This window comes from Diadema setosum, chromosome 8 (genome assembly GCF_964275005.1).
Source record: "Diadema setosum chromosome 8, eeDiaSeto1, whole genome shotgun sequence".
NCBI lineage: Eukaryota > Metazoa > Echinodermata > Echinoidea > Diadematoida > Diadematidae > Diadema > Diadema setosum.
In genome coordinates, this window is record NC_092692.1 from 22128489 (window position 1) to 22179462 (window position 50974).

Consider the following 50974-nt stretch of genomic DNA (forward strand, 5'->3'; position numbering starts at 1 on the left):
CGCGGCCAAGCCGCGGCCGAGCCTGGCCTCTTCTTGGTGTAAACGCAAACTGGACCAAATGAGCAGCCAAATTTAGTCTGGCTTCCAGACCCTCTGCCCTTACTATTTCGCTATTCACGATATTAATCCCCTCAACGTAGAAAACTAGTATAGTTTAAGGTGGTTTTGTCCTGCAAAGGATTTTTCCTTCGGCAAAGACCTTTGCCCGAACAGCGACTTCGTCGCCACGGAATCCAGTTGGCAAAGGGTCTGAAAACCAGGCTATACCAAATTGTGTTTGCTTACAAGCAGAGAGCCACTATGACAAAATATTGAAAGGTTTGAATTAAAAGCGCGACCGAGCCCGGCAGTGTAAACGGACAAAATTGCGGGGCTCGGCCCAGCCCCGCACTGTAAACGGGGTCCTAAACGGGGTACCTAAACCAAAAATTAGCAGTTTTGGACATTTAATTACAGCCATATTTTTAAATTCATGCATAAATTAGCATGATTAATTTATTGAAAATAAATTTGAATATTTGTGAAATAATTACCAATTCAATTTTGTAGATTACCTTATGGGTGACGCACGTGCCAATTTTCCTTGCGATCACATGGTCAACGGCTAAGATCTTGGGCCCCCCCCCCCCAATCCTACGAGGCATCAAAATAGCCCAGTCTTTTTAGGGTTAATACAGAACTATGAATGATATCAATGAAATGAATACTGATTGTGGCATATCCTTTTCCTACCACACAATTCAAATGAAAACAAATGAAAACAAAGGGAAACTGACCAGAAATATATGTAAATTACTCATATAAATGAATATGAGCAAAGAAAATTGGATTCCATTGGGATGGAATATCATTTTCCTTGCACACTTTTCAATTTAAAGGAAGTCAGTAGATGTTTTCACACAAAAAAGGATCATCACAGTGATTTGTGAAGGTCAAGGCTTTTCACTTCCCGTGTGATCATGTTCGAGTCCACAGATATCAAAACCACATTGTCTCCGCGCACAAAGAGTTGGTTGACATGGCGACGCTTGAATTCCTCTGGTTGTATCAACCTCTTTCCACTCTCGGGATCAAGATGCACACCTTTCCGAGTGCCCTTCCCCTTTCGGGATCTCTTGCCTTTGGACTTGCACCTTTGCGCAGTGCAGTCCGAACTGTCTCGTGCACCCAGTGTTAAGGCTGAAGAGAACTGAGATGACAATGAACCTGAACTTTGTGGAGTATGCGTGCTGGAAGACATACTGGACACAACTGCTGAGGAAGTGCTCGAGGTACATGTTGACGAGGTGTGTGTGGTGGTAATTGCTGAAGGCAGTGTACCAGACCTTCTCAGCATCTTTATCCCATCTGCAATTGTACCAGGCACCTCGACTCCAGGGGCTGAATGAATTAAATCTGTTGTGGCACATACATCTTGTAGAGCAGAACCATCTGCAGTGTTACCTTCTTTTGGCTTGGCTGTACCTGAAGGCGTGAGGTTTGTTCCCGAGGAGTTAATGGAAGATATCTGTGATGACTTTGCCAAGATAGCTGAATTTGTTGCAGCTAATACATTTGTTGCAGTATCCAATTTGTTCTTCATTAAATCACTGTTAGTGTCGCATGTCTGCACCACACTGCTGTCACCCTTGATCTCAGAGTCTTGGCTGACAGCTCCAGCTAAAGATGAGTCTTCACTAGACATACCAGTTTGTACGCTGGCAGTTCTACCATCCTTACTATCAGCAGCTGTAGCTACTGGCTTCTTGGATCTTTCTGTGGTTTTGCTGACAACTGTTTGATGATGACCGGTCGGACCGGCTTCAGAAGGTGTGTCCCTCAAGAGTTGTTGCTGGTCCACTCTTGAAATCTGCACATCGTCACTGCTGTCATCATCCACACTGTCTGATGTAGAGTCCTCCTTGCTTTCATCCACAGAGTCTCTTCTCGCATCGCCTCCCGGGCTACTCTTGGCCTCCCGCAACCTCTCCTCCATGATGGTTTCCCGCATGATGCGACACAACTGACAGGGTTTCTTCTCTGCCTTCGGCTTGTCTTTTGTATACGTCTTCTTGCATGGACCAGCTTCCTTTTTGGGTGGATTCAGGTTGGCCATGATCTGCAGATTTTAGAACAATACTGCCTTGATAAGTGCAAATCATGATAAAGATTACTTTCCAGAGATAACAGGCAGTGAAATTCCTATTTTTCACAAAACTGACAATACATGTTTTTTACATGCATATGTATAAAGAGCAAATCATATACAGGTACTACTTGGTGTGTTAAAACAGTGAAACTGGATGAAAGAGACAATGTAATACTTGTGATGCTTTTTTTTTTTTATAGGTTAATATGTACATGTATGACTAACATATTATGTTATAAACTAGTTTCAGGAATTTGTATATTTCATGAAAAATCTTTTTTTTTTTTTTTTTTTGTAGCATTCCCTTCATGTTTTCTTTACCGTATATCATTTTCCATACGTGATGTGATAAACTTCAGTAGTCTTCTCATCTAGCAATGGTTGTACCAAAAATGTAAAAATTCATAACTTTTCAATGGAATGTCTGATTTTCCTTAAACTTCACTGATGTGTACCACTAACTTTGCTGCATTCACTCAATCCAAATGTATATATATGGGCTTCATGAATACGCATTCAGTCCTAATTCACTTAATTTGACTGTCATTGTTTCATTATTTGTTTTCCAGCTGGGGAGGGTCAGAAGAGAGTTTGTACATGGTTTACACTTAACTATGAACCACACGCAACTACAGTATATCAAGACAGACACAGACACAGACAACAGACACACACAAAAAAGTATTTTGAATGTGTTTTGGTCTTGCAAACTGCAACATCTATGGTACGTACAGTGCATTTCCATTTTCCATTTTCGACCTTCTCCCTTAGAGCGCATAGAGACACTACAACGGTAGCGATATGTGCTATATAAGCACAGTAGTATTATTAATACTATTTTCATTCATAACCAATCTAGTACTCATACCATGCTGTATGTCAGTTTCTCCTCATGATGATACCGCTTGCCAGTGGAGGGCCTCTTGTAGATTTCATCCACATCTTTCAGGGCCTGATAAAAAAGACAAATGTGACTGGTGATGACTCAAAGTATAACATCATTCTATTACTCTGATAGAATGGGAGACAGAAGTGTGCACTTCACATAATGATATGTGCATAAGGGAAAATCTGTTTAACTACATACAGTCGACCTTGCTTAAAGGTAGGGAATCCCATTTGCATGTCTTAAATGAAGAGTTGTATAAATACAGTGGTATGTTGAAGAGAGTATCATTTTTAGAAACTCCCATAAAGTATTGAAAGTGGAAGGTAACATTTAGTACATTTTTATTGACCGTTAGAGTTTTAATTGAATTTTTGGGGGGGCTCACCGTAAATTCAGTACATTACTAGGCTACCTTTGCAGACCCATGCACTGCATGTGTGTCCATCATGTATATTTTGTGAAGAAAGTTCATCAAAACTTACAAACATTTCTATATACATTCTTGCCACACACTCTATATGTTATTACATCAGCTCTTATACTTTTAGATTTGTGTTTATAGATAAAAAAATACAGAAGACTGCAACAAAAAGGCTTAAGTGTGGCTGACACACAGAACTACTGAGTAGTTGAGTTTTGTGCATTATTCAAATTGTAGATAACTGTTGACTTCCAAATTTCTCAGCAATGGCCTAAACAAGTCCCCTGAGGTTCATATTTAATGTTTTGCTGCATTTTGGGAGGTCTGTAAAAGGTATCCCCTACCTTTAAGTCCACCTTGCATAAGTTGAATAATCACCTATTAAAGTCTAAGGTTTTTTCAAGTCCTCTTCCTTTCATATTCTATTGATTTTAATCCCTCGTAAGTTGAATTTTCTCTAAGTCGAAGTTATTTCTTCAGTCCAAATAGAGTCGACTTAGGCAAAGATGACTGTACTTACTATGCAAGAACTCACCATGTTGAACATTTTGTCATAGGCTATGACATAGCCAATGCACACACTGCGAAGGCCTTTGAAGCTGCGCACACACACCCTGACCCTGCAGTGTTTCTCTACACATTGTTTCAGGAGATCAAGGGGACCCTGTTGAGGATCTGCAATGAAAATTTATATCAAGAAAATTATATCTGTTAGTTACACAATACATGTACCATACAAACAAAAATTCTAGGATGGCAGGTCAGAGACAATGCATTATTTCATACCTATCCACAGACATGACCAATAGGACAAAACACACACACACACACACACACACACACAAAAAAAAACACACCCCACCTTTCAAGAGGTGGTCTTTTTTTTTTTTTTGCTCAAGAGCACAAGAGCTGGACCCTGCCTACAACTGGTGCAAGGGACTTTGTGCTTTATACATACACTCGCACTCAATAAAGTGCACTTCCGTCATAACATACATGATTATATAACAACATTTTTGTTACAACAAAATCAAAATACAGGTCCAAAGATTATCATCTATTTATGTTTATACCCTGTACTGTTTGGTTCTAACGAAATTTTTATATAATGAAAGAACACCACCAGTTCTGGGGACTTCATTATAATGGGAGTACACAGTATAAATATGTTGGGTTTTTTTTTTTCTTTTCCACACAGCAAGGACCACTCTGTACATACATCAAATTTCAAACAGACTGATTTAGTGGACTAATACAGCATTTTCATTACGGCACATCTAACTGCATTTTCATTGATGAATTTGAACTGAAAACTTTACTGCTGAGGACAATGAAATTGAATTTCACATCTGACTTTCAGATGGTCACCCAACTTAAACAATAACAAAAGAACTTGAAAAGCAAATATTATAATGGACTCAAGAATGTCCAAAGATAAATAAAGTGTGTCATCCTATTTTGACTCAATTGGTCATGTATATTTATGATTGTACATTTTTTAGGTGTCCAACACAGGTACTTGTATGCTTGAAAAGGTAAAGCATCCCTACTATCAACACAAGTTAATCTATGGAACCACCTTCAGACATTTTAACAGGAATTGCATGCAATAACCATGTGGTCCAAATACATTTAAACCACATCAACCAGGGGAAACAAATCAAAGGAGTGACTGATATAGAATAGCTTTAAGTGAAATAATACACCCAATTCAATTGCTAAAAACATTATTCGACAAGCCGAGGTCAGGATGAAGATTTCAGCAAAGTATCGGTACTTACCTTCCATGCGGGATAAGACATTTTGCCGTGTCCTTTTCCTTCGATCACCTCTGGCTTTAAGCAACTCTTTTTCCTTCTCAAGAATGTATTTCTGATGCATCTATGATTTGGAAAGACCAGTGCAAAAATTTAAATCAAACAGATTTTGTTTGAACATACTCAACTGTTACTGTTAAATAAACAGCACATGTGGATTGAGTTAAAGTGCAGCAATGTTAGTAGAACATAGAAGTTTGAGGAAATTAAACAATCTGTTGAAAAGTTACAAATCTTAACGGTTTTGGTGCAGCCATCACTGGAAGGGTAGACTGCTACAAGACAGTTTGTGACCTTATGTATGTACAATATTGTGTACAACAATACCTTATGTATGTACAATATTGTGTACAACAATACACAAATAAACTGAGAATTCCACAAAATTTCCTGTTTTATGAAAAGCACACATTTCCTAGCTTACTGACATACATGTATCAACATATGGGTAGTATTAGGGTATTAATAGGGTAATATTATTTCCCCTGCATTCTGAAAAAGGCAAGTCAGGTGCTCATTCAATATGGTAGAAACATGAAAGTATTGAATTTTTGTACACACATGACATCACCAAGTGTTATTTATAGTCTTCTCATCACAACGATGACTGCACCAAAACTTTGAAATTTTATAACTTCTGAATGGATTGTTCAATTTTCAAAGCTGATGTTTCTTACTACCGGTATGCACATTTATATTTGCATTTCATTCTCCTTTAAGAATTGTTAAATGGTATGCTCATTGTACACTGTCATTCCTTTTATGGTCTTACAGTAAGATTAGACATATAGACTAGACTTGGAATTTGTCAACACTGACAAATTATGTGATCCGATCTGTTCGTAAATCAACGATTTGAGTCTCCTGATCCCAATAGGCATGACCATACCGGTTTCATCTGTGTTTAGTGGACATTGGCCGTGTGATGTTTGGATTCTCATTTAGAAAAGGTAGTCAGACCTGACATCTATGGTACACAATTCCGTATACACTAACGAAGATACAGAATGAAGTATATTTGACCTTTGACCCCAATTTGCACAGACAAGATGGCATCTGAGCAAAAAGTGGTTATTTTGTGAAATGATTCTTGTAACATGGTCTTTACGTGTGCAAAATATGGGAAAGATAGGACATGTATTCACCAAGATACAGGATGATACATTTATGACCTTTGACCCTAATTTACATACCCAAGATGACGTCTGATCAAGTAGTTGTTATTTTATGAAATAATGTACGTGACATGAACTAAACATGTGCAAAATATGGGGGTGATAAGGCCTGTTTTACTTGAGTTATTGTAAAGAAAGTTGCAGAAAGAAAGAAGTATCTCAATACATCGAAGATAAGCTTTAATTTCAACCACATTTTTTGACGTGGTCCCGGCATCGTATCAAAAAATGGAGGGCACACTTTCGATAGCCCAAAGTCTCAGCTACAACCTATTAAAATCTGGGAGAAATTCACCGAAGCATAAGTGAGCTAGTGCTCGATAAAGACAATCATGTCAATTTTCACATCTACAAAAATTCCCTCCCATAGAGATAACACGTCATAACGAAGATAAAGAAAGAAGTACATATGACCTTTGACCCCACTTTGCACAGCCAAGATGGCATCTGAGCAAAAAGTGGTTATTTTGTGAAATGATCCTTGTAACATGGTCTTTTTGTGTGCAAAATATGGAAAAGATAAGATATGTATTCACCAAGATACAAGATGATACATTTATGACCTTTGACCCTAATTTACATACCCAAGATGACGTCTGATCAAGTAGTTGTTATTTTATGAAATAATGTACGTGACATGAACTAAACATGCGCAAAATATGGGGATGATAGGGGGTGTTTTTCTTGAGTTATTGCGGAGAAAGTTGCAGAAAGAAAGAAATATCTCAATACATCGAAGATAAGTTTGATTTCAACCAAGTTTTTTGACGTGATCTCGGCGTCGTATGAAAAAATAGAAAGAACTTTGACGACAGCTCAAAGTCTCAGCTACAACATACTAAAATCTGGGAGAAATTCACCAAAGAGTAAGTGAGCTAGTGCTCGATAAAGACCGTCATGTCAATTTTCATTTCCAGAAAAATTCCCTCCCATAGAGATAACACGTAAACTGGTTAAATTTGACAAGGTTACATTATATCCATTTTCACGAGGTGAAGACATCATCCGATTAAAACTTTGATGAATAAAACTTAAAGAGTATTAAATTGGCTACAACATACTAAAATCTGGACGAAATTCACCGAAGGGTAAGTGAGCTAGTCGTCGATAAAGACAATCATGTCAATTTTCACATCTAGACAAATTCCCTCCCATAGAGATAACACGTCATAATGAAGATAAAGAAAGAAGTACATATGACCTTTGACCCTACTTTGCACAGACAAGATGGCGTCTGAGCAAAAAGTGGTTATTTTGTAAAATGATTCTTGTAACATGGTCTTTACGTATGCAAAATATGGGAAAGATAAGACATGTATTCACCAAGATACAGGATGAAACATTTTTGACCTTTGACCCTAATTTACATACCCAAGAAGGTGCCCGATCAAGTAGTTGTTATTTTATGAAATAATGTAGGTGACATAAACTAAACATGTGCAAAATATTGGGCTGATAGAGCTTGTTTTTCTTGAGTTATTGCAAAGAAAGTTGCAGAAAGAAAGAAATATCTCAATACATCGAAGATAAGCTTTAATTTCAACCAAATTTTTTGACGTGATGCCGACGTCGTATGAAAAAAAGAAGGACACACTCACGATAGCCCAAAGTCTGAGCTACAACATATTAAAATATGGGAGAAATTCACCGAAGCATAAGTGAGCTAGAGCTCGATAAAGATAGTCATGTCAGTTTTCATTTCCAGGAAAACTGCACTCCCATAGAGATAACACGTAAACTGGTCAAATTTGACAATGTTACTTTTAATCCCTTTTTACGAGGTGATGCCGTCATCCAATTAAAATGTTGTTATAATATGACTGAAAGACCATTTAATGAGCTACAACATATTGCAATTTGGATGAAAATCAACAAAAGAATAAGTGAGATATGCTTGAGTAAACTTAAAATTCGATGACGTCATTTTGAAAATTTACTTTTTTTACTTTATTAAGAAATTTGATATCTTTTCATCATTTTTCCAGCATCGCCAACAAATGAAATGACATGTCCAACTCATCAGCTTTCAGAATATGTAAAAAAAATGGGGGGTCACCGTCCATCCTGACGAGTAAAATTGGATTTAAAATTGGCGGTTTTTTGCATTGTTGCGCTGTATATCGCCATTGACGCGCGCGCGGAATTTCAACTTTGACGGGCCCGTGTGACGTCATATTGAGTTAGATTGACATGAAACTTGGTAGAAATATTCCTTGACATTTCAGGCATCCGATAAGTGTGAAAAAACGGGAAATTTCTATTGCATATGAGCTGTGCGGGCGTATGTGTGCGCGCGCGTACGCGTCCGTCCAATTTTTTCAATTTTTCAAAAAATGCTCCAATTGGTCTGAAACGTGTGCAAAAAAAATTTGAGCTCGATTTGAGAATACAAATATTTCAACGCGCGCGTACGCGCACGTTTTGAGAGAAAATATGAATTTTGAGAATATGAGTAGAATGCGCATAACTTGAAATATATGTGACATAAATTTCATTGAAAAATTCTATTCCATTAATGAGATATGATTGAGAATGTGTTTTCATATAATGACGTCATAGTGACGTCACGGTCGACTGATCACAATGATACATTAGATTTGTCGTCTTTGGGACATGATACATATATGGTATGAGTTTGAAATTGATACTCTGAGAACTTTTTGAGTAAGTAGATACACAACTTTTGTCCAGAAATAAGAACAACCCAACAAAGAATCCGTACAGATACAGAAGGTGATCCGAGAGGATACTCGGATCACCTAATGAGTGGGATCGAGCAACAATCATTGGAAGTTTTAAAAAGAAACTTTGTTGAAATTTGCCAGGGGGTTCGAGTAGGCCCTAAACAAAAGACAAAAATTCTTAGCCTATACGGCACTAAAACTTCAACTTAGTGTTAAGACTAAGAGACACTGATTGAGCATTTTCCCACTTTTTGAAGAGCACTCATATTTCAAACAAACCATTCTGCAGAGCTATTTTTCTTGTACAATGTATTTAGTATAGCACAGACATCAGCAAATAGCTCTACTTTCTTTACTTTATTCTATTCTGGAAAAAAAGAAGGCAAAGATTACCGGTAGACACTGTAATTTGAGAGAGATACAACATACAAGTAAGCTGGGGCATGGCCTAATTTTTACATGTAGAGTCTACGGTAATAGTTTAGTATCCACCACATCCCCTCCCACCCTCCCACCCTCTCCCCCCTCCCCCCCCCCCCCCATGCTTGCCTTACCATTCTACTCTTCACTGTTGATTTGAATAACAATTTTATATCAAAATATAAAATCTTATAATAATCAATAGCAATAACAAACAACATGACTATTTTAGATAATATGATACATGTTGGAAAAGCATTACATGCACTTAACATGTATTGGCAACAGAGGGGATAGGGGTGTCGGGTGTCAGTTTCAAAGTACAGCTCAACTGAGTGCAGGAAAAAATAACATCCCACAAATTTGAAGCAGCTACTAAGTACTTAACTATACACAGCCCAGTCGCTGTATAAATAGCGACAGGGCTGTACCGTCATGACCCACAACACAAAGAGAGCTCAGCGATCGCATTGCGATCGCTTTTGAGTTTTGATACTTAACATCATTTTTTGTCACCTCAAACTCATTGAATGTAAATCTTAATTAATGACACTACATATCTATGTTATCGATATTGACATACACATTTCACAACTTACCAAAAATGAAGATTTATACAGCATGTGCAAACGGTAAATCCGATAATCGGCAGTTCATGCAATCTGAATGCACTTTTAAAGGTCACGCTGTCGACCGTGCTGCTACCAAAGAGCGCAAGCATGCAATAGATCGCTGCACTTCCAGCCCACAGAACTCTACACACTGTGGTAGAGTTCGGTGTTCCAGCCACGCACACACACGCACGCACAATTTGCTGATTTTTTTGTTCAATGGACTTAAAGTGAGGGCTCTCTGTGGACTTATGTACCTTCTGTATTCCAAGCATGCACTTTCCGTGAGTAACGTACAAATGTGTATCTTATAAGTAATGTATAAATTAATACAAGTTTTGAAGTTGCGTTGTGATTCCCCACTTTGATGGCGAGGCTCCAACTGCCTGACTGGTCGGGCTACTCAGTAAAATTACTTAGATTTTCTAGAGCACGTACCTCAAAACTTGCATTTTCATACACTTGTGACTAATCTAAATTTATATAGGGTAACATCCCCAGTATTCGGTCACTTAAGCTTTTTTGCAATATTTTTCAAACTAAAATAATACATACATACATCATATCTACAGCAATGTATGTGAAATATATCAAATTTCTTTAATCTCAACTTTCATTTCGTTAAATATCTCACAGAATTGCACAAAATCACGAAATATTTCACCTTGAAAATTCCCCAGTATACGGTCATCGGCTCCAGTATTCGGTCACGCGATGTGCGCGTTCAAAGTCAATGCGTGTTCAAGGCAGCTGAAAAGCGCACGCGCGCTACCTTGTTGGCGCAAAATTGCATCGGGGAAGTTGCGGCGACCGTTGGAGACCGAATACTGGGGCCTCGGCACTTGCATTCAACCCTTGTACATTGGGACACTGTATCGGCACGTACGGACATTTTGTTTTTCTTTTGCGTTTTTGAGGATACCATTAATTACACTCCAAGCTTGCGATAAGCGAAAAATCCCGCGAGAGAACGGCGTATTTCTCGATTTTTAGCGCTTTTTCGGTGACCCATACTCTTAAAACTGGGCCTTATCCGCACGCGCTTTTGGAAAGTAGCGCCGATTCTGCACTTTTGACGGTAAAATTTGGGGTTTTGGATGGATTTTTGGAGGGGGCTAAGGGAGTTTCCTGTTGTGAATGAGTGTGCAAGTATGTGAATTAGTTAGCCCGACCAGACGCTGTTAATACGCTACGCGAATACAGCGTCTGACCAACGAGCGGGCACCTACAAAGTGGGGAACCACAACACAACTACAAAACTTATGAAAATTTATACGTTCTTTTTAAACAATGTACACGTTACCAAACGTTACTCACCTTAAGTGCATGCTTGTATTACAGAAGGTTCGTAAGTCCATTGAGAGCCCTCGTGATAAGTCCGTGGAACCAAAAAATGATACTTTCTGGCTGATTCCCTAACACCGTCAGGGTTCATCGTTGCAGAATTCAAAATGGCGCCTTGATCTCTGCGGAAATCTTTTGCGTGCGTGCGATGCGCTGCTTGAGTGTTGGTGTAGCAGCAAGGTCGACAGCGCGACCTTTTGAAAGGGCATTCAGATCATGTGACCTCCCGGATATTGAAAATGGTCTGGCGTGAAAGACGATGTACCGTTCGTGAACCGTTCACACATGCTGCATATAACCATCATTTTAGGTAAGTTATTAAATCTAAATTTCAATATTCATAGCATAGATATGAAGTCTCATTATCATTTTGTTCGTCAGATGAGTTTGAAGTGACAAAAAAATGATCTAAAGTATCAAAATTCAATCCGATCGCATGCGATCGTTGGACCCTCTTTGTGTTTGGAGCTTCGTTGGTACAGCCCTGTCGCGCTACGTATGTACAGCGGCGACTGGGCTGTGTATAGTTAGTGAATTAATGTGATTTGTGTGTGTTGTGACAGTTGAACTTACTGGCTGGTGACTAGTGATAAGTGACCGAATACCGGTGTCTGACCGAATACTGGTGCCCTTACCCTAGATAACTTAGATTCTAGAGACCCTATGTAAAGTTAATGTGAGTTGTTTACATGTGCAGGTGAGTAAAATTTCAGGCAAAGTGATCAATATATCTTAATTAAGTTTCTATTCATCATGTTCATAAAAAACAAACAAAAACAAAAACAAAACAAAACATTAGGCCCTTTTTAGGCCAGGGTGTCAATGAACTAACGTTTTTGCTTACTTTCTAAATAGGACATAACATCCAGCCATCATACACAGGCCGCACGCGCACAGTGCGCGTGTCGTGAAGCGACAGCCGCAGCTAGTGCCACTGCACTCGACGCCACGGCGCGCCGCGGCGCCTGGTCGGGTCGCGCGGCCGGGCTTACTTACACGTTCCAGTGCTCGTTTTGACGTTGTTGGAGGGGCCGGTTTTTCTCCTCCTGTGTTCATAAAACGTTCGTATTCTGATAAGTTATTGAAACATGAGGCATCTGTGATTGGAAGTCTGACTTGTGATGAATAAAGAGCCTTCAGAGGATTGAAGTTGGGGGAAAGAACATCGATTTCCTCATCGATTTCGTCGTCTTCTGGTCCATCATCCATTCCTTCCATGGAGGCCGCCATCTTTTGAATTAATGGTCTCGTTCTGTAAACTTTTTTTTTCCAAGGAAATAATATAAATCAAAATATGCTTATGGAAGATAAGAAATGTAATAATTTATAATTAATTTTATAAATATATATTACACGCATTTTTATCAATATTTAATTTGTGTATGTTGATTATTATAAAGTATTTATAAGCTTTTCACTTTCTTGACAACGAGAGACGCCAAGCTCCAAGTTCTCGATCTCGACGACATCCGCGATCCATCCCCCCTGGCCCTCGACCGGCCGAACGAATGCTATGAATACTCATGAACTCACGAACTTGCTTGGCTCAGTCTACCAGCTCGCCTGTTGTTGCCTGCCTAAACTGTTATAGACAGAAAGATCCATACCGTCTGTCCAGAGGAGTCTACTCTTATGTATAGGAAGGGACCCGTGAACTGAAGCCAGGGCAGTGGCAGACGCAGTCTCCACGGAACATTTCCCCGACGACCAGATACAGACCGATCTTTCGGCCTTGCAGTTGCCTCCAGCTCTATACTGAGTATTATACTGATCCTTTGGGGCAATTTTATTTAAGTAACTCTGCTAATCTTGTGGAAGAGCGAAGCCTTTGTCAGTTTTGACTGTTGAGTGCTGCTCCGGCGCTCCTATCCTAAGTAGCAGCAAGCGTAGGTCTATTAACAGTTAAAGATAATAAAAAGTTTTGGTACCGGTACCTCAAAAGCTTCCCTGAATTTCCTTGTCTTGGTTTGTGTTTCGGGTTAAAGTACGTTGTCTGTGAGAATTACTCGCCCCAAAGTGCTCTCATGACTTAGTAATCATGCAGTAATGGTTTCGTACCAGAGCCGACGCTGGACAGCGTCGATAAATATTGTACGAAACCACTGACTGCGACCAGCAGCGTGCAGCCCATTGTACGCATAGCTTACTGTGACCAGCAGCCCCATACGCAGAGCGTAATGGGGCTTCGCATTGTAGCATTCAGGATCATGACAGAATTAGTATCGCGGGTAAATGTCAACTTAAAATCCAAAAATTTCTTTGATTTGAATACTTACCAATTAAGTTGAAGTATTGAAAACAGGCTTCGAACAACGTTTGGTTCTGCCAATATTCCCTTTCTGTTCGAATTGATGACTGAATGTGACTCGGTCGAGAGGACCTTGGGAGAGCTACATACTAGTACACTGGATACCATGGCCAGCGCATGCGCACACAAACATCTTATCCGTTCATGGATTTGAAATTTGTGCGCATGTGATGTGTTCGCAGGCACTGGCTGTAGTATTCAGTGTACTGTATGCAGCTCTCCTAAGGTCCTGTTGACCGAGTCACATTCAGTCATCAATTCGAACAGAAAGGGACTATAGGCAGAACCAAACGTTGCCCGAAGCCTGTTTTCAATACTTCAACTTAATTGGTAAGTCTTCAAATTGAAGAATTTATGGGATTTTAAGTTGACATTTACCCTGCGATACTAAATCTGTCATGATCCTGAATGCTACAATGCGAAGCCCGATTACGCTATGCGTATGGGACTGCTGGTCGCTATGCGTATGGGGCTGCTGGTCGCAGTTAATTGCATGATTACTAAGACATGAGAGCACTTTGGGGCGAGGGAAAGTCTCACAGTGTTAGTTATATGAAAGGTACTTTAACCTTAAACACAAACTAAGACAAGGAAATTCAAGGACACTTTTGAGGTACCAAAACTTTTTATTATCTTTAATATTCCACGTACCGCACCTGTTCAAAAAGCAATTCTTCAACACCACATACAACATGCCTCCTAAAAAAGGAAAAGGCAAAAAGGGGAAAAAGAAGAAATCGGACGGAGAGGGTCCTGTTGAGCCACCAGAACCGACTGAAAAGGAACTCATCTTGAAAAAGGAGTAAGTGATCTTGCATGGTCTTCGTCTTTTTATAGCTTCTAGACTGACCATTTTAAACTGTAGATTCTACTGAAACATCCACAGAGCATGCTCGGGATTGGCGGTATCACTGCACTGGCCTAAGGTATTGCACTGGTAATCTGGTAGATCTACAGCACAGGCCAGTCATAACTCACACAATGGTTGATTAGATTTTATTTGTAAGTCACAAATCAAACTGAACTGTTTACTGGGTGACTGACAGCAGCAAACAAAATGAATGATAGAATCAACAGGGCTGCACACTAACTTTTTTTGTTGTTGTTTTGTTTTCTACTAAGTGTGCTCCCCCCTCCCCCCCCCCCCCTGGATCCGCCACTGTTTACAGGTCCATTCTTGAAAAGTTACTGGTCCTAGACTGTCGGACCAGTGCCAGTGTGCAGTGTTGGATACAAGTACATGCATGCACAGGTGTATCAAGTAAAGTAGACCTCCTACACTCAAGAAGACAGTCCAGTCCTGTGACGTAGCTTGCCGTGAATCATGATTTTGAAATATGAAATAAATATCACCAAATGATGCCACGTAGAACCCCTACCGTTAGAACTTTTCTCAATAGGGATTTATGCAGAGAAACAAAGTCAGTCTTTAATCTTTTTTTTTTATTTCTTATTTGAGCACTCAGAAGATGTAACATCCTGGTTTTGGGTTGTCTATGCACAATGCATAATTGAAGTGCGTAATGTTTGATGTTATGTCTGTAATGTCATATCAGGAGTTCAGCTGAAGCAAATAAATGTTTTTTCAAAGAGCCATAGTGTCAATGGTATGCTTTGTCTTGAGCAATTTCCCCTCTCTTTTGTTCTCTCCTTGCAGACTGGAAACTCTGACAGATGAGCTAGCAAATTTAAAGAAGAAAGTGGAAGAACTGTATCCTTTTATTTTGTCAGTGAATTGTATGAAAGAATGCATTCACTGATTTGATTAAAACTTGATATAAAGTGTCATTCCATAACATACTATGTTCAAGTTGACTTACCATGGTAAGTGATAAAAAGAGTTTCATAAAAATTAGACATAAAATATGAAAATCAGGCCAAAAATAAGGAAATTACTGTATCAAACTTTGAGGGTTGGCATGTTTCCATGGAGTACACTCAGCTCTCCTCTTTGTTTGCATATATATAAGAATATTTGTGTAATCCTGTTTTGGGTCATGATCCTTACCTTCTGCCAGTAAAGTGCTGCTTCAGCCCTGAAGAATGCACACTGTGTGGGCATGTGTAAGCACCATAATATGGTGCTTACACATGTGAGCACCACATGGAAAAGTGGAAAAGTTCCATATCTTTCATAATATGGAGATCACATATTATGTGTGTACTTGCCAGAAGAATTTTATTGAATTAATAAAACAAGTGCATATATGTACAAAATGCACTAGTTAAGCAAATCTCTGCAAGCTCTTTGCCTTTAAAAGTTCTTTTTGCAAGGTAATTACAAGACTACAAAAATTTAGTACAAAAGAAACATCTCATTGATTTCATTTTTAAGGCAATTTTATGAACAATTTGCAAAACTTCAAAGTGACGTTCCATATCTTTCTTATATCATGTCCAACTTTTATTGTACTGCTACCATTACATGTATGTCTGATTTTACTCCAGTCATTAAAGCCAACTTGGACATAATGTGGCATTGTAATTCAAGCATAAGGTTTTTGTTTTTGTTTTTGTTTTTTGTTATTGTTTTGTTTTTTGTTTTTGTTTTTAATAGTGCATACACTGTTACTTACTATCGGTTGCTTTGATGATGAAGCAAATGATACATGTATGTGAGATGTTATGACTTTCTGTGGTGTCCTAAGTTCAGTACCATATATACCAGAATTAACTGTCTGTGATAATTATTTTCTGTGTATCACACTGGACATGTGCAAGATAATTCTGCATAAGCTTTTCTTCATGCATTATTAGGCCTAGACAAAAAAAAAAAAAAAAAGTTCAGATAATAGTTATTAGGTGATGTCTTGAGGGGGTTATTGATGCAACATTCCACATGCATTATCATTTTCTTCCTTGACCCATTGACCATTTTAGTCGAAAAGAAAATGAGTGGTTACAGCAAGAAGCTCAGCAGACTAGGATAGAAAGTGTAAGTGTGATTAATGATTGTAGTAATATATAACATTCATTCTATGCACATCTTGATTTCAAATCTAGAAATAACTAGATTTAGAATCAGTGTATCCTGTTGCTATATATTGAATGCACAAATAGTCAATCTTTCAAGTGATTGCACTTTTAACTTCGATGTAATTTTGATATCACTGTAGCAACAAGATCATTTCATTGTCAACATCTACTCTGTGGACATGTTCAAGCCAGTTATTCTTTAGAAAGGCTTATTCTATAGGGAACAAATGGTTTCAAGTATCAGTATTATTGCAGAATTTACTTACAGAATATGTGAATTATTAAAAAAAAAAAAAAAAAAAAAAAACTCTGAGAGTGACCTGTTTCACTCCCCCTTCTTACCTCGTTTGCATTCTTACATTTTGTATGCACAACCTTTTGAATTATACATTCAATCTACTAAAAAAGAGAGAAAGATGTGTGCATTTTCATGGCACTCAAACCTTCAGCATGGACACAGAGCAACAGTCTGTGGCAAACATACAGTATAATGAGTACCATACCAATATAGACCAGCCACAATTTAATCTATATTTCATTTGCTGAATTCTACTTGATATTGCCTGCAGCATGAGTACATGTCCTACATGTCCAAGAAGGCTCACAAGCGTCAGTCCACCATTGTGACTCTTAGTGACCAAAACCAGCAGGAGATACGCAACATCCAGGAAGAGAAAGAAAAGATGCTGAAGGACTTTGATGAAAAAAAGCAGGGTATGTTCTTTGACAAATTAACGTGATACTTCAGTGTATGACTATGTTGTAAGTGCTGTAGGTCAAGAAATTTCCATCATAATTTGGCACTCAACATCAAAACAGCATGTATCACATAAAAGTATCTGACAATCAAAATGTATGCTGTGGATTTTTTTTTTTTTTTACTTTCTTTTGAGTACTTGTGTATAAATAATGTGAGATTACATCTACAGCTGTAACGTATTGCTCATTCTCATGATTGATAGCTAGGTGAAACTGAACTAAGTTTGTTACTGTTGAAGACATCATAGTCGTGACATTTAAAAGTAGGAAGCATCTTGGTGAATTACTGTATACATTGTCTTTGTATGATTGTTAATGTTTTTTCTTTTATTTCTCGGTCCATCTGCAAAGAAAACTTTTACTGCCAGTGCATTAAACGTACATTGAATTTCCTTGTCACTTAAAGTGAAGAGACGTTTAAATTGACATCTCATTTGATCTGAAATGTTATATATGAGTGTGACATGTGTAGTAACTTGTTCTAAAGCTCAAACTGTATGCATTTCTTTGCAGAGCTACAAGATATTCTGATGGCAAGAGAGGCAGAACTTGCTAAAACTCGGAAGGAGCTGGAGGAGCTAGATGATTTTAAGGTCAGAACACACATACACACGTCATCCCAATATACATTTGTCGTTACATGACCACTCCTGCAGCATTTCAGCTTCATCTTTTTGTTTCATAGATTATATCTAAATGGGCCCAGTTCTTCCTTTAGCATTGACTTCTTTATTTCCCCATTTTCAGTCTCAGCTGTGATTGCCTTCGCAAATATGAGCCCTGCATATACAGTGCACTCCCATTATAACAAACACAGTTATAATGGAATTCTTGTTACAGCAAAATCAAAATTCAGGTCCCAAAATTATCATTATGCACTATACAGTACTATACTGTTCAGTTATAACAAATTTGTATAACGAGGGGAGGCATGAGAAGATTCTGGCATACTGGTTAGGGAAAGTCAGATTCACTATTTGAATATGTTTTGTCAAGACAGATGAAATTTTGATCAGTAAGTATATTCATTTGACAATGGAGGTATGGCTGAAGATGATGCAAGAGAAACTGTTAATATCCAGCTTTCTTTTTTATTGAAAAACATTAGGATGCAGACACCACCAGAGTGATAATGTGTTAATGTAGATTGTTTCATGCTCTGATTGAAATGACACATTCAAACTTTTTTTTTTTGTTTTTTATATTTTAGAAACTGCAACAAGAGCAAGTGAACAAGATCCGCGAGCTGGAGAAGGAGGTGCTACGGATGAGGGGACAGCACACAGAGACCATTCAGAAGCTAAAGACCCAGTTCCTGACAGAGAAGCGCCACTTCCAGCAGGATTCCGAGGCCAGGATCCAGGAGGTTGCCCGCCAGGCTAACAAGGTAGGATCACACTCAGGCTAACCCATCCAGCAGGGACCAAAAAGAGTGATTTTGAGACTTGGGAGGTTTCCTGAACATCAATGAACATGCTTGTCATATGTATAATACAGTGCACTCCCGTTATAACGAAATGCTCGGAACCGGCAGTTTCCTTTTGTTATAACGAAATTTCGTTATAACCAAACAAATACAATATATATATATATATATATATATATATTAAACGAAAACAAGGAAACGACGCATATATCAAATTCTGTTTGTTGAATACTCATCATACACTGGAAAGCTATGTGAAATGAGACGGTACCTCTTTAATTTCGTTTTGAATACAGTGTATTAAATTTAAAAGAGAGCATAAAGTTGTTTGTATTGTCACGCATGTATAGAAAATGACGGTTTAGGATTCGGTTACAGTTCGCTATTCCAAAGGTTCGTCTCTTACTAAAGTTTGATACTCCGAAGGCTCCTTATTCCAAAGTTTCGCCATTCCTGGGACTCCGGAGGTTTGTTCATTTGCAGCTTCACTTTGCCAAAGATTTGTTATGAATTCCGAAAGTTCATTAGATACATGTGTAGATATATTATTTGTATTCCGAAGGTTCGTTAATCGGAAAATGAAATGAGGCTCATCATTCCGAAGATTTGTAAGTCAAGAAATGAAAAAGGATCATTATTCCCAAGGTTCGTTGTTCCGAAGGTTTTTTTTTTTTTAATCCGAAAATGAAATAAGGTTCGTTATTCCGAAGAAGGTTTGTTAATCAAAAAAAAAAAAATAGAAAGTTTAGTTATTTTGAAGGTTCACTTATCTTAAGATGATTATAAGGTTTTCAATTCCTAAGTTTTGTTAGTGGACTCACCTTTTTCACTTTTGGATTAAGGAAACATGTTTTTATGCCTCCGCCACAAAGTGTCACCGGAGGCATTATGTTTTCAGGTTTTCCGTCCTTCCGTCCGTAATGAATTTTGTGGACAGCGTAACTAAAAAACCGTTTAAGGTATCCTAATGAGACTTGGTATGTATATGCACAAGTGGACGAAGTTGTGCCTATCAACTTTTGGGGGCACATGCTCAAGGTCAACGGTCAAAAGGTCAAGGTTAAATGCTCAAAATTTCACTATTTCCCCCATATCTATGCAATGCCTGGAGATTTTTTCTTGAAACTTGGTGTATACTTGTAATACCAAATTAAGATTCTCCAGAGAGAGTTTTGAGTCATGAGGTCAAAGGTCAGAGGTCAAGTGAAAATGTTAAAATTTCACTTTTTTCTCCATATCTTGAAAATGGTTCAAGCTATCTTCATGGAACTTAGTACATATGCATGTACTGACTAGCGGTGATTATCTAGGGAATGTGGGGGTCATGGGTCAATGGTCATGGGTCAAGGTCAACTCTTCATAATTTCACTTTTTCCCTCATATTCAAATACAATACTTGCCCGATTTTTCTTGAAACTTGATATATACATGTATAACCCAATAGAGATTCTCTTGGAAGTTTCTTGCCCAAAGGTCAAAGGTCAAGTGAAAGTGCTAAATTTCATTTCCTGGTCCATATCTCGAAGGTGACTCGAGGTATCATCATGAAACATAGTACATATCTACAGTTCTGCATGCATGTTTTACCTGACAGTGATTCTCTTGGGAATTTTAGAGTCATAGGGTCAAAGGACCAGGGTCAAAGGTCAAGTTAAAATGGAAAAAAAAAATACAATTTGATAGTGAAATTACACTTTTTCTCCGTACCTTGAAACTTTAATCAATTTGTAGACTTATAAATAAAAGGGTCAAAAGTGAAGTAAAAATCCTCAAATCCCCTAATACCTGCACTCTTAGGCAGTATAACCATCCATCAAATTAAACCTAGTTCAAGGAAAGTGAACATTCAACACATTTGTGACAAACCTGTCATTTTGATATTTTTCCAATTATGTGAAACTCATCACACATTGTCAAGACATTGTACTATAGACCTATTAGGAGAACTATGCATTAAGGCAGAGGCATACCAGTCGCCATTTCTAGTTAATGTTCCAATTAATGAATGTTTGGAATTCCTATCATTTTCGGACTAACGAACCGTCGTAATAAGAACCATATTTCTTTGTCAGATTAACGGACCTTTGGAATAACGCCAAAATGTTCTTAATAACAAACCATATTTCATTTCAGAACTAACGGACATTTAGATGTATCAAAATCTGTATGTTTTGTAATAAAGAACCTTTGGAACACTAAGAAGAACCTTATTTAATTTCAGATTATTGTACAATATTACAATAATGCAAGCTCCCCTCGGAAACTGTGCATGACACACGGAGCCAACACAAGCGTTCGCCCATGCAGAGACGCTAAATGCTTGTTCCGCTACGTATTTTCGGAAGCGATCCACATTTCGTTATGATGTAGCCAATTTCTTTTGTTTTTCTTTGTCAGTGGCGCTCGGAAAATAATTCGTTATAACAAAAATTTAGCTATAACCGTGTTCGTTATAAGCGAATTTTGTACCATAGACTTTAATGGTGATAATTTTGGGACCAGAAGTTTTACTTCATTATAACGAAATTTCGTTATAACCGTGTTCGTTGTAACGGGAGTGCACTGTATAGATTTTTTTTTTCCTTCCAGTCAATTTACAAAAGTATACCTATCATGCTCTCCACTCAACCTCTGCCAAACATTACAACCTAGTGCTTTTCATCCACAGTAGGTCCATCACAAGCTGTTCCCTAATGACTGTACAAGGCATGTATGTTGGATATTGTTTAGGAAGGGGTGATTATTTCTGAACATGGTTAAGTCATGACAATACAGAGCACATTCTGATTCTGATTAAGAAAAAATACTGAACTAGATTTTGATTCATAGCTCATTTAGAGAAATCAGTCCCATAGGACCTGCATTCAAAAGTGGCTAAAATGTACACACATACGTGATCCAAGATGACCATTCTGTGTTAACTGAAATTCCTCCAAGAAGCACGACTGTAACTTCTGCCTTTGTAGAATTTTCGTTCTCAATCTCCTTTGTACTCTATAATCTTTCTTTTTCATATTACCTTCTCAATTGCTCCGAGGTTGTTTTCTTTTTATAACTTCTCTTTCCTGATTCTTTTATTTATTTATTTTTTTTAATATCACCGTCAATTGCAGGAGGCCATGCATTGTCTTACTGAGCACACCTCCCGCATCAAGGAAGAGAACCGCAAGCTGCGTCACGAGCTCCTGAACCTGATCCACCGCTCGAGGGCGCTGCATAGCCACAAGGAGGAGCTGGAGAAGCAGCGCAGTGACCTGATCCGCGAGCAGCAGTACGCTGCCGACCTTAAGCGCCTGAAGGGCACACGGCAGCACAAGGTGCTCAAGTCGTTTGGGATGCTGGGAGAAGAAGGGGCAGCAGAGGAGAAAAATGACAGCAAGCCTGGTTCAGGATAGCTCTGTGACTACTTGACAACATCAAGCTGCCATGTATTTCTTCCTCTTTTTATGCCCCCGCCCGAAAGGTGCCGGAGGCAGTATCTTGCTACATGTACTGTACACTCAGGAATGAGTGTGTGAGTTCTGTGTTCATGTGTAGACTGTGGCGCTGGGGGAGCAATAATGGATGAGCTATGATGTGGCCATTCCCAACCATCTTTATGCTGATGACAGAAAGTATGATTGTCAAAGTATGAGGTGATTGTCATGTCAGAGTCATGCTAGTGCTGCATTTGCATAACAACCAACACCTCAGGCATAGGGTAGTGTTTGATGTCAAGAGTAGGACTTTTGGCATTTGGATTCAGTGATGGTATGATCTTTTAGCCCAGTGCTTCCAATCTCAAACCACTGCAGGACACACTGTACCAGTTACCTCATTGTAAAGTCCTGTGATAGTTTTTTTCCCCCCATCGTCCCCTTTCTGTTTTGACAGAGCGGATTCATTGAAAAACGATAAAAGACAATCAGGGTTCTTTGTAACAAGCCTCCATTGTACTTTAGTACCACAAGCAGGATCTACCTTAGAAGCATGAAAAAAGGTAGGTCATTAATAAGACTTTACCTGACTTGAGGCAGGTCTTACTCACCAGTGTATGTACCAGTACATACATTTTTACGTACAACATTTGTATGTACCAGTACATACAAATTTTAAGACTGTTCAATGAATTGTGTTCTTGTCATACATGCAAGTGTCAGTCACATTCATCATATTCTCATGCTCATCACATACAGATCCCAATCAAACACCAATGTGTCAATTTTTCTCATTTGGCTGTACTTTAATAGAATGTCACATGGAAAAAAATAGGCAACATACCTTAAAAACTTTCAAACCATAAAAAATGTTTTTGACACGTATGGCACTGTGGTAGATACAAAAATATATTATTAACATATAAAACGACATATCATACAAAACTTACAAAAAGTACAAAATGCAGAAGTGTTATTATTTGTTAGATATAATGAGATGTCACATACTTTTATTGAAATTACTGTTGGAGGATATTCAAACAATTGGGTTATTCCCGATGTTTCAGGTAGCAGATAAAACCAGAATCATTCGTTAATTGAAGGCAGCAACCTTTTTCATGGCAAGGCATTTTCATCGCGAATCATGGGTCTTCGCGAAATTCTAAAAAGTTTCATGCATGCAAAAATTTCTGGTTTAAGAGTACAGTATGTAATTGCCAGTGGACAATAAATTCCTCTTCCAAAGTCTTGTTTTACTGTTCTTCCCATTGTTTCAAATTAATTTAGTCATTATCTATTAGATGACATTGGGAAAGATCAATAGAATATTAAAGTGTACATCAGTTTTCTCCATGTCCATGTGGACATTCTTGTATACTTTTGTACTGATATGAAATATTTGGGCCAAATTTTGATGACTACATTCATCTGAGTGGTATAAAGGAGAGGCATTCATGTACATCTCTACTCTAATCCTTGATCATGTACATCACATTTTCTGGGTCTTCAAAATGTATGAATTGTCATGACAATAATAAGCATTACAAGAATGTACCTATTTCCCACAACACTGTTTCCCAAAGATTCTATATATTTGATGACCATCCCATACAGCTATAAAATATCCAAGATCAAATTCAGATCTAACTTGCATATTACTCTCCCCATTATCTGATACTAATAAACTGTAGAATCAAAATATTGTGTATAAATCTATTGCTAAAGTATGGCATGATTCCGTCCAGAAAAGTGTACATACATGTCTGCATTTGTATACAATGAGTTGCATTTCTAAATGTAATCGCTACATGCTGTAGCATCAATTCCTGTTTAATAAAAGTGATATTTATGGAAAACTAACATGAATTTCAGTCATTAATGTGTAATTTTCCTTCTTTTTTCTCACTAAAAATGTCAAAAAAGCTTGAATTCTAGTGCCACATGATCTGTAAATGTTAACACAAGTTCAGTACAATGGTGTCATTTCCTCCCCAATATTCTAATACTGCAGTGATGCCAATGCGAAAAAACATGGCACTGTTTTACTGAATTCACATTACAGATACAGGTGACATGAGTGTGCATTCCTTGTATTCCTTTTTAACTGAATATACATGTAATTTCCATTTTGTTTTATTCTTAACTTTCAACCGAGTACATTCTGACACTGATGTTTACAAAATAACACTGATCGTTATACAAATGATTGACGATGATTCTGTGAAAAAAAGCCTAACAAAACACAGACATAACGGTTAATCTGTTTTTAACTACAATTGATTTGGCACATAAATTTGCATTACACATATAATAACCACAATGTAGGATGTACAAAACAAGTTTAAAGTCTGCAACACAAAGTTTCAGAACAATTCAAGTGCAATCAAAAGAACAAAACCAACAACACAAATCAAAATACAGGACAAATGGGATGTTTGACCTGGCTTCGCTACATCTTTTCCTAATCTTGCTTTCAATGTTGTTTCAGCATTTATATGATTCTTGCAATCATTTTGAGATGTGACAAAGTAATTAGCTCTGGCAATATGAATCTTTCATTCTTTTAACCCTTATGTTCAATATTCTTCAAAGTTTCATATACAGTGGACTCCCATTATAACGAAGTGCTCGGGACCGGCAGTTTTCTTTCGTTATATTGAAATTTTGTTATAAACGAACAAATAAACAATAAAGAACATAGAGCTGATAATGTTGGAGCCTAAATTTTTACTTCGTTGTAACTGGAATTTTGTTACAATTGTGTTCATTATAACAGGAGTGCACTGTAATGTCCACATGCATTTATAAACAATATTGTCAACAAAACATAACAAAGACCTTTGTAACTCTGATGTGAAGAGGCCTGGAAAAAAAAAAAAAAAAAAAACACTGCTACAGCACAACTGAAGCTTCTCAAGGTGAAAAGAGGAATACTGAAGGGCAAGGCTGCTGACTAGCAGTTCATTGGTGTTGCAAACCCACGAGGCCAAAATTGCTATTCCATCAGAGAGTTGAGCAGTTTGATCTCCTTTGCATAGCCCAGCCTGATGGGGATAGAACAAAATAATATGAACGAATGAATGAATGAATACATAAATAAACAAACAACAATAAATAAAATATGACTTTATATTTTTTTTTTTTAAACCATGTTTCCTTTTGCTTATGCAATGTATGAACACTTGAAATATGTCGCTAATGGAGCGGGTTTGTCAAAGCTGCAGCATGGGCCAGTTAGGACAGAACACACATTATTGGTATTTCAGACCATCAGGGTTCAGGAGAAAAAAAGTAACTTTAATTTATTAATCTTTATTTATGCTTGCTGGCTATGAAGCATCTTACTGTCTAGTAAAGTAAAAATAGCATATCGTCGCTGGGGCAACAAGACCTCGTATCTACAAAATGTCAAATGTTCAGGAGAGCCAAAAAACATGGCGGCCAAAGCACTGTGGTGAATGGGACAACCATTCCTTTGACATGCCGTGGTGGCTTCATTTTTGGAATATAAAGGCAGCTGGGATTGGGACAGGACATCACTTAACCCATTATTTGACCATTAATAGAAAAAAGTAATTTTCACCAAAATTGCAGATACAAGGTCTTGTCACCCCAGCGACAATATGACATTTGCCTTATGCACAAAATGACTTGAGTACAGAAATTTCCATTCCTACTTTCCCATGAAAATTGAATATAATGCAAAATATGGGGGTTCAACCTATAATCGGATCATTGTCAGCAATGACATTCTAGGAAATTCCTTCATTATGAGTTTTGCAATGTACAGCTGTGGACTCCTGTTATAACGAAGTCCTCGGGACAGGTAGTTTTCTTTCGTTATATCAAAACTCCGTTATAACCGAACAAATAAACAATAAAAACATAGAGCTGATAATTTTGCGACCTAAATTTTATTATTACCATGTTCGATATAACGGGAGTGCACAGTATCTTCTTTGTTCAAAGACAACTGATTTAACAGGTTAACAGTAAAGTGGACTGTAATAAAAGGTGCAATGATAGTTTTATGTATATCAAAAGAGCAGTAGGCTATAAATGCAAATGGACACTCACTCTGGTGGAGTCTCAAGGATGAGGGGAATGTTGTTGAAGCGTGGGTCGTTCATGATGCGCCTGAATCCAGCCAAGCCAATCTTCCCCTTGCCAATGTTCTCATGACGATCTAGGTGGCAACCAACCTCACCTTGACAGGGAGATACCAACATACACAAGATTTGCTGAATCCTGCTTACAGGATACTAGTACCAAGCAATGGATACTCCTACTTAGATGCTCTGGAAACTAGTCTAGCCCACCTATTCTTTAAGTCCTACATGTTATCCTTGCATACACAAGATTGGTTCCATTTGAATTCACATATGCTGTGGCAAGATATGATTGAATCAATCCTCAGCTTAACTTAAAGTAGAAATTCAAAGAGCACGAAACACAAATTTGATAAGAAAATATTGAATTTGAACATCTGTCCTACGTGTACACAAAATATCGAGAGAAAAGAACAATCCCAACTATTTTTTATTAATTATTGAAATCGGACGAAAAAGTGAACCCGAAATGCCCCGATGAACGGTCTGCCGATACCCCTTCCAGATGACGTCACGCACTGGATTGGTACTCTGAAAGTACACGTTCGCTCCATAGAATACTACCGTGAATTGTTTTCAGTGTTGTGTTTAGGAGCCTAGCAAGTCCAATTATTTAGTTTATTAGCCGTTTTCTTGCATGTCTCCTTGTAGTTCACAGTTTTTCCTTACATTTCATCCTCATAAAGTATGAAATTTGTGAATGCTAGCGGCGCATAAAAGAGATTTCTTTCAGACGTTTTTGTCCGCATTTCGGTTCCGTGCCTTCAAAAAGTAGATCCGGTCACAGCAAGCTGGATGGTACGTCTCGCTCTCAGCTGGTCTGCATCGGCTGTTCATGCACTGTGCTGGTGTGTGGTTCGCACTGCGCTGTGTGTGTTTGCGTGTGTGTGAATATATTAGTGTTCGTGCTCTGATTTCTTCCTCGGTCTAGTGAGAGCTGTGCGTAAACACGTGTGTGTATGGGAACATGTACTATTGTACATACAGTACTTCGAACATGTGCGCCAGCTCCATGCCCCCTCGACGTTCGACGCAAGACTCCCTGCAGCTGATCACTCGCTCTCTATGCATGTTTTTGTTTGTAATAATAATGGACGAACGTACATAAACTCAATACTGTACGAGTAATGTTCGCCACACGTAATCTGTGTATTTCGTATACTGTTCTACGAAGCGAATTGCTACTTACAGAGGTGGAAGAATGAGTCGTGAGGAAGTACTTCTTTTTCCACATTTTTTCTTTTTTTTTGTCTAAACCGCCGCCGTCATTCATCGTACATACTGATCGTCGAGACTCTAAATCGTACTGAGCCGTATGTTATACTGTTTTTCATTTTTTTTTTACGCCAAGGCAGACATCAGACTTTTTGCTTTACCATCAAACGCAGCTGAATGTTACTGGTTACTGTTATTCATTTCGAAATGTTATAGCAAATATCCGACATTATTCAGCATCATATGGAGCAGAATGTTGCTGCTATTCACTTCCAAACGTAAAAGCAATCATCTGACATTCATTTTGGCATCTTCCGGAGCCGAATGTTATTGCTATTTACTTTCGAAAGTAAAAACAAACATCCGACATTTATCTAATCATCGTACGGAGTTGAATATCATTGTTATTCATTTCCGAACGTTACAAGGGATCATTCGACATTTACTTTTAGCATCTTCCTGAGCCGAATGCTATCCTTATTCATTTCCGAACGCAAAATCAAATATCTGACATTAATTTTTTGCATCGTAAGGAGCTGATTCTTACCGATATTCACTCCAATTATTTTAGCATCTTACGGAGCCGATTGTTACCGCTGTTCATTTCCAACAGTAAAAGCAAACATCCAACTTTTTTGTTGGCCCGATCGGGCCACCAAAATCTTCATTTCTGAAATATTGTCGGCCCGACGTGCGTTTTTTGGTGGCCCCGGGCCACCGGGCCACAGTTAGTGTCGAGCCCTGTCTAATGAATGTAGATGATCGCAAGTGTAACAATGAAATATGATTCGTCCCCCCCCCCCCCCCCAAAAAAAAAAAAAAAAAAATGCAAGGATGTTTGTGATTCCATAGCTGCGTTTATCCGGACATGAATCTAAAAAAGGAGTTACAAAACCTCTTTATTATTATCATTATTATTATTAACGAACCACCAGAAAATCAAAGCTAATCTTACGTTCAGATTAACATTTTTTTTCTTTTTTCATTGTCGAATTAGCAAACCTTCAGAATATCGACTCTCGAGCTAGCTTGTTTCATTCGGATAATAGATAACAAACCATAATTAAATTTGTCGGATTAACAAACATCCGCGCATGCAATATGCGTGTTTCGAAATAACTACCATTGGGATAGTGAATCTTATTCTTTTTCAGAATAACGAGCACCACGCAAAGAGACGCGATGCTAAACTAAAATTCAAACCTATGTTTTCTCCTTTTTTTACCACCCGTCTATACACGTTTTCTGAACATTCCCTTATGCCCGACTAAAAAAAAATAATATTTGCACGTTACTGTGAAAGTTCGTTTATCCGAAATTATATAATATAAGAGGGTTTGATAATCCAAACATTTGTAGCATTATTCTGAAGTTTGGGTAATGTGAAAATCGGGAAAAGGCTTGTTAATCTGAACACGAATTGAATTTGTTCCCAGATTAAATTTCTTATTTCTTAAGTTTTAGATTAGCGAACCTTCGGAATAAACAACTTTTAGAGTAACAATCAGCAACATGTTTTCTCTTTTTTTCATAACTCAGAATAGAAATAATGTACAAAATTGAGAAGTATTTTAAAGCAGGAAAATAAGGCATTTCAAGTTTAACACTGTTTATTTATTTCATTTTTCTTTATCGGTAAGTACAAACAATTCTTACAAGAAATAGAAAAGGAAATAGAGAGAAAGAGAAAGAGAGAGAGAGAGAGAGATAGCTCTATTTTAGGGAAATTAAATGAGAGAAATAAAGAATCATTACGTTTGTAATCCTGGCTGGGTCTTCGACTTGTCAAACCGTTCCCTGTTCATTCCTCCAGGCCCCAGACTCTTCATGACCGCCAAGAATGTGCCAGTACGCGCGGTTTCTGTTTTTGTCAAATGGTCTCTCTCCTCTACCACCCCCCCCCCCCCCCCCCCCATCCCCAAGTCGGGCACCTTGCCGTCGTGGAATTTGTATTGTTTCTTGGTAAACTTGGTGTTCACTTTTGACCGCGCGTTATTGATTTGTGTTATTTTTATCTTGAATCGCGCACTGTGCTCGGTATCCACATGGAGCACGCACAACCAGTGACTACCCGACTCATGTAGGCAGCTAACGGCGAGCAGAAAATGGCAGTTTTTTTTTTCTGCTGTCGCTATTTTCTACTGCCAAAATAGGCTAATACATCGTATTGGAATAAAAACTTTGTTCGATATCGATGAGCGTTGATGTGGCATCGTAATGCAATACCCGGGCTTCTTCAAGTAAGTCAGTGTTCGACAGTTGTTGAAATCGTGACATCGCTAAACAGTAATTAGTTTTGGGCTTGCGTGTGCATGATTTCATGGGTTTGTTGAAGGGAAAATGTGGAGAAAGAAGGTGGCTTCAAAATTATTTGCCTGCCCGATTCGGGCAAGCATTTTTATCCTTGTTCAGAACACTTGTACGACTTTGATTTTCACTTGCCCGAGCAATCGGGAAGTGCTTATGTCCGCCCTGCTATTAGACCTTGCTCGCCTAGTATTGTACCTCCTTGGTCTGATCATGGACCTAGGTCCATGAGGTCAGCAACTATATAGTCAGGCGCAATGGCGTGATAGCTATCATAGCAGATGTCATTTACGGAAGTTTTACGAGCGTGTGCACACTGGTGAAGCAGTGATGTAATTACTCGCGAAAACACCGAACCTTGTCGATGTCGAAGATTCCACTCCTTCTCTTCCCACCTCCCTGGTCAGAATCTCGTATAGTCGTACAGTATTACAGTATCGGGCGCGAACGTAAACAAACACACGTGGTTACGCAAAGCATGGCAATTACGAGTAGTTCACGTCTATGTTCCTACGCCAATGAAAGTACTTCCATGACTTGGCTAATCACGTAACAGGCCAGGCACGCAGGCAGTGAGGATGGTGGTGCGGCGAGCGGCTACCAATGCGGATCGGAGCAGTAGAGCCACTTCACCGCGGATTAATACAAGCACATACTGCATGCGAGCAATCGCGAGCTACGAGACTGGGCTGCACAAGTTGGTATCTCGATCCTCGTTTTAAAATCTCTCCTATTTTGATATTTCGCCATTTTTCGTAAGTCTGCTTGTTATTGTCAACATCAACATGTCTTAGATTATCAATCCTGTCACGGACATCCTCATGATTTCCAATTAAACGCTTCATATGACCAGCGAAACTTGAACGTGCTAACATTACAAACGTAAGAAAAATAAGATTACCTAAGTAGCTTGAATTCCTGAATATTGATGAAAATATCTGTAAGAATTACAAAAAATCGAGAGAGAAATGTTTCTTCATTACTTTTAAACCATAAAAAGTTATATTTCGTTCAATTCGACTTTTACATAAGGAAATAAAATGCAAAAGAATCAGGTTGTACCTCCGTTAACATTGTACACACATTCACCGGGCAGAGTCCGCAAATCCAGTGCGTGACGTCAGGCGAAGCGGGCATCTTTCCTGACGAATTGGCCCTTATCAGGCTCCAGAAAACCGCAGTTTTTCGTGAGCGTTTACTTCTTTCTAGCAACGCGAAAGCGAGGTAACAAAATTCCATTGCCTTCTATGTCTTCTGAGCTTTCTACTGATGCCTAAATTGCAGAATTTAATGATCTCTTTGAATGTCTACTTTAAGACATGAGTCCCATGACACATCTTACAAGCATGAAGTGTATTACAAATATGAAAACTTGAAAACTACTTTGATTTGGAAAGAAGAACGCTCCTCTCATCATGTGTTGTGACTATCTCTGCTTGTACATGCACTGAAAGCAATCCATCACCTACATTTGGAATGCACTGCTTTACAAGAGGTTCATCATTCTGACACAACTCATGATACAAGAACAATTTCCTTATCTTGCCAAGAAATGGAATCACATGTGATGTTCCCTGAACATCAATCGATTGTTGCTAATTTAGGCTATTTCAATATAGGATATCAAGTGAGGCTGATTAGCTTTGGGAAATGTATCTTAAAGTACACATCCAGATGATTTTTACACTTGCATCTAAACACCTATAAATTTGTTACAGGCCTACTGGGTACAGAGTTTCAGAATTTATGGTGATTGGGATGAGGAATAAGAATGTTTTCAAAATTCATAAGAAATCACAGTGAACAAGGATGATGTCACAGTAGTTCCACATAAGAATGTACAATGTATGATTGGGAGCTCAATGAAGCAGAACAAAAGAAGAAAGCAATTATACACAGGTGGACTTGCTAAACAAGTGGTATTGTAATGAACTACCGTTGCTATCCACATAACTGGAATATGTGAGCCTCCTATGTCATCATATTCTGGGAATTATGTTTTGGGCTTTTTGGAGCATTGGTTTATCTGCTCAAGGACAACAATACATTCCACAACTCTGTACATGGCACTATCAACTTATGCACTATCAAATTATAAACTGTCTGAAATGTCCCTTTAATCCTGTGAAAGTTAGCAATATTTATATCAGTATACATAATAAGTGTATTTGCTGCCAGGAGCTTGAGATTTTTTTCTTACAGGCCTTCTTTTCAGTACTATACCTTTGGAATCATTCACGTGGAGTCCCTTGAGGTACTGGAACCCAACAACTCGATCAAAGTCAACCATCATCTTTTGAAAACCATCTTCCTGTGACAGGTCATACCCTTACACGAGAAACAGATAAAAAGAGAGTATTGCAGTTGTTACTAGTTGTGCATTGAAGGGAGTAGATTAAGGGAGTAGATTTAAAAAAAAAAAAAAAAAATCTACAACAGGGCCATTCAACATTGCTTCTACATGATGTATCCTGAAATGTGCAAATGAGGGATTACATTAAAAATAAGCAAATAAATGACACTGCTCCACTGTTCAATTCAGTAAATGCAATATTTGCTATGATGAATCTTGATTGTCTATTTATATGCAATGGCCATCTAGCAATACAGCATTTTCCATCTCAATTTGAGTTTTACTTAGCAAATGGGCAGATGTTCTGGAAACAAATTCATTAATATTTATTACCTTTTTTTTCAAAAAGAAGTATCTCTTTCTTGTATTTTAAGATTTTTCCAACACTACAATGTTTATTGCAGTTTTGCATTCATCAACCTCTTTGGCCTAGTAAACAAAATTATTCTTTAGTTTCGACTACACTTTTTAATTACTGTAAAAGTGGATATTTTCGCGCAACTAATTTTTTGATCTCGGCGGGGTAAGAAGAGTTTCGCGTGTTTTTAATTCCGTGGAATCAAGACATCAACTACTGGAACATACGGCAAGCAAAAATATTCGCGTGCTTTCATTTTCGCGCTAGTTTCGGGTTGCGCGAAATGCGCGAAAATTTCAACACTGCAAAAATTTCCACTTTTTCAGTATGACAAGCTTAAATTGTCAAGAATACTGATGTTTGGATATTGATTCCATAATGGAATCTCTCATTTCAATGCCTTGGAAAGTGAAATTATTGGAAAGAAAATAAATTAGGTCAAATGATCAGCCTCTGAGCACATTTGTCAATATAATTAATGTCATGTGGTATGATGCTGTTCATGCCAAGTGTTCTGATTGGCTGAAGATAGAGTTTAGTCCTGGATATGACTTACCAGCAGCAAAAGCATGACAGGTGTCCAGACAAACTCCGATCCTCTTCTTATCCTGAACTCTGTCGATGATTCCCCGCAGCTCCTCAAACTGACCCCCAACGGTGTTGCCCTGACAACTCATGTTCTCAATCACTGCAAACAACAAAACAAGGACAATCATGAAATAATGACTATTTCTGATCTCCACAAGGAAATTATCCAGCTCCTTTCAGGAAAGCACCAGATTGACTTGATGATAACTGGATCTAATTTTCTATTTTATTAAGTTTGATGAGAACTAGAAGATACCTCGCATGAGACTGAAGAAGGTCTTCCTCCATACATCAAGGATCTCACTCAGCATTGCATGCATACAGTACAGAGCCTAGTGAAAGTTCAATCACATCAAACAGCGTAATATGAAGTGTATTCAAATGCTAACAATAGACACTACAAGTGCTGACTGTTGTTTGTGTCGAGAATTATTTTTTGAGAAAGGTTCTGTTGTCAACATAAGTGTGCTTTTCATCATTATGTAAAAATTGACACAATTCTTTACACTGGTATTACCAAGGACTGTAATATCAGTGTAAAGAATTGTATGTATGGGTAGTACTTTTTACACCTACATGATGACAAGACATAATGCTGTTCTTATTCTTTAGAAAACATGACTGAAATACAATATTTTATTTTTGTGCTCCAAATGTAGCAGCTCAAACTAAACATCACTATACAGTGGACTACTGTTATGATGAAGTCATCAGAACCGGCAGTTTCTTTCTTTATATCGAAATTTCGTTATGGCCGCACAAATGAACAATAAAAATACAAAGAGCGGATAATGTTTAGGCCCAAATTTTTACTACGTTGTAACTTGAATTTCGTTATAACGGTGTTCGTTATAACGAGAGTGCACTGTAATGTGCTTCAAAGATGGAAAGTTCAGAAGTCAATTAGCAGGGCGGAGGTATGATTGAATTTGTCTGCACTTACCTGCGGTTACTCCTGATGATTTCTCCAGTGCCATGTTTATACTCTCACCAATTTTGTCGAGGCACTCTTCTACAGAATCAACACCGCATGTTGAACCTACAAAAGTGATGATATAAATAGGTGTTTGTCCTTTCTTAATAGTCAAACTGCTTTGAAGACATCTCTTGATGGATTGTATTTTATCTCTTCACCATTATTTGAATGTTGAATGACAAAATACGACTATGTCCAGAACGTATGAATTTGTTCTGAATAAAACACTTGAGGTCTCCCATAAGAGATGGAACAACAGAGGTTGTGAAAAAAATCATGAAAATAATAATTTCAAGTTCATAAGGACAATAAAAGACAAACAACAGAAAATCCTCAAACCTTTGGGTACTTCCATTTCTTTTCTTTCTTTTTTTATCAGCAACCCTGTTCCAAAGCAACCTGAAATACCATTTTCATTCCCTTGAAATGGATTTGAGTGTCTTTTATCCACACAAACAAAACAAGGGAAAGTTACAGACAGAAGTGGAAAGTCAATTCCAACAAGAAACCCAGGGGGTCTCATGCTCACCTGTGTAGCACAAGTTCACCTTCTACACATTCTTGCAGACTGTTATAACAATCTGAAGTACATAGCAAACTTGGGGAGCTTTTTGGGGGGCCTCCTGAGGGCATGGTGTCCATTTATTCTACCACACAACAATAATACTTGACAAATGCAGGCCAATTGACCATGAGTTTACCAAAAGAAGATCAAAATGTGAAAACTGGTCAAAAATGTCATTACGGTCCAAAGGGGTCACTTCTAGATCTGCCATAAACAAATGTGAATTACACTCACTGCTGTGCAATGTATTCACTCAAGAGTATTTCTGGTTAGTAAAGGGAGATATTTAACTATTCTTTACAGGGGGGGGGGGGGGGGTTCTTGGCCCATGGAGGTCCCCAAGTGGGGCATGGTGCCAAATTGTACCCAAGTGGTATCTACTTAATAAAAACGCTATCTTCTTTGTCTTGAAAAGGAAGGCACACTATACCTGGATGAAAGTTGTACAGGGTGAGTCCAAGCTTTTCACACCTAGCAAACTCGCCAGTGAGCAGCTCTCTACTCTTAGCCAGCGTGTCAGGATTGGGAGACCCACAGTTGAGCAGGTAGGAGCCATGAGGTAGGATGAGGTGTGATGGGAAGCCATGGTCTGCACACGCCTCCCGGAACTGGGCAGCTGCGTCAGCCTGCAACGGCTTGGTCTGCCATTGCCGCTGGGAACAGAGGAAGAGGGCAAAGGACTTTGCTCTGATGGACACTGCTTCTTGGACAGCTTTCCATATTCCACCTGTGAGACAGAACATATTTTTGCTTTGGTCCTATAGTTGTTTTTTAAGTGTTTGTCCATATCTGCATTTTTGAGAACACAAGATTTTTCTAGCTATCAAACATAATTAACTCCACAAGTCACTTTGGAGCTACAATTCTCTTCAGTGTGTATAGCAATTTAGAGCTATCGATCCCGAGTAGCGGAAAACAGATTTTTACCATTCATTGCTTCATTAACCTACGTTGCATTGAGTTAAACATATCATTCAGTATTTCTGTCATGTTGCAACCCTGTACCAAGATTAATGAACATCCATGTATACTGACATTATTTCGGAGAGAAATTTCAAAATTTACCCTCACCTTGGGCCCTACTTTGTCATACTTTTGTCCAAGATTCTCAGACAATTGATTTGCAAACTGCATTTCAGCTCAAACTTTTTGAATTAACTTTATGTCTGCATTAATTTGTTAAAGTTAAGAAAACAGAAATATTCAAACAAAAATTTGTTCCCAAACTTGCTATGTTATTCTACTTACATGAATTAATTTTGATGAGAAATGTAACACACTTCTGAAGTTATTTACAAATGAGTAAAATCTACAAAACTGCCTGATTTTGTAGCATGGATAAGAAAAATTGCTTAACAGCATGAACAAACTGTACAAGCAAAGCATAAAAGCCTCTGATGCATATCTTTGATGCAAATTATATTTACTATGTTATAATGTGCATACCCCTTCAGATTTTGAACAATAATAAGGAAACTTTGACTTACTGTAGATCTACAAATTCATTCATAAAAACTAGAGCAGTAATGTACAATAAATTTGTATGGGGTAATTTGACACTTTTGAGAAATTTATCAGACAAATTTGCTCACAGCCAATCAGATACAAGGAATTCAGTAGCTTATATCAATTTTTTAGAAAATATATCTGACGGAACGCTTCATGAAATGCTCCCCAGGTTTGCATTTCTTTGTAACACATAAGAAAATGTCTCTTATCACAATTTTTTTTTTCACACTATTTAGTTCTTTATGTGAAGACAATTTATATTTGTTTTGATACAAAAACAGTCAAACATCTCACTTAAGTGGTAATACCTGCAATACTACAGTGGGCCCCAACAAACTTTCCCCCATTGCATCCAGTGTTGACTGATTGAGCTCTGACTTCATTTACTTCTGGCTCTGTTTTCACTGCGACTTCCCTCGGGGGGATATCAGTCTCCTTTACTTTCTTTGCACCTTTTCTCTTTCCCCTTCCCGTCCGACCCTGTGTCGGTTTGGAGCTATCCTGCATCTCCACAGCAACGAGCTTTCCTGCATCGCTTTCCTCCTCCTTTACAACTCCTTTGCTTTTTCCCTGCTTTCTCCCAGCTGGCAAAACTTGTTCTGGTTCTACATCAACAGCTGCATTCTCTGTCTTGATCTGCTGTTTACCTCTACCACGACCTACTTTTGCAGAGGAGTCCGATGCTCTTCCCTCCCTTATCTTGCTTGTTATTTGAGTTTCCTTCTTCACTTTGACCACCTCAACAGCTGCAGGCCCCTTCCTCTTCCTCAACTGCATTGTAAGTTGTGAAGACATTGCTGGAAGTTGTCAGTCCTGTATTTAGTGACAGTTATGGCAATGAACAAATACAACATTAATCATTTAACATGTGTGTAGTTTGATACATAAGCCATTTCAAAACAAATCTTCAAGGAGCTTGGAAGGTTTGAAGAGAGCTCTACTGCCTATAAAATTGGGTTTGGGGGGAAAAGGCATAATATGATAATTAATCATTTATACAAGCTTAATTCTTTACCGTTAAGTAGAAACTTTTGGATTAAAATTTTCACAACAGGTCAATTTATTAAGCACATACTTTGATATCTCCTAAAATATCTGAATGTGAATTTTTTGCCTCTGAGTGTAATATAAGTCTACACCATGAAATTCATGAGCAAAATTCCAGCTTGAGATTTATGCCCCACACGTATAGATTATATCATTTGTGTGGCAAATTTCCATAAATATCTGTCTCAGAAATATCACTAGCTGATGAAAATGTCTTGGAATAGTAAAGCCCACAAAAACTCCATTTTCCAGTTCCAGATCTCTGTGATTATTCATGCTTCCTTGTTTTGGACAAATAGGCAGACCTATTCCATGTTCATATATCTTGATTGTATGGTTGCAATGTCTCATGTAACCTAAAAATGACATCAATTGATGTAAACAGACAATCACGACTTTGTCCTCCTTGACCGCATGAACTTTTTGCAGTAGTCGCAAAGCCTAAAACACACCTGTAATTGAGTGGCAAAACATTATGGCAGAAACTGCAATGGTTTATAAATAATCAAAGTAACTTTATGTTGGAATGGTACCTGTAGATAAACAGTTATTACATCTGATACAGGTTTGAGGGACTATAAAAGGGTCAGTGTGATTTCAAACAACATTGGATTTTTCATAAATGAGATTGCCACAAGAAAGAAGGAACATTAAAGAATGCAGGCAAACAAAAGCATGCACAAGTTAGTGAATAAATGACAATGGTGATATTTTTCAATACTGTGCATAGCTAAAACTTGAAAAAAGTTGGTGCTGGATGATGTTCATATGGGAAGTTAGTACAGGACTGGTTAAGGTAGGGATTTATGTTTTGAACATTCCTAAGTGAGATAATGAGAAACCTCTTATGAAATATGAAAAAGCATGAAATTTTAAGAAGGATTCAACGTTTGTTTGATGAAAATTGGTTTTCAAATGGCCGAGATATTTAAAAAAGTGATAATAATAAAAGGCGACAGGCCACGCCTTTTATTGGGATCTCTTTGTTTCACCTTGTTTTGGAATATCTCAGCCATTTCACAACCGATTTTCATCAAATAAACTTTTGATACTTGCATGCTCTTTGACATCTCAGAGTGGTTTCTGAATCTTGCATGCTCTTTGACATCTCATAGAGTGGTTTCTGAATATCTCCCAAAACATTAAAAGCTAAATCCTCAATCACCTCAACCAGAACACAATAACATAGCACATCATTTTAAAAGAAAAAGTCTAGGCCTACTGCCAGAATAAGACTAGAAACACATGGCAATGTTGAGAAGGTTTATTATGGCCAAAAGAATATCTAAAATCATTCTGCGGGTCATGTGAGTGTAGACCCTATTTCTGCAGTGCTATTTTTTATAAGTAAAAATTGAAAGTTATTTTAATGAAGAAACACGTACCCCACAAAGATTGCCCCCGTATACATTCATCATGATTTTCCAACTTTATGAAAGATTTTTCATTTCTGAGACACTTTTTCTTTCAATAATTTGTAAGGCCAAAAATATACACTTAGATGAAGAATGACCCATATACACACGTGATACTAGTAGAAATCCCTCAAGTTCACTACTGTAGCTATACCACACAGCACTCGCTGCCGCGTTTGTACAGCGACTGGGCTGTATTTTACTTACGATGATGATCAGGCGAGAGTTTTGCACTTGTAACGGTGCAGACGAGCAGAATATTCTTCTTGCTTGTTTGACGATCTATTTTGGCGAATGAACGTTAGTTCAGTTGACAATGTTTGGTTTCCAATCCATCCAACCATATTCCATGCATCTTTCACCGGCGATCTACGTAGGGTCTTACAATATTACATCATGTCCTCTGGCTAGCGAGGACGAGCGCGCCTGGCGGGCGGGCATGGCATGGCTAGGAGGGCTCCGCGCTGGATGCTGAGGGAGGGCTGGGCTGGCTGTTCCTGGGATCCCATCCAGGTACGAGGTCAGTGTGGTATGGAAGCCTGTAAGGGACGTCGCAAACATCCCGCAATTTGAGTCGGAATTCACAAATAATTCACAAATAATTGTGAAATATTTGTGAATTTGTCTTAGATTTCACAAATAATATACAAGTATTTCACAAAAAATTGTGAATTTTTTTCACAATTATTTGTGAATAAATTCAGAAATAAATCGGAAAAAATTTCACAACTATTTCACAAATATTTGTGAATATATTCACAATTTATAGCGCACTTCGTCGCGAATTTCGTCGCGAATTTTTTTTCCAACAGCTTAGGCATTCGGCGGTTCGGTCCATGTTTCTGATCTTTGCTGGTACATTACACCTGTATATGCTTCTAACAGAAACACATTAGTCGGTAGTCTCTCTCTCTCTCTCTCTCTCCCTCTCTCTCTCTCATACACTCATACACACACACACACACACACACACACATGTACTTCTTTGTTTCTCTCCTCTCTCTTCCGGCATGACAGTGACTTAGTGTAGGGATTTGTTCAGGGTTTTTGTTTCGGATAAGTTAGGTTATAGGTCTTTTTGTCTTAGTTTCTTTGTTTCATCCATTTTCAATGTTCATCAGTCAATCGATCATATAAATTTCTTGTATTACGTGTGGGGGAATGCCCCCTACAAGCTCAGCTTTTTAGCATTCCTCCCCATTTCCAACATGTTTCTATATACCTACAAGTTTTCTGTAAATTTATCCTTTACTTTGTATAATGAAATGTATGCACTGTATTCAATTTTTGTAATATATCTATATGTTTTTGTTGGAAATGAAATATAAATGAATGAAAAAAAAAAAAACCCGGTAGAAGTGGTTAGAAATGTCCCTACCGGACTACAGACGAATCTCAGAATGTATCGAGAGATACAGTTTCTAGCCCAACCATAGTTTCATTCTATACTTTACAAGCAAGGAACTGTGAGATGTCTAGAATTCTATTTTTCTCACGAAGTCAGTGTAATTTCTTTTATTCCAGTCTACTCTACAATGACACCATTATGTATAGTCTAGTCTGTATCATATACAAAGACAAATACACAGACATAAGTAAACGCACACACACACACACACACACACATGCACAAATAAACCACCTCAAATACAAAACAAAAATCAGTGTGACTGCAAACACAGCATTTACACTTGTATACACAATGAGTCCTGTCACAAAGACATACAACAAATCAGTCAATCCCTTAGAATTCGACACTGCATGAAAATCACATCATATAGATATCACTCTGGAAAAATAAAAATTATTTTGGCATCTTGCATTTAATATAACAGCTCAGCATTCTATGAACAATACACAAAAAAGGTATACAAGAATTCCACTGTTGATCAAGAATAATATAATTTGATATGACTGGTAAAACAAAACAAAACAGAGACATAGTAACACTGGCCACAGTCACACTTGATGGTATCAATGAAAGTGTATTTTTTTTTAAATGCTGTAGCTTTCTGATTGCAATGAGATCACTTGTTGGAGTTTGTTTGATAGCATTTTTATTCCCCATTTCAAATCGATAAGAAACACACTGCTAGAACATTACATAAATCATACATGAATCAAGATTATTACAAAATGAATGGAATGCCCACTTCAAATTCATTATTGTCATATGATTCCATTCTTTCATGGTGTCTAGTACTGTAGGCCCTACACTTAAAAGCTGAAAAAACATAAAAACTGATGTTTAACATGTATTGCACAAAAATAATACATATTTCATTCCATCCCCTTAATAATTTGAAACAATCAAATTGATTTTTTCAGTCAATATGTGCAGTATCTACTATTCACACTCAAACACCATTTACTCTCACCTTATTATGTTAACAATTAGCTACATACAATGTATCCACGCACGGTTTCATGACATTTGCTTCTGCAATAATTGCTCTCATGAAATGTCTGCACATGAAGCCAAATATTATTAACCCTAACCTTAATCCTAATCCTCGAATCAAACTAATTAAACCTAAATTCCTATCACAATTATCCCTAACCCTAACTCCTTGGAGAAAAAACAAACAAACTGCAGTAACTGTCGCAGTCAAATGTTGTATCGCTATCCATGCTTAATCTGTCAAATTACACAATAAACATATAAGCCCTAATTGCTCATAAAATTCACAAGCCTAACTGCATACTAAAATCATTAAGGAGATCAAACGTTATCTAATTTCACATCGAATAGATAAATACTTTCGATAACTTACTGGTACTATAAAATTTATTTTAATTCAAAGAATAACAAAAACAGCCTATGCAGTGTAAATGCATGTCAACCTTCGTTGACCCTCAATATTATCATCACCCGTGCAGCTAAACAAAAATCCTAATACGCCATACACCTCACAATTAGTCCCCATACTATCTTTCCCCATGCAGATTCTTTGGCATGCCCACAGAAAGACCCTCCAAACAAAATAGTCCGCTTTCAACCACACCTGTCAATAATCAGCAAAGTACCAAACATACATTGTAAAGGAAAGACACCTGAAATGCACCCTCCCCGAAACTGAGCACAGCCTGCATGCTTCCCTGCAATGTTTTCTTGTTGCTAATACAATTTGTAACTACACATACCACAGAAATATGCAAGCTATAATTCTCCGTCAAAGGAAATGTGCATTCCAGCATATCCCCCCTCCCAAACATGGTGTCACCCTAGCAACGCCTTACAGACACGGTCACATGTAGAACTAGAACTATCACTCAATGTGATTAATACCCCACCTAACACTGAGGAAGTTTGCTCAACTTTGTATGCTTTTTATTAAAGAAAAAAAAAGTTACCATAGCAATGTATTGTTCAATACTGAATTGTTCAACTATGGCCACATGTATCACATGCATCATAGTCAAGTGCTCAAAACATGGGGAAGCAAGACAAGTAAATTGGCAGTTTCTGTGATTTTCATTAAACAAAAACACTGCTAACATGGCAACATAATGTTCGACATTAACAAAAATTGAAGTTCACACAACTATATTATATACCATAGCCGTCACATGTGCCAAATTTCAAGTCAAATGCTCAAAAGCTGATGGAGTAACCTGAAATAATTTTATCCCATGATTTTCATTCAAAATATGCTGCTACCATGGCAACACATTATTCAACAATGATGAAATATTAAGTTTGTACATCTACGTACAAAAGCGGTCACATGTGCCAAATTTCAAGCTACGTGTGTGTATATATCAATACTCAAAGACAAAGGTAGTTAGCTGAATCTACAATATTTTAGTGTGCTTTTTAGTGAAAAAATACCGTTACCATGGCAATGCATTGTTTAACAATGATGAAAGATTGAGTTTGCACACCTTTGTACTATAGCGGTCAAATGTGACAAATTTCAAGCTAAATGCTAAAAGACTGAGGGAGTCAGCTAAATCCGCATTATTTTTGTATGATTTTCATTAAGAATATGCTGGTATACGTACCATGGCAACACATTACACAACAATGACGAAAGATTAAGTTTGCACATCTATGTACCATAGCAATCACAAGTACCAAATTTCAAGCTAAGTGCTCAAAGACCTAAGGAGACATCTGATCCACATTATTTTTGTATGATTTTTCATTCAAAATACGCTGTTATCATGGCAACGCATGGTTCAACAATGACGAAAGATTACGTTTGCACATTTACATACCATAGCAGTCACATGTATCAAATTTCAAGTCATATGCTCAAAGACCGAGGGAGTTAGCAGAATCCATAATATTTTCGTATTCTTTTTAGTGAAAAATGCTGCTACCATGGAAATGCATTGTTCAACATCAGCAGAAGATGCATTCTGCACATCTGCATACTGTAGTGGTCACATGTGCCAAAATTCATGTCAATTGCTCAAAAACTCAGGGAGTTATAGGTCGATCAACCCACAATTCTTTTTATGATTGGTATAAAAAACTGCTGTTGCCATGGCAACAGATTTATTCACAAACAAACAAGAGTCTCCAGCACAACTACACATTACATTGATCATATATCCAAAATTTCAACCGACCGTCTGACACTGACCGCATAACTGACCGCCCGACCACCTGACCTCATAGTGATTCCTAGGGATATATACCCCTATACACACATTGTGTGGGTGGACGTACAATTACATCAGAGATAAAGAGGGACAAGATCACTACCAGGGTATTTCTTTGCCCATATAGTAACAAGCTTACCTGGAATAGCTGTTATTGCCATAGCTTACTTCCATTAGTTCTCTTTTGCAAACATATATTTGTTTTCTGCCTCCAATTCTCAAAGGAAAACCTGTCAGCATCTCCTTGGGCACTGCCTCGCAAGAAACTTCAGCACAGCTTGTTATGTATTCAATATGCAGGCTTTTGATGACACAATGTAGACCTCTCCATCATGTGCCAAGTCCTCACTCACATTGCTAGCTATTTTCAGTTTCTCTTTACATTTTCCACCTCCAGGAAAGTAATTACTGGCACAATTTATTATGATTTCGCTATGCAGGCTTTAGATGACACTACGTGGGTTAATATCTCTATCAGGGATACATGTGTCAATACCTCACTTATCTCTAATTCTGTTTTTAGTTTCTCTGTACATGTCACCATCTTATCTACATACATGGATTCATCTGAATTTTACTTCACTTTCCTTGTGGAGTACAAGATGACAAGCCTGTGACCTATGCTGCCTGTCAGACTTTGATGGAAATATATCAAGAGGGCACATTGATGAGATGCCTGCTTCCTGTTGGTCAGTGTTCTCATCTTTGGTGGGTTTCAGCAGTTGGATGATCTGAAAATAGATTTAATGGCTTTGAAGTTAAGTCTGGCTGGGCTGTGGAATTAATGGCTGTGAAATAAGATATATGTATCAACTACATACCTAGCCAGTACATTTTTCTGCGCAATTTATTAACAAAAAAAAAAAAAAAAAAACACCTTACTTTTTCATAAGAAGTTGCAGGTTGTGAGATAGAGTATTGTGAGATAGATACGTGACCAGGAGTCATAATATGGCTTATCACCACAACAGACAGGAATTTAGCTCCAGGCTTAGTATGCTCCTGTGCAGATTATCATCACAAATACAAGGATCAAATGCTTGGAAATTTGAATTGAAATAATGATTGATAATATTAACATTAACAATGCTACTATTTACAATAGCAGTGACAATAAACACAAAATGAAAGGCTGAAAAGGAGACATCCATACTTCTTTGAAATTGTAGTTATTGGCATCTTCATCGTTATCTGAAATGCACGTCATCTTGCCCTAACCTCAGTGTGGTATGTATGTCCAGAAAACTCATCAGATTAGCTCTGAACATTTCGTTCAGTGTTTAAGACTTATTTGATGTAAGTGATCCTCTAATGGTAGTCACACCATCAGAGTTTCTAAGTAGCATTCCATCACTGACATCAATAAAATGGCTCTATTCCTGAAAATATATGAATTACTTTGTCCCTAACTCTTTTATGTTATATACATTCATGACTGCATTCTTGTTTTAAGTTTATGTAGATGTACATGTACAAAACAAAATGTTATGTTTTTTACTTACTCATACACTGTAGCTTCTCAAGGTGATAACTTGGTCCAGCATTTCATCACAAGTCTTCATTCTGTCCTGGTATGTCATGACCGCACCTCCCTGGTCTCTCCAAGGAAGTTCTTCAAAGAGACATGCTCTCCAGTCAAGAGCATTTCCTGAGTGTGCAGATCATCCACTTTCAGGTCATCCATTACCATCTGAGGGGGAAGAGTAGACCACAGACAACTTCTGTTATACAATGTATGATAAGTCTTTATACAGATTAGTTTGCATTCACTAGCAGGATTATGAATAGATGATATGTGTGTTAGTTAAATAGTTCAATTTAACTAACACACATAGTTCAGGGATTCAATAACTGTCATCACACACTAATGATTGATGATAGGAGGCATTTGATAGAATGAAATTTCGCATCACATGCTATAAAAGAAAACCGACTGACAATTTGTGATGCCCACAGAAAAAGAAAAGCATGTTTGAATAAAGTTGCACAATATACAGTTTAGGTGGGTGTCATCTACTTCTCCACATCTCAACTTCAGGCTTTAAAGGGTGTGTACAGTTCTGGTTGAGGTGAGGATTTAGTTTTTAACGTTTTGCAAGATATTCAGAAACCACTCTATGAGATGTCAAAGAGCATGCGATTCTAAGGGGTATCAAAAGTTTATTTGACGAAAATCGGTTTTGAAATGGCTGAGATATCCAAAAACAAGGTGAAACAAAGAGATCCTAATAAAAGGCATGGCCTGTCGCCTTTTATTATTAGTGCTTTTTTGAATATCTCAGCCATTTGAACACCAATTTTCATCAAATAAGCATTGAATCCTTCTTAAAATTACATGCTCTTTCATATTTCAAAAGAGGTTTCTTATTATCTCACTTAGGAATGTTCAAAACATGAATCCCTACCTCAACCAATACTGTACAGTCCCATTAACACATTTGTATAACCAAAAGTCCACAATGTAGGTACATGCATCCATCTCATCTTCGTAATGATATCTAAGACACAGAAATTCATTGCTTGAATGATGTCGAAAAATGCTCTGACCCAAGGGTTGGCAAAGTATTTTTTCATTTTTAAAGATTATTACTTCAGCTCATTTAGTGGTGACCACTGTTCAAATGAATATGTTATGTTATGTAATGTTATGTTATGTCATGTTATGTCATTTTATGTCATTTTGACCTAAAAACTAAACCACAAACATTCAACCACATGACCATTATGTCAAAAGTTCCTTAGAGTTATACAGGTAGCCTACCCCTACACATTTTGTCATACTGGTACTACTTTAAACTCCTGCCCCCTACCCTAGTTAGCTATAGCATGGACATTAATTTTGTTAAATTCACTGACTGTTATGTGTTGTTTGAAGGTTCATGGCAAAAGTTCCTCAGAACATACACTGTATAATAATATCGGCCCTCCCCCTATAAAAAAACCCACACATTTTAATATTTTGTCACACCAATACCACTCTATACAGTTCTCTAACCTCGTAGCTAATGTACAGATGCAGGCTTTCAGCACCAGTGCACTTGCTATTGTAAACATGACTGTGTGCATTATACTACCTGTATGCCTCTGTGTGTAACACGATAAGCTAACAAGGGTATGGCATAGTAGTGAAGAGCAGTTTGGCAAAATTTGTCGTGGGTGAATTTTTTTCGCTGTTGCGTACTTGCGAGATCATGGAAATTCCTAGATTCTATTTCCCCCCCATTTTCCTCACTTTGATATAAACGGATCTGTTCCTGTTACTGATCTGAAGCTGCCACGGAATATCATTGTCTTAACCACGGGGCACTCCTTGTACACAGACTTATATATGCTTCATGTTCAGGCTGGTCGCAATTAATCAAGTACTGAGCACAACCTACTTACAAAGTATGCACATTTGCTGGCATTATAATATACTGTAGGGGGCCTAGTCATGTACAGATTCTTTTTATTAAATTATAGGACACACACCAGTACTGACTACTACAAATGTAGACTAATGATTGTATCCATGGTAATGTTTAGTATCTTTAAGAATGAGACGTCACTAGACAGTAGCCCGATCAGAAGCTGTGCGCCAGCAGCTACACTTGTGTGTACACAGTGTCAGGGCTGTGCATAGACACTACACTGTAAGAGTAAGCTTTAGTAACGTATCACCCGTATACAACACGGTACTAGAATGTAGCTTTTGAATACGATTAGTCGATTGCCCATCACATGACATTTAGTAACAGTAAAACTTTAAAAAGTTCCATCGCTCGCTCTGGCTATCAGCCGTGCATCTTTGTTTGAGCAAAAATGGATGGCCCACTGATGGCTGATGTCACCATTTTCCATTGACTTCTGTGTTAAACTCACAATTGACTCGAAGTTTTTGTTCCATTGCACAGCTCTGACCCTGATGTCACAATTAAGTTATAAACAAGCATTTCCCGTGTGTAATTACGTACAAGCGCGCTCATAAACAAGCACTAGCTCGTAGATCTTTTGTCCCTCATTTTTTTTTTACACGACTTCAACCGATCAGCTTCGTGTACAAAGATACAGTACACGGTGACTGCAGCTGTGCATCTGCTCATCTTTCATGGAAAATGGTTGCCATTTCTGTGTAAATTCAAGAATCTATGTGTGGACCACATCTGTTGACGTTTGATGTGTTGTACGTTAAACAAAAAGATCTATCCCTCTTGTATGATCTTTACTCATGCAATGGAACAAGAATTTGCACTCAGTGAAACTGAAAGATGAGGCGCGCACCCATTGCAACTTGGCTTCGCCTCGTCAAATAGAGCGCCTCTGTCTTTCACCTCGTGCGAAATCTTGTATCGCACTCATGACCATTCACTATTTATGTAGAGAGTGGTTCTACATGTATTCTACTAATGTTAGACAGTGATACAAAATAAATAAACTAGACGTAACGTTAGCAAGGTTAGTATTATGTCTGAAGAGTCTGCAAACTGGGACGATTGCAATTAGATCTAAATTTTAATGTTTACTAAAAATTCATAGCTGAATACCAGTATGGTTGGGTGTCCATAATATCGGACACCTAACGTTTTTCTATCAATAGAAACGTGAAAAATCTCACAATTTGCCTGAAATTTTACTCACGTGTGGAGAAAATACTCCGGATTCACAAGCGCGCACTGAAAATGCGATCTGAGGTACGCGCTCTAGATGGCGGCTTCGAACGCGTGGGGTGTCATTTTTTCCGCACTCAGTTGCCCGGCTCATATCGACCGACCACCCCGCCCTCTATTGACAATACGTATAAAGCGTACTTAAACGCGTTTTTTCGACAAGCTGCTGTTTTTTTCTAGTCGTAATTTTTTCCCCAATAATATTTGAATATACCCTGTATTTTGAATCCTTCGATATTACTTTTGAAGGACTGTTTGATGAATTTGACTTGATTTTCATTAGGAAACTTTTCATCGTAATTGAAATACATTAGATGAGTCGGTTTGTTTTTTCACGGTATTCATTTCTCGTTTCTGCATCAACTCGTACGGTCGTAGCGCAAGCGGGCGACAAAATATTTATGTCATGTGTATGTGTAACGTACTGTGCACGATCGTACAAGCGGCGGTGACAATTTTGCGGTCAAAATCGTCAAATTTATTATGGAAGGATACGCCTCTACATCTAACAACGAGTCAGCAAAGGTAGGCCTAGTTATATGTAGTTACACGATAAACCTTATTCGATTTTGCTAAATTTCGGTAATTTAGAGGGAATACTTAGTTGTTTTCGCCACATTTTACTCGGTAGCGTAGCCCAGTGAAGAATCGAACACCGTTGCGCGTAGTCCCATGCGTACATTTTCTTTCTGTACGCGCAATGCCATTATAATGCGCGGCCGGTCGTTATGGACCCGGTCGGTGGGTTGGACCCCTACCATACTGACAACTATTATTTTACTGTTATATTTTGAAAGTTTGTATATTAGATCTAAGCTAATTAGCTTATACCAATCGAGTATTATGGGGTTTCAATTCCCCCTTCCTTGACTTTGACAAGACAAGTAAAGTTGGGGGGTTCTGGCTAGCCAGATCGTTATCGGCCACGGCCTACACCATGCACCAACAATCGGCAACAGTACACGAAAAGCTATGATTGGTACTAACATTACAGTCTACACGTAACAACATTCATCCACCATAATATCGGTGTGCAGTGAAAGCGGATTCATACCTGTGAAATACTCCTTTCTCACGTTTTTCGTCAACATAACGACACGTACAGTTGATGAATTAGCAGCTAATATGAATTCCTCCTTCCGTCGAGTGTTGTTGCGTCCTTCCGTCGACTGTCGGAACAGATTCGTCTAGTTACGTACATTCGACGTGGATACCATACCCCTCAGGACAGTAAAAAGAAATTCGCGATAAATATGGGAGGATTTCGCAATAAGTTGTGAAGTATTTGTGAAAAAATTGTGAAATATTTGTGAATATTTTGCGAATTTATTGCGAAAGAATTGTGAAATATTTGTGAATCTTGTGCAAAGAGGAATTTTGTGAAATAATTGTGAATTATTTGTGAACATATTGTGAAATATTTGTGAATTTTTGGTGAACTTTCAGCACACAGTCGTTTTACTTTGGCCCTTAGAAGCCACCATAGTGTGGTGCCTGTCAGCCACCGAACTAAAAGATAGCGCGCGCTGGTATGGTGGGTGGACAGGTGCAGTGGTGCAGGGAGGTGAACTCACCTCCCTGAGTGGTGTGAATGGAGCGCATGCATTGTGATTGTGAGGAGCTTCGTGGCTGCTAGCGCGAGAGAGGGCGATCTCTGAAAACCTCATCTCGGCGCCTTGTAATCATGTGATTTTGTTCTCAGAAAGGAAAAGAAGGTGCCCTGCCCGTGAAGTTATAACGTTCAAAATACTTTGAAGTTTTTTAAGAAAAAAAAAAAAAACTATACTGTTTGTTTTTTCCATCGCACTATAGTTGTCAAGTCAGAGGTGATCACCTTTCTTTTGCTCTCATGACCTCTTTGGGGTTTTTCAATAAGTCATTAATTTTTTAATGATACAACATTATAGGCCTATTAAGGGGCCTACATCTCAGTGAGGGCATTTTTTAAAGAAATATATCTACACATACTAGTACCTTTGCCACACAAGGTTCGTTATTCCGAAAGTTCGTTAAACAGAAACCGAAATGATAAGGTTCATGATAAGTATAGGTCTACGCCCTACTACGTGCACACCTTCCATTTTTCATTTTCGGATTGACGAACCTTCGGAATAAGAGGTTTAATTTATTTTCGGATTAACGAATCTTCGTAATAACGCCACAAATATTCGGATTAACGAATCCCATTTCATTTTCGGATTAACGAACATAGGTAGCGTGTGTGTGTTTCGGAGTAAACGAATCTTCGGAATAAAAACCTTATTTCATTTTTCGGATTAACGAATCTTCGAATAACGAACATCACCCTCTGTCAGAATTTTAGTCTATAACATCACCCTCTGTCCGAGGAGGGAGTCGAAAATGTTGGACTGCTTCAAAGGTAGGCGCCTATATACCGACGACCAGAGAATTAGTATACTAACGCCCTAAAAACATAATGATGTATGGGTTGTATGGGTATGTTTTATAAAATGATGAAGCAGATCCCCATGTCGTTTGGTACATCACTCCCATCTCGCAAAGTCCATTCGCGATCAAAACGATGAAATCTCTCCCGGTCTTCATCGCGACGTTATAAAGTGCTACTGACCGGTAATTATATACTTACGGTGTACTTACGACCGCATCAAAAGTATGTGTTAGGCAAAATTAATGCCTGGTCATACGTGTACCATGAGGATCCCGGTCTGCGATACAACAGCCGATGATTTTTCAACATCCTGCAACTGAGAGCAACGGCATTTGATATTCGATATTCAATGTTGCGTTTAAACACATCGCAAGCTAATGCTTGTCAAAGTCTGAGGCGGGCTTATAGGCGCGTCGTGGCTTTAGCGTCGCAAATCTAAAGCTGCCTATTGTAAAACGCTTTATTGACGCCCCTCCCCATTTGTACTAAAT

General features: G+C 38.1%; 3 protein-coding genes across 3 annotated transcripts; 1 reads left to right on the forward strand and 2 right to left on the reverse strand.

Annotated features, from left to right (window-relative positions):
- Positions 1–657: 657 nt before the first annotated feature.
- LOC140231929 (uncharacterized) lies at positions 658–12719 on the reverse strand. Its single transcript, XM_072312076.1, has 5 exons — positions 12486–12719; positions 5220–5319; positions 3974–4113; positions 2997–3080; positions 658–2098 (listed from the first exon to the last, which is right to left on the reverse strand). The coding sequence occupies exons 1-5, from the start codon at positions 12717–12719 to the stop codon at positions 914–916; spliced, it is 1743 nt and encodes a 580-aa protein (XP_072168177.1). The 3' UTR covers positions 658–913.
- Positions 12720–12961: 242 nt separating this feature from the next.
- LOC140232362 (coiled-coil domain-containing protein 166-like) lies at positions 12962–24234 on the forward strand. The gene is made up of 8 exons (XM_072312488.1): positions 12962–13248; positions 14466–14599; positions 15455–15508; positions 16678–16732; positions 17343–17487; positions 18046–18125; positions 18743–18919; positions 22072–24234. Exons 2-8 carry the CDS (start codon positions 14490–14492, stop codon positions 22351–22353), a joined length of 903 nt encoding a protein of 300 aa, XP_072168589.1. The 5' UTR covers positions 12962–13248; positions 14466–14489; the 3' UTR covers positions 22354–24234.
- LOC140232361 (probable endonuclease 4) lies at positions 24216–39182 on the reverse strand. The gene is made up of 8 exons (XM_072312487.1): positions 39024–39182; positions 36663–37167; positions 35276–35572; positions 34248–34343; positions 33273–33404; positions 32229–32333; positions 26452–26581; positions 24216–25418 (listed from the first exon to the last, which is right to left on the reverse strand). The coding sequence occupies exons 2-8, from the start codon at positions 37147–37149 to the stop codon at positions 25370–25372; spliced, it is 1296 nt and encodes a 431-aa protein (XP_072168588.1). The 5' UTR covers positions 37150–37167; positions 39024–39182; the 3' UTR covers positions 24216–25369.
- Positions 39183–50974: the final 11792 nt, after the last annotated feature.

What these genes read in the sequence shown, in the direction of transcription:
- LOC140231929 (XM_072312076.1), bottom strand. Translation starts at nt 12,719, where the DNA reads ATGGCGGCCTCCATGGAAGGAATGGATGATGGACCAGAAGACGACGAA. An exon ending in CAAAACGAGCACTGGAACGT is followed by an intron (nt 5,320 to 12,485) that starts GTAAGTAAGCCC and finishes TCCAAATCATAG; the next exon opens with ATGCATCAGAAATACATTCT. An exon ending in ATGACAAAATGTTCAACATG is followed by an intron (nt 3,081 to 3,973) that starts GTGAGTTCTTGC and finishes CTTTTTTATCAG; the next exon opens with GCCCTGAAAGATGTGGATGA.
- LOC140232362 (XM_072312488.1), top strand. Translation starts at nt 14,490, where the DNA reads ATGCCTCCTAAAAAAGGAAAAGGCAAAAAGGGGAAAAAGAAGAAATCG. An exon ending in AGCAGACTAGGATAGAAAGT is followed by an intron (nt 16,733 to 17,342) that starts GTAAGTGTGATT and finishes TATTGCCTGCAG; the next exon opens with CATGAGTACATGTCCTACAT. An exon ending in TTGCCCGCCAGGCTAACAAG is followed by an intron (nt 18,920 to 22,071) that starts GTAGGATCACAC and finishes CGTCAATTGCAG; the next exon opens with GAGGCCATGCATTGTCTTAC.
- LOC140232361 (XM_072312487.1), bottom strand. Translation starts at nt 37,149, where the DNA reads ATGTCTTCACAACTTACAATGCAGTTGAGGAAGAGGAAGGGGCCTGCA. An exon ending in CCTGTACAACTTTCATCCAG is followed by an intron (nt 34,344 to 35,275) that starts GTATAGTGTGCC and finishes TCACTTTTGTAG; the next exon opens with GTTCAACATGCGGTGTTGAT. An exon ending in ATCATCAGGAGTAACCGCAG is followed by an intron (nt 33,405 to 34,247) that starts GTAAGTGCAGAC and finishes TGTTGTTTGCAG; the next exon opens with TGATTGAGAACATGAGTTGT.